This window comes from Anopheles funestus, unplaced genomic scaffold (assembly GCF_943734845.2).
Source record: "Anopheles funestus unplaced genomic scaffold, idAnoFuneDA-416_04 scaffold_10_ctg1, whole genome shotgun sequence".
Lineage (NCBI taxonomy): Eukaryota > Metazoa > Arthropoda > Insecta > Diptera > Culicidae > Anopheles > Anopheles funestus.
The window spans coordinates 87,226-142,144 of NW_026045351.1; the positions used below are offsets into that span (position 1 = coordinate 87,226).

Consider the following 54,919-nt stretch of genomic DNA (forward strand, 5'->3'; position numbering starts at 1 on the left):
ACATTAGCCAAGACACCTTAGCCAAGACACCTTAGCCGAGACACATTAGCCAAGACACCTTAGCCAAGAAACCTTAGCCAAGACACATTAGCCAAGACACCTTAGCCAAGACACCTTAGCCAAGACACCTTAGCCAAGACACCTTAGCCAAGACACCTTAGCCAAGACACCTTAGCCCAGACACCTTAGCCGAGACACATTAGCCAAGACACCTTAGCCAAGACACCTTAGCCAAGACACCTCAGCCAAGACACCTTAGCCAAGACACTTTAGCCAAGACACCTTAGCCAAGACACATTAGCCAAGACACCTTAGCCGAGACACATTAGCCAAGACACTTTAGCCAAGACACCTTAGCCGAGACACATTAGCCAAGACACCTTAGCCAAGACACATTAGCCAAGACACCTTAGCCGAGACACATTAGCCAAGACACCTTAGCCAAGACACCTTAGCCGAGACACATTAGCCAAGACACCTTAGCCAAGACACCTTAGCCAAGACACCTTAGCCAAGACACATTAGCCAAGACACCTTAGCCAAGACACCTTAGCCAAGAAACCTTAGCCAAGACACCTTAGCCAAGACACCTTAGCCAAGACACCTTAGCCAAGACACCTAAGCCGAGACACATTAGCCAAGACACTTTAGCCAAGACACCTTAGCCGAGACACATTAGCCAAGACACCTTAGCCAAGACACATTAGCCAAGACAACTTAGCCGAGACACATTAGCCAAGACACCTTAGCCAAGACACCTTAGCCGAGACACATTAGCCAAGACACCTTAGCCAAGACACCTTAGCCAAGACACCTTAGCCAAGACACATTAGCCAAGACACCTTAGCCAAGACACCTTAGCCAAGAAACCTTAGCCAAGACACATTAGCCAAGACACCTTAGCCAAGACACCTTAGCCAAGACACCTTAGCCAAGACACCTTAGCCAAGACACCTTAGCCAAGACACATTAGCCAAGACACCTTAGCCAAGACACCTTAGCCAAGACACCTTAGCCAAGACACCTTAGCCAAGACACATTAGCCAAGACACCTTAGCCGAGACACATTAGCCAAGACACTTTAGCCGAGACACATTAGCCAAGACACCTTAGCCAAGACACCTTAGCCAAGACACCTTAGCCAAGACACCTTAGCCAAGACACCTTAGCCAAGACACCTTAGCCAAGACACCTTAGCCAAGACACATTAGCCAAGACACATTAGCCAAGACACCTTAGCCAAGACACCTTAGCCAAGACACCTTAGCCGAGACACATTAGCCAAGACACCTTAGCCAAGACACCTTAGCCAAGACACCTTAGCCAAGACACATTAGCCAAGACACCTTAGCCAAGACACCTTAGTCGAGACACATTAGCCAAGACACTTTAGCCAAGACACCTTAGCCGAGACACATTAGCCAAGACACCTTAGCCAAGACACCTTAGCCAAGACACCTTAGCCAAGACACCTTAGCCAAGACACATTAGCCAAGACACATTAGCCGAGACACCTTAGCCAAGACACCTTAGCCAAGACAACTTAGCCAAGACACCTTAGCCAAGACACATTAGCCAAGACACCTTAGCCAAGACACCTTAGCCAAGACACCTTAGCCAAGACACCTTAGCCAAGACACCTTAGCCAAGACACCTTAGCCAAGACACCTTAGCCGAGACACATTAGCCAAGACAAATCAGCCAAGACACCTTAGCCAAGACACTTTAGCCGAGACACATTAGCCAAGACACCTTAGCCAAGACACCTTAGCCAAGACACCTTAGCCAAGACACCTTAGCCAAGACACCTTAGCCAAGACACCTTAGCCGAGACACATTAGCCAAGACACCTTAGCCAAGACACATTAGCCAAGACACCTTAGCCGAGACACCTTAGCCAAGACACCTTAGCCCAGACACCTTAGCCGAGACACATTAGCCAAGACACCTTAGCCAAGACACCTTAGCCAAGACACCTTAGCCAAGACACATTAGCCAAGACACCTTAGCCAAGACACCTTAGCCAAGAAACCTTAGCCAAGACACATTAGCCAAGACACATTAGCCAAGACACATTAGCCAAGACACATTAGCCAAGACACCTTAGCCAAGACACCTTAGCCAAGACACCTTAGCCAAGACACATTAGCCAAGACACATTAGCCAAGACACCTTAGCCAAGACACCTTAGCCAAGACACCTTAGCCAAGACACCTTAGCCAAGACACATTAGCCAAGACACCTTAGCCAAGACACCTTAGCCAAGACACCTTAGCCAAGACACCTTAGCCAAGACACCTCAGCCAAGACACCTTAGCCAAGACACTTTAGCCGAGACACATTAGCCAAGACACCTTAGCCAAGACACCTTAGCCAAGAAACCTTAGCCAAGACACATTAGCCAAGACACATTAGCCAAGACACATTAGCCAAGACACATTAGCCAAGACACCTTAGCCAAGACACCTTAGCCAAGACACCTTAGCCAAGACACATTAGCCAAGACACATTAGCCAAGACACCTTAGCCAAGACACCTTAGCCAAGACACCTTAGCCAAGACACCTTAGCCAAGACACATTAGCCAAGACACCTTAGCCAAGACACCTTAGCCAAGACACATTAGCCAAGACACCTTAGCCAAGACACCTTAGCCAAGACACCTTAGCCAAGACACCTTAGCCAAGACACCTCAGCCAAGACACCTTAGCCAAGACACTTTAGCCAAGACACATTAGCCAAGACACCTTAGCCAAGACACCTTAGCCAAGAAACCTTAGCCAAGACACATTAGCCAAGACACATTAGCCAAGACACATTAGCCAAGACACATTAGCCAAGACACCTTAGCCAAGACACCTTATCCAAGACACCTTAGCCAAGACACATTAGCCAAGACACATTAGCCAAGACACCTTAGCCAAGACACCTTAGCCAAGACACCTTAGCCAAGACACATTAGCCAAGACACCTTAGCCAAGACACCTTAGCCAAGACACCTTAGCCAAGACACCTTAGCCAAGACACCTCAGCCAAGACACCTTAGCCAAGACACTTTAGCCGAGACACATTAGCCAAGACACCTTAGCCAAGACACCTTAGCCAAGACACATTAGCCAAGACACCTTAGCCAAGACACCTTAGCCAAGACACATTAGCCAAGACACCTTAGCCAAGACACCTTAGCCAAGACACATTAGCCAAGACACATTAGCCAAGACACATTAGCCAAGACACATTAGCCAAGACACCTTAGCCAAGACACCTTAGCCAAGACACATTAGCCAAGACACATTAGCCAAGACACCTTAGCCAAGACACCTTAGCCAAGAAACCTTAGCCAAGACACATTAGCCAAGACACCTTAGCCAAGACACCTTAGCCAAGACACCTTAGCCAAGACACCTCAGCCAAGACACCTTAGCCAAGACACATTAGCCAAGACACCTTAGCCAAGACACCTTAGTCGAGACACATTAGCCAAGACACTTTAGCCAAGACACCTTAGCCGAGACACATTAGCCAAGACACCTTAGCCAAGACACCTTAGCCAAGACACCTTAGCCAAGACACATTAGCCAAGACACCTTAGCCAAGACACCTTAGCCAAGACACATTAGCCAAGACACATTAGCCAAGACACATTAGCCAAGACACATTAGCCAAGACACCTTAGCCAAGACACCTTAGCCAAGACACCTTAGTCGAGACACATTAGCCAAGACACTTTAGCCAAGACACCTTAGCCGAGACACCTTAGCCAAGACACCTTAGCCAAGACACCTTAGCCGAGACACCTTAGCCAAGACACCTTAGCCAAGACACCTTAGCCAAGACACCTTAGCCAAGACACATTAGCCAAGACACATTAGCCGAGACACCTTAGCCAAGACACCTTAGCCAAGACAACTTAGCCAAGACACCTTAGCCAAGACACATTAGCCAAGACACCTTAGCCAAGACACCTTAGCCAAGACACCTTAGCCAAGACACCTTAGCCAAGACACCTTAGCCAAGACACCTTAGCCAAGACACCTTAGCCGAGACACCTTAGCCAAGACAAATCAGCCAAGACACCTTAGCCAAGACACTTTAGCCGAGACACATTAGCCAAGACACCTTAGCCAAGACACCTTAGCCAAGACACCTTAGCCAAGACACCTTAGCCAAGACACCTTAGCCAAGACACCTTAGCCAAGACACCTTAGCCGAGACACATTAGCCAAGACACCTTAGCCAAGACACATTAGCCAAGACACCTTAGCCGAGACACATTAGCCAAGACACCTTAGCCAAGACACCTTAGCCGAGACACATTAGCCAAGACACCTTAGCCAAGACACCTTAGCCAAGACACCTTAGCCAAGACACATTAGCCAAGACACCTTAGCCAAGACACCTTAGCCAAGAAACCTTAGCCAAGACACATTAGCCAAGACACCTTAGCCAAGACACCTTAGCCAAGACACCTTAGCCAAGACACCTTAGCCAAGACACCTTAGCCAAGACACCTTAGCCCAGACACCTTAGCCGAGACACATTAGCCAAGACACCTTAGCCAAGACACCTTAGCCAAGACACCTTAGCCAAGACACCTCAGCCAAGACACCTTAGCTAAGACACTTTAGCCGAGACACATTAGCCAAGACACCTTAGCCAAGACACCTTAGCCAAGACACATTAGCCAAGACACCTTAGCCAAGACACCTTAGCCAAGACACATTAGCCAAGACACCTTAGCCAAGACACCTTAGCCAAGACACATTAGCCAAGACACATTAGCCAAGACACATTAGCCAAGACACATTAGCCAAGACACCTTAGCCAAGACACCTTAGCCAAGACACCTTAGCCAAGACACATTAGCCAAGACACCTTAGCCAAGACACATTAGCCAAGACACCTTAGCCGAGACACATTAGCCAAGACACCTTAGCCAAGACACCTTAGCCGAGACACATTAGCCAAGACACCTTAGCCAAGACACCTTAGCCAAGACACCTTAGCCAAGACACATTAGCCAAGACACCTTAGCCAAGACACCTTAGCCAAGAAACCTTAGCCAAGACACATTAGCCAAGACACCTTAGCCAAGACACCTTAGCCAAGACACCTTAGCCAAGACACCTTAGCCAAGACACCTTAGCCAAGACACCTTAGCGCAGACACCTTAGCCGAGACACATTAGCCAAGACACCTTAGCCAAGACACCTTAGCCAAGACACCTTAGCCAAGACACCTCAGCCAAGACACCTTAGCCAAGACACCTTAGCCAAGACACCTTAGCCAAGACACCTTAGCCAAGACACCTTAGCCAAGACACCTTAGCCAAGACACCTTAGCCCAGACACCTTAGCCGAGACACATTAGCCAAGACACCTTAGCCAAGACACCTTAGCCAAGACACCTTAGCCAAGACACATTAGCCAAGACACCTTAGCCAAGACACCTTAGCCAAGAAACCTTAGCCAAGACACATTAGCCAAGACACCTTAGCCAAGACACCTTAGCCAAGACACCTTAGCCAAGACACCTTAGCCAAGACACCTTAGCCAAGACACCTTAGCCCAGACACCTTAGCCGAGACACATTAGCCAAGACACCTTAGCCAAGACACCTTAGCCAAGACACCTTAGCCAAGACACCTCAGCCAAGACACCTTAGCCAAGACACCTTAGCCAAGACACCTTAGCCCAGACACCTTAGCCAAGACACATTAGCCAAGACACCTTAGCCAAGACACCTTAGCCAAGACACCTTAGCCAAGACACATTAGCCAAGACACCTTAGCCAAGACACATTAGCCAAGACACCTTAGCCGAGACACATTAGCCAAGACACCTTAGCCAAGACACATTAGCCAAGACACCTTAGCCAAGACACCTTAGCCAAGACACATTAGCCAAGACACCTTAGCCAAGACACCTTAGCCAAGACACATTAGCCAAGACACATTAGCCAAGACACATTAGCCAAGACACATTAGCCAAGACACCTTAGCCAAGACACCTTAGCCAAGACACCTTAGCCAAGACACATTAGCCAAGACACCTTAGCCAAGACACATTAGCCAAGACACCTTAGCCGAGACACATTAGCCAAGACACCTTAGCCAAGACACCTTAGCCGAGACACATTAGCCAAGACACCTTAGCCAAGACACCTTAGCCAAGACACCTTAGCCAAGACACATTAGCCAAGACACCTTAGCCAAGACACCTTAGCCAAGAAACCTTAGCCAAGACACATTAGCCAAGACACCTTAGCCAAGACACCTTAGCCAAGACACCTTAGCCAAGACACCTTAGCCAAGACACCTTAGCCAAGACACCTTAGCCCAGACACCTTAGCCGAGACACATTAGCCAAGACACCTTAGCCAAGACACCTTAGCCAAGACACCTTAGCCAAGACACCTCAGCCAAGACACCTTAGCCAAGACACCTTAGCCAAGACACCTTAGCCAAGACACCTTAGCCAAGACACCTTAGCCAAGACACCTTAGCCAAGACACCTAAGCCCAGACACCTTAGCCGAGACACATTAGCCAAGACACCTTAGCCAAGACACCTTAGCCAAGACACCTTAGCCATGACACATTAGCCAAGACACCATAGCCAAGACACCTTAGCCGAGACACATTAGCCAAGACACCTTAGCCAAGACACCTTAGCCAAGACACCTTAGCCAAGACACATTAGCCAAGACACCTTAGCCAGGACACCTTAGCCAAGAAACCTTAGCCAAGACACATTAGCCAAGACACCTTAGCCAAGACACCTTAGCCAAGACACCTTAGCCAAGACACCTTAGCCAAGACACCTTAGCCAAGACACCTTAGCCCAGACACCTTAGCCGAGACACATTAGCCAAGACACCTTAGCCAAGACACCTTAGCCAAGACACCTTAGCCAAGACACCTCAGCCAAGACACTTTAGCCAAGACACTTTAGCCAAGACACCTTAGCCAAGACACCTTAGCCAAGACACCTTAGCCGAGACACATTAGCCAAGACACTTTAGCCAAGACACCTTAGCCGAGACACATTAGCCAAGACACCTTAGCCAAGACACATTAGCCAAGACACCTTAGCCGAGACACATTAGCCAAGACACCTTAGCCAAGACACCTTAGCCGAGACACATTAGCCAAGACACCTTAGCCAAGACACCTTAGCCAAGACACCTTAGCCAAGACACATTAGCCAAGACACCTTAGCCAAGACACCTTAGCCAAGAAACCTTAGCCAAGACACCTTAGCCAAGACACCTTAGCCGAGACACATTAGCCAAGACACTTTAGCCAAGACACCTTAGCCGAGACACATTAGCCAAGACACCTTAGCCAAGACACATTAGCCAAGACACCTTAGCCGAGACACATTAGCCAAGACACCTTAGCCAAGACACCTTAGCCGAGACACATTAGCCAAGACACCTTAGCCAAGACACCTTAGCCAAGACACCTTAGCCAAGACACATTAGCCAAGACACCTTAGCCAAGACACCTTAGCCAAGAAACCTTAGCCAAGACACATTAGCCAAGACACCTTAGCCAAGACACCTTAGCCAAGACACCTTAGCCAAGACACCTTAGCCAAGACACCTTAGCCAAGACACCTTAGCCCAGACACCTTAGCCGCGACACATTAGCCAAGACACCTTAGCCAAGACACCTTAGCCAAGACACCTTAGCCAAGACACCTCAGCCAAGACACCTTAGCCAAGACACTTTAGCCGAGACACATTAGCCAAGACACCTTAGCCAAGACACCTTAGCCAAGACACATTAGCCAAGACACCTTAGCCAAGACACCTTAGCCAAGACACATTAGCCAAGACACTTTAGCCAAGACACCTTAGCCAAGACACCTTAGCCAAGACACTTTAGCCGAGACACATTAGCCAAGACACCTTAGCCAAGACACCTTAGCCAAGACACATTAGCCAAGACACCTTAGCCAAGACACATTAGCCAAGACACATTAGCCAAGACACCTTAGCCAAGACACCTTAGCCAAGACACCTTAGCCAAGACACCTTAGCCGAGACACCTTAGCCAAGACACATTAGCCAAGACACTTTAGCCAAGACACCTTAGCCAAGACACCTTAGCCAAGACACCTCAGCCAAGACACCTTAGCCAAGACACTTTAGCCGAGACACATTAGCCAAGACACCTTAGCCAAGACACCTCAGCCAAGACACATTAGCCAAGACACCTTAGCCAAGACACCTTAGCCAAGACACATTAGCCAAGACACTTTAGCCAAGACACCTTAGCCAAGACACCTTAGCCAAGACACTTTAGCCGAGACACATTAGCCAAGACACCTCAGCCAAGACACCTTAGCCAAGACACCTTAGCCAAGACACCTTAGCCAAGACACATTAGCCAAGACACCTTAGCCAAGACACCTTAGCCAAGACACATTAGCCAAGACACCTTAGCCAAGACACCTTAGCCAAGACACCTTAGCCAAGACACCTTAGCCAAGACACCTTAGCCAAGAAACCTTAGCCAAGACACATTAGCCAAGACACCTTAGCCAAGACACCTTAGCCAAGACACCTTAGCCAAGACACCTTAGCCAAGACACCTTAGCCAAGACACCTTAGCCCAGACACCTTAGCCGAGACACATTAGCCAAGACACCTTAGCCAAGACACCTTAGCCAAGACACCTTAGCCAAGACACCTCAGCCAAGACACCTTAGCCAAGACACATTAGCCAAGACACTTTAGCCAAGACACCTTAGCCAAGACACCTTAGCCAAGACACTTTAGCCGAGACACATTAGCCAAGACACCTTAGCCAAGACACATTAGCCAAGACACCTTAGCCAAGACACATAAGCCAAGACACATTAGCCAAGACACCTTAGCCAAGACACCTTAGCCAAGACACCTTAGCCAAGACACCTTAGCCGAGACACCTTAGCCAAGACACATTAGCCAAGACACTTTAGCCAAGACACCTTAGCCAAGACACCTTAGCCAAGACACCTTAGCCAAGACACCTTAGCCAAGACACTTTAGCCGAGACACATTAGCCAAGACACCTTAGCCAAGACACCTTAGCCAAGACACATTAGCCAAGACACCTTAGCCAAGACACCTTAGTCAAGACACATTAGCCAAGACACTTTAGCCAAGACACCTTAGCCAAGACACCTTAGCCAAGACACTTTAGCCGAGACACATTAGCCAAGACTCCTCAGCCAAGACACCTTAGCCAAGACACCTTAGCCAAGACACCTTAGCCAAGACACATTAGCCAAGACACCTTAGCCAAGACACCTTAGCCAAGACACATTAGCCAAGACACCTTAGCCAAGACACCTTAGCCAAGACACCTTAGCCAAGACACCTTAGCCAAGACACCTTAGCCAAGACACATTAGCCAAGACACCTTAGCCGAGACACATTAGCCAAGACACCTTAGCCAAGACACCTTAGCCCAGACACCTTAGCCGAGACACATTAGCCAAGACACCTTAGCCAAGACACCTTAGCCAAGACACCTTAGCCAAGACACCTCAGCCAAGACACCTTAGCCAAGACACTTTAGCCGAGACACATTAGCCAAGACACCTTAGCCAAGACACCTTAGCCAAGACACATTAGCCAAGACACCTTAGCCAAGACACCTTAGCCAAGACACATTAGCCAAGACACTTTAGCCAAGACACCTTAGCCAAGACACCTTAGCCAAGACACTTTAGCCGAGACACATTAGCCAAGACACCTTAGCCAAGACACCTTAGCCAAGACACATTAGCCAAGACACCTTAGCCAAGACACATTAGCCAAGACACCTTAGCCAAGACACCTTAGCCAAGACACCTTAGCCAAGACACCTTAGCCAAGACACCTTAGCCAAGACACATTAGCCAAGACACTTTAGCCAAGACACCTTAGCCAAGACACCTTAGCCAAGACACCTCAGCCAAGACACCTTAGCCAAGACGCTTTAGCCGAGACACATTAGCCAAGACACCTTAGCCAAGACACCTTAGCCAAGACACATTAGCCAAGACACCTTAGCCAAGACACCTTAGCCAAGACACATTAGCCAAGACACTTTAGCCAAGACACCTTAGCCAAGACACCTTAGCCAAGACACTTTAGCCGAGACACATTAGCCAAGACACCTCAGCCAAGACACCTTAGCCAAGACACCTTAGCCAAGACACCTTAGCCAAGACACATTAGCCAAGACACCTTAGCCAAGACACCTTAGCCAAGACACATTAGCCAAGACACCTTAGCCAAGACACCTTAGCCAAGACACCTTAGCCAAGACACCTTAGCCAAGACACCTTAGCCAAGACACATTAGCCAAGACACCTTAGCCGAGACACATTAGCCAAGACACTTTAGCCGAGACACCTTAGCCAAGACACATTAGCCAAGACACCTTAGCCAAGACACATTAGCCAAGACACCTTAGCCAATACACCTTAGCCAAGACACCTTAGCCAAGACACCTTAGCCGAGACACATTAGCCAAGACACCTTAGCCAAGACACCTTAGCCAAGACACCTTAGCCAAGACACCTTAGCCAAGACACATTATCCAAGACACCTTAGCCAAGACACCTTAGCCAAGACACCTTAGCCAAGACACCTTAGCCAAGACACCTTAGCCAAGACACCTTAGCCAAGACACCTTAGCCAAGACACCTTAGCCAAGACACATTAGCCAAGACACCTTAGCCAAGACACATTAGCCAAGACACCTTAGCCGAGACACATTAGCCAAGACACTTTAGCCGAGACAACTTAGCCAAGACACATTAGCCAAGACACCTTAGCCAAGACACATTAGCCAAGACACCTTAGCCAAGACACCTTAGCCAAGACACCTTAGCCAAGACACCTTAGCCGAGACACATTAGCCAAGACACCTTAGCCAAGACACCTTAGCCAAGACACATTAGCCAAGACACCTTAGCCAAGACACATTAGCCAAGACACCTTAGCCAAGACACCTTAGCCAAGACACCTTAGCCAAGACACCTTAGCCAAGACACCTTAGCCAAGACACCTTAGCCAAGACACCTTAGCCAAGACACCTTAGCCAAGACACATTAGCCAAGACACATAAGCCAAGACACCTTAGCCAAGACACCTTAGCCGAGACACCTTAGCCGAGACACATTAGCCAAGACACCTTAGCCAAGACACCTTAGCCAAGACACCTTAGCCAAGACACATTAGCCAAGACACCTTAGCCAAGACACCTTAGTCGAGACACATTAGCCAAGACACTTTAGCCAAGACACCTTAGCCGAGACACATTAGCCAAGACACCTTAGCCAAGACACCTTAGCCAAGACACCTTAGCCAAGACACCTTAGCCAAGACACCTTAGCCAAGACACCTTAGCCAAGACACATTAGCCAAGACACATTAGCCGAGACACATTAGCCAAGACACCTTAGCCAAGACACCTTAGCCAAGACAACTTAGCCAAGACACCTTAGCCAAGACACATTAGCCAAGACACCTTAGCCAAGACACCTTAGCCAAGACACCTTAGCCAAGACACCTTAGCCAAGACACCTTAGCCAAGACACCTTAGCCAAGACACCTTAGCCGAGACACATTAGCCAAGACAAATCAGCCAAGACACCTTAGCCAAGACACTTTAGCCGAGACACATTAGCCAAGACACCTTAGCCAAGACACCTTAGCCAAGACACATTAGCCAAGACACCTTAGCCAAGACACCTTAGCCAAGACACATTAGCCAAGACACTTTAGCCAAGACACCTTAGCCAAGACACCTTAGCCAAGACACTTTAGCCGAGACACATTAGCCAAGACACCTCAGCCAAGACACCTTAGCCAAGACACCTTAGCCAAGACACCTTAGCCAAGACACATTAGCCAAGACACCTTAGCCAAGACACATTAGCCAAGACACCTTAGCCAAGACACCTTAGCCAAGACACATTAGCCAAGACACTTTAGCCAAGACACCTTAGCCAAGACACCTTAGCCAAGACACTTTAGCCGAGACACATTAGCCAAGACACCTCAGCCAAGACACCTTAGCCAAGACACCTTAGCCAAGACACATTAGCCAAGACACATTAGCCAAGACACCTTAGCCAAGACACCTTAGCCGAGACACCTTAGCCGAGACACATTAGCCAAGACACCTTAGCCAAGACACCTTAGCCAAGACACCTTAGCCAAGACACATTAGCCAAGACACCTTAGCCGAGACACATTAGCCAAGACACCTTAGCCAAGACACCTTAGCCGAGACACATTAGCCAAGACACCTTAGCCAAGACACCTTAGCCAAGACACATTAGCCAAGACACCTTAGCCAAGACACATTAGCCAAGACACCTTAGCCGAGACACATTAGCCAAGACACTTTAGCCGAGACACCTTAGCCAAGACACATTGGCCAAGACACCTTAGCCAAGACACATTAGCCAAGACACCTTAGCCAAGACACCTTAGCCAAGACACCTTAGCCAAGACACCTTAGCCGAGACACATTAGCCAAGACACCTTAGCCAAGACACCTTAGCCAAGACACATTAGCCAAGACACCTTAGCCAAGACACATTAGCCAAGACACCTTAGCCAAGACACCTTAGCCAAAACACCTTAGCCAAGACACCTTAGCCAAGACACATTAGCCAAGACACCTTAGCCAAGACACCTTAGCCAAGACACATTAGCCAAGACACTTTAGCCAAGACACCTTAGCCAAGACACCTTAGCCAAGACACTTTAGCCGAGACACATTAGCCAAGACACCTCAGCCAAGACACCTTAGCCAAGACACCTTAGCCAAGACACCTTAGCCAAGACACATTAGCCAAGACACCTTAGCCAAGACACATTAGCCAAGACACCTTAGCCAAGACACCTTAGCCAAGACACATTAGCCAAGACACCTTAGCCAAGACGCCTTAGCCAAGACACCTTAGCCAAGACACTTTAGCCGAGACACATTAGCCAAGACACCTCAGCCAAGACACCTTAGCCAAGACACCTTAGCCAAGACACATTAGCCAAGACACATTAGCCAAGACACCTTAGCCAAGACACCTTAGCCGAGACACCTTAGCCGAGACACATTAACCAAGACACCTTAGCCAAGACACCTTAGCCAAGACACCTTAGCCAAGACACATTAGCCAAGACACCTTAGCCGAGACACATTAGCCAAGACACCTTAGCCAAGACACCTTAGCCGAGACACATTAGCCAAGACACCTTAGCCAAGACACCTTAGCCAAGACACATTAGCCAAGACACCTTAGCCAAGACACATTAGCCAAGACACCTTAGCCGAGACACATTAGCCAAGACACTTTAGCCGAGACACCTTAGCCAAGACACATTAGCCAAGACACCTTAGCCAAGACACATTAGCCAAGACACCTTAGCCAAGACACCTTAGCCAAGACACCTTAGCCAAGACACCTTAGCCAAGACACCTTAGCCGAGACACATTAGCCAAGACACCTTAGCCAAGACACCTTAGCCAAGACACATTAGCCAAGACACCTTAGCCAAGACACATTAGCCAAGACACCTTAGCCAAGACACCTTAGCCAAAACACCTTAGCCAAGACACCTTAGCCAAGACACCTTAGCCAAGACACCTTAGCCAAGACACATTAGCCAAGACACTTTAGCCGAGACACATTAGCCAAGACACCTTAGCCAAGACACCTTAGCCAAGACACCTTAGCCAAGACACCTTAGCCAAGACACCTTAGCCAAGACACCTTAGCCAAGACACCTTAGCCAAGACACTTTAGCCGAGACACATTAGCCAAGACACCTTAGCCAAGACACCTTAGCCAAGACACATTAGCCAAGACACCTTAGCCAAGACACATTAGCCAAGACACCTTAGCCAAGACACCTTAGCCAAAACACCTTAGCCAAGACACCTTAGCCAAGACACCTTAGCCAAGACACCTTAGCCAAGACACATTAGCCAAGACACTTTAGCCGAGACACATTAGCCAAGACACCTTAGCCGAGACACATTAGCCAAGACACCTTAGCCAAGACACCTTAGCCAAGACACCTTAGCCAAGACACCTTAGCCAAGACACATTAGCCAAGACACTTTAGCCGAGACACATTAGCCAAGACACCTTAGCCAAGACACCTTAGCCAAGACACATTAGCCAAGACACCTTAGCCAAGACACCTTAGCCAAGACACATTAGCCAAGACACTTTAGCCAAGACACCTTAGCCAAGACACCTTAGCCAAGACACTTTAGCCGAGACACATTAGCCAAGACACCTCAGCCAAGACACCTTAGCCAAGACACCTTAGCCAAGACACCTTAGCCAAGACACATTAGCCAAGACACCTTAGCCAAGACACCTTAGCCAAGACACATTAGCCAAGACACCTTAGCCAAGACACCTTAGCCAAGACACCTTAGCCAAGACACCTTAGCCAAGACACCTTAGCCAAGACACATTAGCCAAGACACCTTAGCCGAGACACATTAGCCAAGACACCTTAGCCAAGACACCTTAGCCCAGACACCTTAGCCGAGACACATTAGCCAAGACACCTTAGCCAAGACACCTTAGCCAAGACACCTTAGCCAAGACACCTCAGCCAAGACACCTTAGCCAAGACACTTTAGCCGAGACACATTAGCCAAGACACCTTAGCCAAGACACCTTAGCCAAGACACATTAGCCAAGACACCTTAGCCAAGACACCTTAGCCAAGACACATTAGCCAAGACACTTTAGCCAAGACACCTTAGCCAAGACACCTTAGCCAAGACACTTTAGCCGAGACACATTAGCCAAGACACCTTAGCCAAGACACCTTAGCCAAGACACATTAGCCAAGACACCTTAGCCAAGACACATTAGCCAAGACACCTTAGCCAAGACACCTTAGCCAAGACACCTTAGCCAAGACACCTTAGCCAAGACACCTTAGCCAAGACACCTTAGCCGAGACACCTTAGCCAAGACACATTAGCCAAGACACTTTAGCCAAGACACCTTAGCCAAGACACCTTAGCCAAGACACCTCAGCCAAGACACCTTAGCCAAGACACTTTAGCCGAGACACATTAGCCAAGACACCTTAGCCAAGACACCTTAGCCAAGACACATTAGCCAAGACACCTTAGCCAAGACACCTTAGCCAAGACACATTAGCCAAGACACTTTAGCCAAGACACCTTAGCCAAGACACCTTAGCCAAGACACTTTAGCCGAGACACATTAGCCAAGACACCTCAGCCAAGACACCTTAGCCAAGACACCTTAGCCAAGACACCTTAGCCAAGACACATTAGCCAAGACACATTAGCCAAGACACCTTAGCCAAGACACCTTAGCCAAGACACCTTAGCCAAGACACCTTAGCCAAGACACCTTAGCCAAGACACATTAGCCAAGACACCTTAGCCGAGACACATTAGCCAAGACACTTTAGCCGAGACACCTTAGCCAAGACACATTAGCCAAGACACCTTAGCCAAGACACATTAGCCAAGACACCTTAGCCAAGACACCTTAGCCAAGACACCTTAGCCGAGACACATTAGCCAAGACACCTTAGCCAAGACACCTTAGCCAAGACACCTTAGCCAAGACACCTTAGCCAAGACACATTAGCCAAGACACCTTAGCCAAGACACCTTAGCCAAGACACCTTAGCCAAGACACCTTAGCCAAGACACCTTAGCCAAGACACCTTAGCCAAGACACCTTAGCCAAGACACCTTAGCCAAGACACATTAGCCAAGACACCTTAGCCAAGACACATTAGCCAAGACACCTTAGCCGAGACACATTAGCCAAGACACTTTAGCCGAGACAACTTAGCCAAGACACATTAGCCAAGACACCTTAGCCAAGACACATTAGCCAAGACACCTTAGCCAAGACACCTTAGCCAAGACACCTTAGCCAAGACACCTTAGCCAAGACACCTTAGCCGAGACACATTAGCCAAGATACCTTAGCCAAGACACCTTAGCCAAGACACATTAGCCAAGACACCTTAGCCAAGACACATTAGCCAAGACACCTTAGCCAAGACACCTTAGCCAAGACACCTTAGCCAAGACAGCTTAGCCAAGACACCTTAGCCAAGACACCTTAGCCAAGACACCTTAGCCAAGACACCTTAGCCAAGACACATTAGCCAAGACACCTTAGCCAAGACACCTTAGCCAAGACACCTTAGCCGAGACACCTTAGCCGAGACACATTAGCCAAGACACCTTAGCCAAGACACCTTAGCCAAGACACCTTAGCCAAGACACATTAGCCAAGACACCTTAGCCAAGACACCTTAGTCGAGACACATTAGCCAAGACACTTTAGCCAAGACACCTTAGCCGAGACACATTAGCCAAGACACCTTAGCCAAGACACCTTAGCCAAGACACCTTAGCCAAGACACCTTAGCCAAGACACCTTAGCCAAGACACCTTAGCCAAGACACATTAGCCAAGACACATTAGCCGAGACACATTAGCCAAGACACCTTAGCCAAGACACCTTAGCCAAGACAACTTAGCCAAGACACCTTAGCCAAGACACATTAGCCAAGACACCTTAGCCAAGACACCTTAGCCAAGACACCTTAGCCAAGACACCTTAGCCAAGACACCTTAGCCAAGACACCTTAGCCAAGACACCTTAGCCGAGACACATTAGCCAAGACAAATCAGCCAAGACACCTTAGCCAAGACACTTTAGCCGAGACACATTAGCCAAGACACCTTAGCCAAGACCCCTTAGCCAAGACACATTAGCCAAGACACCTTAGCCAAGACACCTTAGCCAAGACACATTAGCCAAGACACTTTAGCCAAGACACCTTAGCCAAGACACCTTAGCCAAGACACTTTAGCCGAGACACATTAGCCAAGACACCTCAGCCAAGACACCTTAGCCAAGACACCTTAGCCAAGACACCTTAGCCAAGACACATTAGCCAATACACCTTAGCCAAGACACATTAGCCAAGACACCTTAGCCAAGACACCTTAGCCAAGACACATTAGCCAAGACACTTTAGCCAAGACACCTTAGCCAAGACACCTTAGCCAAGACACTTTAGCCGAGACACATTAGCCAAGACACCTTAGCCAAGACACCTTAGCCAAGACACCTTAGCCAAGACACATTAGCCAAGACACCTTAGCCGAGACACATTAGCCAAGACACCTTAGCCAAGACACCTTAGCCAAGACACCTTAGCCGAGACACATTAGCCAAGACACCTTAGCCAAGACACCTTAGCCAAGACACATTAGCCAAGACACCTTAGCCGAGACACATTAGCCAAGACACTTTAGCCGAGACACCTTAGCCAAGAAACATTAGCCAAGACACCTTAGCCAAGACACCTTAGCCAAGACACCTTAGCCAAGACACCTTAGCCAAGACACCTTAGCCGAGACACATTAGCCAAGACACCTTAGCCAAGACACCTTAGCCAAGACACATTAGCCAAGACACCTTAGCCAAGACACATTAGCCAAGACACCTTAGCCAAGACACCTTAGCCAAAACACCTTAGCCAAGACACCTTAGCCAAGACACCTTAGCCAAGACACCTTAGCCAAGACACATTAGCCAAGACACTTTAGCCGAGACACATTAGCCAAGACACCTTAGCCAAGACACCTTAGCCAAGACACCTTAGCCAAGACACCTTAGCCAAGACACCTTAGCCAAGACACCTTAGCCAAGACACCTTAGCCGAGACACATTAGCCAAGACACTTTAGCCGAGACACATTAGCCAAGACACCTTAGCCAAGACACCTTAGTCAAGACACATTAGCCAAGACACCTTAGCCAAGACACCTTAGCCAAGACACATTAGCCAAGACACTTTAGCCAAGACACCTTAGCCAAGACACCTTAGCCAAGACACTTTAGCCGAGACACATTAGCCAAGACACCTCAGCCAAGACACCTTAGCCAAGACACCTTAGCCAAGACACCTTAGCCAAGACACATTAGCCAAGACACCTCAGCCAAGACACCTAAGCCAAGACACCTTAGCCAAGACACCTTAGCCAAGACACCTTAGCCAAGACACCTTAGCCAAGACACATTAGCTAAGACACCTTAGCCAAGACACCTTAGCCAAGACACATTAGCCAAGACACCTTAGCCAAGACACCTTAGCCAAGACACCTTAGCCAAGACACTTTAGCCGAGACACATTAGCCAAGACACCTTAGCCAAGACACCTTAGCCAAGACACATTAGCCAAGACACCTTAGCCAAGACACCTTAGCCAAGACACATTAGCCAAGACACCTTAGCCAAGACACCTTAGCCAAGACACATTAGCCAAGACACATTAGCCAAGACACATTAGCCAAGACACATTAGCCAAGACACCTTAGCCAAGACACCTTAGCCAAGACACCTTAGCCAAGACACATTAGCCAAGACACCTTAGCCGAGACACATTAGCCAAGACACTTTAGCCAAGACACCTTAGCCGAGACACATTAGCCAAGACACCTTAGCCAAGACACCTTAGCCAAGACACATTAGCCAAGACACCTTAGCCAAGACACCTTAGCCAAGACACATTAGCCAAGACACATTAGCCGAGACACATTAGCCAAGACACCTTAGCCAAGACACCTTAGCCAAGACTCCTTAGCCAAGACACCTTAGCCAAGACACATTAGCCAAGACACCTTAGCCAAGACACCTTAGCCAAGACACCTTAGCCAAGACACCTTAGCCAAGACACCTTAGCCAAGACACATTAGCCAAGACACCTTAGCCAAGACACCTTAGCCAAGACACATTAGCCAAGACACATTAGCCAAGACACATTAGCCAAGACACATTAGCCAAGACACCTTAGCCAAGACACCTTAGCCAAGACACATTAGCCAAGACACATTAGCCAAGACACATTAGCCAAGACACTTTAGCCAAGACACCTTAGCCGAGACACATTAGCCGAGACACCTTAGCCAAGACACCTTAGCCAAGACACATTAGCCAAGACACCTTAGCCAAGACACCTTAGCCAAGACACATTAGCCAAGACACATTAGCCGAGACACATTAGCCAAGACACATTAGCCAAGACACCTTAGCCGAGACACATTAGCCAAGACACCTTAGCCAAGACACCTTAGCCAAGACACATTAGCCAAGACACCTTAGCCAAGACACCTTAGCCAAGACACCTTAGCCAAGACACATTAGCCAAGACACATTAGCCAAGACACTTTAGCCAAGACACCTTAGCCAAGACACCTTAGCCAAGACACATTAGCCAAGACACATTAGCCAAGACACATTAGCCAAGACACATTAGCCAAGACACATTAGCCAAGACACCTTAGCCAAGACACCTTAGCCAAGACACATTAGCCAAGACACATTAGCCAAGACACATTAGCCAAGACACATTAGCCAAGACACCTTAGCCAAGACACCTTAGCCAAGACACATTAGCCAAGACACATTAGCCAAGACACATTAGCCAAGACACTTTAGCCAAGACACCTTAGCCGAGACACATTAGCCGAGACACCTTAGCCAAGACACCTTAGCCAAGACACATTAGCCAAGACACCTTAGCCAAGACACCTTAGCCAAGACACATTAGCCAAGACACATTAGCCGAGACACATTAGCCAAGACACATTAGCCAAGACACCTTAGCCGAGACACATTAGCCAAGACACCTTAGCCAAGACACCTTAGCCAAGACACATTAGCCAAGACACCTTAGCCAAGACACCTTAGCCAAGACACCTTAGCCAAGACACCTTAGCCAAGACACCTTAGCCAAGACACATTAGCCAAGACACCTTAGCCAAGACACCTTAGCCAAGACACCTTAGCCAAGACACATTAGCCAAGACACCTTAGCCAAGACACCTTAGCCAAGACACATTAGCCAAGACACATTAGCCGAGACACATTAGCCAAGACACCTTAGCCAAGACACCTTAGCCAAGACTCCTTAGCCAAGCCACCTTAGCCAAGACACATTAGCCAAGACACCTTAGCCAAGACACCTTAGCCAAGACACATTAGCCAAGACACCTTAGCCAAGACACCTTAGCCAAGACACATTAGCCAAGACACCTTAGCCAAGACACATTAGCCAAGACACATTAGCCAAGACACCTTAGCCAAGACACATTAGCCAAGACACCTTAGCCGAGACACATTAGCCAAGACACTTTAGCCAAGACACCTTAGCCGAGACACATTAGCCAAGACACCTTAGCCAAGACACCTTAGCCAAGACACATTAGCCAAGACACCTTAGCCAAGACACCTTAGCCAAGACACTTTAGCCAAGACACCTTAGCCAAGACACCTTAGCCGAGACACATTAGCCAAGACACCTTAGCCAAGACACCTTAGCCAAGACACCTTAGCCGAGACACATTAGCCAAGACACATTAGCCAAGACACATTAGCCAAGACACATTAGCCAAGACACATTAGCCAAGACACCTTAGCCGAGACACATTAGCCAAGACACCTTAGCCAAGACACCTTAGCCAAGACACCTTAGCCAAGACACCTTAGCCAAGACACCTTAGCCAAGACACCTTAGCCAAGACACCTTAGCCAAGACACCTTAGCCAAGACACCTTAGCCAAGACACCTTAGCCAAGACACATTAGCCAAGACACCTTAGCCAAGACACCTTAGCCAAGACACCTTAGCCAAGACACCTTAGCCAAGACACCTTAGCCAAGACACATTAGCCAAGACACTTTAGCCAAGACACCTTAGCCGAGACACATTAGCCAAGACACCTTAGCCAAGACACCTTAGCCAAGACACCTTAGCCAAGACACCTTAGCCAAGACACTTTAGCCGAGACACCTTAGCCGAGACACATTAGCCAAGACACCTTAGCCAAGACACATTAGCCAAGACACCTTAGCCAAGACACCTTAGCCAAGACACCTTAGCCGAGACACATTAGCCAAGACACCTTAGCCAAGACACCTTAGCCAAGACACCTTAGCCAAGACACCTTAGCCAAGACACTTTAGCCGAGACACCTTAGCCGAGACACATTAGCCAAGACACCTTAGCCAAGACACCTTAGCCAAGACACATTAGCCAAGACACATTAGCCGAGACACATTAGCCAAGACACCTTAGCCAAGACACCTTAGCCAAGACACCTTAGCCAAGACACATTAGCCAAGACACCTTAGCCAAGACACCTTAGCCAAGACACCTTAGCCAAGACACCTTAGCCAAGACACCTTAGCCAAGACACCTTAGCCAAGACACATTAGCCAAGACACCTTAGCCAAGACACATTAGCCAAGACACTTTAGCCAAGACACCTTAGCCGAGACACATTAGCCAAGACACCTTAGCCAAGACACCTTAGAAAAGACACCTTAGCCAAGACACATTAGCCAAGACACCTTAGCCAAGACACCTTAGCCAAGACACATTAGCCAAGACACATTAGCCAAGACACATTAGCCAAGACACATTAGCCAAGACACCTTAGCCAAGACACCTTAGCCAAGACACCTTAGCCAAGACACATTAGCCAAGACACCTTAGCCAAGACACCTTAGCCAAGACACCTTAGCCAAGACACCTTAGCCAAGACACCTTAGCCAAGACACCTTAGCCAAGACACATTAGCCAAGACACCTTAGCCAAGACACCTTAGCCAAGACACATTAGCCAAGACACATTAGCCGAGACACATTAGCCAAGACACCTTAGCCAAGACACCTTAGAAAAGACACCTTAGCCAAGACACATTAGCCAAGACACCTTAGCCAAGACACCTTAGCCAAGACACATTAGCCAAGACACATTAGCCAAGACACATTAGCCAAGACACCTTAGCCAAGACACCTTAGCCAAGACACCTTAGCCAAGACACATTAGCCAAGACACCTTAGCCAAGACACCTTAGCCAAGACACCTTAGCCAAGACACCTTAGCCAAGACACCTTAGCCAAGACACATTAGCCAAGACACTTTAGCCAAGACACCTTAGCCGAGACACATTAGCCAAGACACCTTAGCCAAGACACCTTAACCAAGACACATTAGCCAAGACACCTTAGCCAAGACACCTTAGCCAAGACACATTAGCCAAGACACATTAGCCGAGACACATTAGCCAAGACACCTTAGCCAAGACACCTTAGCCAAGACTCCTTAGCCAAGACACCTTAGCCAAGACACCTTAGCCAAGACACATTAGCCAAGACACCTTAGCCAAGACACCTTAGCCAAGACACCTTAGCCGAGACACATTAGCAAAGACACCTTAGCCAAGACACCTTAGCCAAGACACCTTAGCCAAGACACCTTAGCCAAGACACCTTAGCCGAGACAAATTAGCCAAGACACCTTAGAAAAGACACCTTAGCCAAGACACGTTAGCCGAGACACATTAGCCAAGACACATTAGCCAAGACACATTAGCCAAGACACCTTAGCCAAGACACTTTAGCCAAGACACCTTAGCCGAGACACATTAGCCAAGACACCTTAGCCAAGACACCTTAGCCAAGACACCTTAGCCAAGACACCTTAGCCAAGACACCTTAGCCAAGACACCTTAGCCGAGACACATTAGCCAAGACACCTTAGCCAAGACACCTTAGCCAAGACACCTTAGCCAAGACACCTTAGCCAAGACACTTTAGCCGAGACACATTAGCCAAGACACCTAAGCCAAGACACCTTAGCCAAGACACCTTAGCCAAGACACATTAGCCAAGACACATTAGCCGAGACACATTAGCCAAGACACATTAGCCGAGACACATTAGCCAAGACACTTTAGCCGAGACACCTTAGCCAAGACACCTTAGCCAAGACACCTTAGCCAAGACACCTTAGCCAAGACACCTTAGCCAAGACACCTTAGCCGAGACACCTTAGCCAAGACACATTAGCCAAGACACCTTAACCAAGACACCTTAGCCAAGACACCTTAGCCAAGACACCTTAGCCAAGACACATTAGCCAAGACACCTTAGCCAAGACACATTAGCCGAGACACCTTAGCCAAGACACCTTAGCCAAGACACCTTAGCCAAGACACCTTAGCCAAGACACCTTAGCCAAGACACCTTAGCCAAGACACATTAGCCAAGACACCTTAGCCGAGACACATTAGCCAAGACACTTTAGCCAAGACACCTTAGCCGAGACACATTAGCCAAGACACCTTAGCCAAGACACCTTAGCCAAGACACCTTAGCCAAGACACATTAGCCAAGACACCTTAGCCAAGACACCTTAGCCAAGACACCTTAGCCAAGACACATTAGCCAAGACACCTTAGCCAAGACACCTTAGCCAAGACACATTAGCCAAGACACCTTAGCCAAGACACCTTAGCCAAGACACATTAGCCAAGACACCCTAGCCGAGACACATTAGCCAAGACACTTTAGCCAAGACACTTTAGCCAAGTCACCTTAGCCGAGACACATTAGCCAAGACACCTTAACCAAGACACCTTAGCCAAGACACCTTAGCCAAGACACATTAGCCAAGACACCTTAGCCAAGACACCTTAGCCAAGACACATTAGCCAAGACACATTAGCCGAGACACATTAGTCAAGACACCTTAGCCAAGACACCTTAGCCAAGACACCTTAGCCAAGACACCTTAGCCAAGACACATTAGCCAAGACACCTTAGCCAAGACACCTTAGCCAAGACACCTTAGCCGAGACACATTAGCCAAGACACCTTAGCCAAGACACCTTAGCCAAGACACCTTAGCCAAGACACCTTAGCCAAGACACCTTAGCCAAGACACCTTAGCCAAGACACCTTAGTCGAGACACATTAGCCAAGACACTTTAGCCAAGACACCTTAGCCGAGACACATTAGCCAAGACACCTAAGCCAAGACACCTAAGCCAAGACACCTTAGCCAAGACACCTTAGCCAAGACACCTTAGCCAAGACACCTTAGCCAAGACACATTAGCCAAGACACATTAGCCGAGACACATTAGCCAAGACACCTTAGCCAAGACACCTTAGCCAAGACACCTTAGCCAAGACACCTTAGCCAAGAAACCTTAGCCAAGACACATTAGCCAAGACACCTTAGCCAAGACACCTTAGCCAAGACACATTAGCCAAGACACCTTAGCCAAGACACCTTAGCCAAGACACCTTAGCCAAGACACCTTAGCCAAGACACCTTAGCCAAGACACCTTAGCCAAGACACCTTAGCCGAGACACATTAGCCAAGACACTTTAGCCAAAACACCTTAGCCGAGACACCTTAGCCAAGACACCTTAGCCAAGACACATTAGCCAAGACACCTTAGCCGAGACACATTAGCCAAGACACCTTAGCCAAGACACCTTAGCCAAGACACCTTAGCCAAGACACATTAGCCAAGACACCTTAGCCAAGACACCTTAGCCAAGACACATTAGCCAAGACACCTTAGCCAAGACACCTTAGCCAAGACACCTTAGCCAAGACACCTTAGCCAAGACACCTTAGCCAAGACACCTTAGCCAAGACACCTTAGCCAAGACACCTTAGCCAAGACACCTTAGCCAAGACACCTTAGCCAAGACACCTTAGCCAAGACACCTTAGCCAAGACACTTTAGCCAAGACACCTTAGCCAAGACACCTTAGCCGAGACACATTAGCCAAGACACCTTAGCCAAGACACCTTAGCCAAGACACCTTAGCCAAGACACCTTAGCCAAGACACATTAGCCAAGACACCTTAGCCAAGACACCTTAGCCAAGACACCTTAGCCAAGACACATTAGCCAAGACACCTTAGCCAAGACACCTTAGCCAAGACACCTTAGCCAAGACACCTTAGCCAAGACACCTTCGCCAAGACACCTTAGCCAAGACACCTTAGCCCAGACACCTTAGCCAAGACACCTTAGCCAAGACACCTTAGCCAATACACCTTAGCCAAGACACTTTAGCCAAGACACATAAGCCAAGACACCTTAGCCGAGACACATTAGCCAAGACACTTTAGCCAAGACACCTTAGCCGAGACACATTAGCCAAGACACCTTAGCCAAGACACCTTAGCCAAGACACCTTAGCCAAGACACATTAGCCAAGACACCTTAGCCAAGACACCTTAGCCAAGACACCTTAGCCAAGACACCTTAGCCAAGACACATTAGCCAAGACACCTTAGCCAAGACACCTTAGCCAAGACACCTTAGCCAAGACACATTAGCCAAGACACCGTAGCCAAGACACCTTAGCCAAGACACCTTAGCCAAGACACATTAGCCAAGACACCCTAGCCGAGACACATTAGCCAAGACACTTTAGCCAAGACACTTTAGCCAAGACACCTTAGCCGAGACACATTAGCCAAGACACCTTAACCAAGACACCTTAGCCAAGACACCTTAGCCAAGACACATTAGCCAAGACACCTTAGCCAAGACACCTTAGCCAAGACACCTTAGCCAAGACACATTAGCCGAGACACATTAGCCAAGACACCTTAGCCAAGACACCTTAGCCAAGACACCTTAGCCAAGACACCTTAGCCAAGACACATTAGCCAAGACACCTTAGCCAAGACACCTTAGCCAAGACACCTTAGCCAAGACACATTAGCCAAGACACCCTAGCCGAGACACATTAGCCAAGACACTTTAGCCAAGACACTTTAGCCAAGACACCTTAGCCGAGACACATTAGCCAAGACACCTTAACCAAGACACCTTAGCCAAGACACCTTAGCCAAGACAACTTAGCCAAGACACCTTAGCCAAGACACATTAGCCAAGACACCTTAGCCAAGACACCTTAGCCAAGACACCTTAGCCAAGACACCTTAGCCAAGACACCTTAGCCAAGACACCTTAGCCAAGACACCTAAGCCAAGACACCTAAGCCAAGACACCTTAGCCAAGACACCTTAGCCAAGACACCTTAGCCGAGACACATTAGCCAAGACACCTTAGCCAAGACACCTTAGCCAAGACACATTAGCCAAGACACCTTAGCCAAGACACCTTAGCCAAGACACCTTAGCCAAGACACCTTAGCCAAGACACCTTAGCCAAGGCACCTTAGCCAAGACACATTAGCCAGGACACCTTAGCCAAGACACCTTAGCCAAGACACCTTAGCCGAGACACATTAGCCAAGACACCTTAGCCAAGACACCTTAGCCAAGACACCTTAGCCAAGACACATTAGCCAAGACACCTTAGCCAAGACACCTTAGCCAAGACACCTTAGCCGAGACACATTAGCCAAGACACTTTAGCCAAGACACCTTAGCCGAGACACATTAGCCAAGACACCTTAGCCAAGACACCTTAGCCAAGACACCTTAGCCAAGACACATTAGCCCAGACACCTTAGCCAAGACACCTTAGCCAAGACACCTTAGCCAAGACACCTTAGCCGAGACACCTTAGCCAAGACACATTAGCCAAGACACCTTAACCAAGACACCTTAGCCAAGACACATTAGCCAAGACACCTTAGCCAAGACACATTAGCCAAGACACCTTAGCCAAGACACCTTAGCCAAGACACATTAGCCAAGACACCTTAGCCAAGACACCTTAGCCAAGACACCTTAGCCAAGACACCTTAGCCAGGACACATTAGCCAAGACACCTTAGCCGAGACACATTAGCCAAGACACTTTAGCCAAGACACCTTAGCCGAGACACATTAGCCAAGACACCTTAGCCAAGACACCTTAGCCAAGACACCTTAGCCAAGACACATTAGCCAAGACACCTTAGCCAAGACACCTTAGCCAAGACACCTTAGCCAAGACACCTTAGCCAAGACACCTTAGCCAAGACACATTAGCCAAGACACCTTAGCCAAGACACCTTAGCCAAGACACCTTAGCCAAGACACATTAGCCAAGACACCTTAGCCAAGACACCTTAGCCAAGACACCTTAGCCAAGACACATTAGCCAAGACACCCTAGCCGAGACACATTAGCCAAGACACTTTAGCCAAGACACTTTAGCCAAGACACCTTAGCCGAGACACATTAGCCAAGACACCTTAACCAAGACACCTTAGCCAAGACACCTTAGCCAAGACACATTAGCCAAGACACCTTAGCCAAGACACCTTAGCCAAGACACATTAGCCAAGACACATTAGCCGAGACACATTAGCCAAGACACCTTAGCCAAGACACCTTAGCCAAGACACCTTAGCCAAGACACCTTAGCCAAGACACATTAGCCAAGACACATTAGCCAAGACACCTTAGCCAAGACACCTTAGCCAAGACACCTTAGCCGAGACACATTAGCCAAGACACCTTAGCCAAGACACCTTAGCCAAGACACCTTAGCCAAGACACCTTAGCCAAGACACCTTAGTCGAGACACATTAGCCAAGACACTTTAGCCAAGACACCTTAGCCGAGACACATTAGCCAAGACACCTAAGCCAAGACACCTAAGCCAAGACACCTTAGCCAAGACACCTTAGCCAAGACACCTTAGCCAAGACACCTTAGCCAAGACACATTAGCCAAGACACATTAGCCGAGACACATTAGCCAAGACACCTTAGCCAAGACACCTTAGCCAAGACAACTTAGCCAAGACACCTTAGCCAAGACACCTTAGCCAAGACACATTAGCCAAGACACCTTAGCCGAGACACATTAGCCAAGACACTTTAGCCAAGACACCTTAGCCGAGACACATTAGCCAAGACACCTTAGCCAAGACACCTTAGCCAAGACACCTTAGCCAAGACACATTAGCCAAGACACCTTAGCCAAGACACCTTAGCCAAGACACCTTAGCCAAGACACCTTAGCCAAGACACCTTAGCCAAGACACATTAGCCAAGACACCTTAGCCAAGACACCTTAGCCAAGACACCTTAGCCAAGACACATTAGCCAAGACACCTTAGCCAAGACACCTTAGCCAAGACACCTTAGCCAAGACACATTAGCCAAGACACCCTAGCCGAGACACATTAGCCAAGACACTTTAGCCAAGACACTTTAGCCAAGACACCTTAGCCGAGACACATTAGCCAAGACACCTTAACCAAGACACCTTAGCCAAGACACCTTAGCCAAGACACATTAGCCAAGACACCTTAGCCAAGACACCTTAGCCAAGACACATTAGCCAAGACACATTAGCCGAGACACATTAGCCAAGACACCTTAGCCAAGACACCTTAGCCAAGACACCTTAGCCAAGACACCTTAGCCAAGACACATTAGCCAAGACACATTAGCCAAGACACCTTAGCCAAGACACCTTAGCCAAGACACCTTAGCCGAGACACATTAGCCAAGACACCTTAGCCAAGACACCTTAGCCAAGACACCTTAGCCAAGACACCTTAGCCAAGACACCTTAGTCGAGACACATTAGCCAAGACACTTTAGCCAAGACACCTTAGCCGAGACACATTAGCCAAGACACCTAAGCCAAGACACCTAAGCCAAGACACCTTAGCCAAGACACCTTAGCCAAGACACCTTAGCCAAGACACATTAGCCAAGACACATTAGCCGAGACACATTAGCCAAGACACCTTAGCCAAGACACCTTAGCCAAGACAACTTAGCCAAGACACCTTAGCCAAGACACATTAGCCAAGACACCTTAGCCAAGACACCTTAGCCAAGACACCTTAGCCAAGACACCTTAGCCAAGACACCTTAGCCGAGACACATTAGCCAAGACACTTTAGCCAAGACACCTTAGCCGAGACACCTTAGCCAAGACACCTTAGCCAAGACTCATTAGCCAAGACACCTTAGCCGAGACACATTAGCCGAGACACATTAGCCAAGACACCTTAGCCCGGACACTTTAGCCGAGACACATTAGCCAAGACACCTTAGCCAAGACACCTTAGCCAAGACACCTTAGCCAAGACACCTTAGCCAAGACACAATAGCCAAGACACCTTAGCCAAGACACCATAGCCGAGACACATTAGCCAAGACACCTTAGCCAAGACACCTTAGCCAAGACACCTTAGCCAAGACACATTAGCCAAGACACCTTAGCCAAGACACCTTAGCCAAGACACCTTAGCCCAGACACCTTAGCCAAGACACCTTAGCCAAGACACCTTAGCCAAGACACCTTAGCCAAGACACCTTAGCCGAGACGCATTAGCCAAGACACCTTAGCCAAGACACCTTAGCCCAGACACCTTAGCCGAGACACATTAGCCAAGACACCTTAGCCAAGACACAGACAGAAGAGAGCACTGTCTACGCTGCGGTGAAAAAGGGCATCAAGCACGAACCTGCGTCAAACCAGCAGTGTGTCTCGTGTGCCCCCCGGGAAGCAATGCACACCAAGTCGGAGGAACCCGTTGCCACGCAGCTCGGAAAGCATGGAAGTAGTCCAAGTGAACCTTAACCATTGCGAGGCTGCACAGGATCTTCTGTGGCAGGTGATAATGGAAGAAAAAGGCGATGTGGCCATTATATCAGAACCCTATCGTGCACCAGGTAACACCAACAACTGGGTCATGGATAAAACTGAGATGGCTGCAATCTGGGCTGTGGGACCTTTTCCCATTCAAACAGTAGTATCCTGCGGCTTCGAGGGGTTCGTCATCGCCCTGATCAACGGAGTCTATTTCTGCAGCTGCTACGCTCCCCCCAGGTGGGAGCTAAACAAATTCAACGATATGTTAGACAGCCTAGTGGAACAGCTCGAGGGTCGAAGCCCAGTAGTTATAGCTGGAGACTTCAATGCCTGGGCGGTTGAATGGGGAAGTAGACGGACGAACACCAGAGGAGACGCGGTGCTAGAAAGCCTTGCTCGACTGGATGTTGTTTTGGGAAACGTAGGTTCTACTCCCACGTTTAGTAGAAATGATAGGACTTCGATTATAGACATCACGTTCTGTAGCCCAATCCTAGCGCGACATCTGAACTGGAGAGTGAGCGAAGCGTACACTCTCAGCGACCATCGAGTTGTCCGATACGCTGCCATCAGAAGGAGCATGCCAACGACAGTGTATACTAACGGCACCCTAGGTTGGAAAATCCAGTTTTTCGACGAGGAGCTGTTCAAGGAGGCGTTAGCCTTTGGTGGCTTCGCAGATGCGCGCAGCGTGCACGAACTAGCAGCTGGGTTGACTGATGCTTGCGATGCGACAATGCCGAGGAGAAAAGCCTCCAGCTGTAAGCGAAACCCTGCCTATTGGTGGAACGCTTCTATCGCGACACTACGGGCCAGGTGCATAGCAGTACGCCGGAAATTACAGCGGGAGAGACGTATTGGAAACCGAGATCAACTGCGAGCAGCATACGTCACGGCCAGGTCTGATCTGAAGAGAGCAATTAAAGACAGTAAGAGGAGATGCTTCCTGGAGCTTAGTGCTGAAATTGCTCGGAAGCCCTGGGGTTTTGCCTACAAGACAGTGATGCAGAAGGTGAAAACTCGCCAAGAGCCTGTGGAACGATGTCCCATGAGACTTAAAAGGATCATTGGGAATTTGTTCCCCACTCATGACGCTCCAGAACTGTACACTACCTTCAGAACTTCAGAAAAAGAGATTGAGCCAATAACTGAAGACGAAATTCTACGGATTGCCGACCGTCTTAAACCTGGGAAAGCACCTGGCCCGGATGGCATTCCAAACGAAGCAGTCAAAGTAGCCATGAGAGCTTTCCCGAAAGTGTTCCAGATTGTACTCCAGGACACACTGAAGTCAGGCCAATTCCCGTCGACGTGGAAACAGCAGAAGCTGGTGCTAATACCAAAACCAGGAAAGCAGCCGGGCGACCCATCAGCTCTAAGGCCTTTGGGGCTCACAGATTCCCTGGCTAAGGTACAGGAAATTCCAATTCTGGATCGCCTGACAGTTCACACGGAAGGTCCGCTTGGACTTTCTAAGCGGCAGTTTGGATTTCGGAAGAAGCGCTCAACAGTCGACGCAATGTTGGCAGTGCTGGAGACGGGATATGCTGCGTTTCGGAGAAAAAGGTCCGGTGCACGTTACTGCGCGTTGATTACAATCGATGTAAAAAACGCCTTTAACAGTGCTAGCTGGGAGGCAATTGCTGCTGGGTTGGAGCGCATGGAGGTTCCCCCGTACTTGTGCAGGCTCTTGAGTAATTATCTTCAAGGACGGGTGCTACAATATGACACGGAGGAAGGAGTCCGGACAACCTCGATTACGGCAGGCGTCCCACAGGGATCAGTTTTAGGACCCACTCTGTGGAACGTCATGTATGACGGGGTGCTGACTCTCGCACTGCCACCAGGAGCTCAATTGATCGGGTTTGCAGATGACATCGCCCTTACAATAACCGGCGAAACGATTGAGGAGATCGAGATGCTGGCAACGGACGCAGTCAACAGGATTGATAGGTGGATGAGAGGGGTAAAGCTGCAAATTGAGCACGCGAAGACGAAGTTTATAGTCATCAGCAGCCACAGGGAAGTACAGAAAGCTACGATATTGGTTGGCTCGCACCACATTGAGTCTACCAGATATCTAAAATATCTCGGAGTCATAATCGACGATCGGCTGAACTTCAAGCAGCACCTCGTAGAAGTGTGTGGGAAGGCTATGAAGACCGCAAATATGATGGCAACATTCATGCCAAATATAGGTGGACCAAGCAGCAACATTAGGCGCCTACACGCTAATGTAGCTACGTCCGTAGTGAGGTACGGAGCCCCGGCGTGGGCACACATCATGTCGGCGAAGCAGAACCGGAAAGCTGTGGATAAGGTACACAGACGATTGGTCATGCGTGTTACCAGTGCGTATCGTACCATATCGTATGATGCGGTATGCGTAATTGCGGGAATCATGCCGCTCTACATCACCCTTGAAGAAGACGCGAAGAACTTCCGCAACGCACGCTCGGGGGAACCTCTTGCTGATGGAGCAGTTAAGTCGGAGTCAAAGAGGAAATGGCAGGTGGCTTGGAGCAACTCGGCGAAAGGGAGATGGACCTATTCCTTGATCCCCGACGTTGAAACGTGGCTGGGAAGGAAACATGGCGAAGTGAACTTCTTCGTCACACAATTTCTCTCCGGTCATGGCTGTTTCAGGAACTACCTGCATAGATTCCGACATGCCGCTTCACCACGATGCCCAGCATGCGGGGACGTAGATGAGACAGCTGAACACGTTTTGTTCTACTGTCCTAGATTCGCTGAGGAGCGCCGGCAATTGAGCGACAAGTGCGGAACGGCAGTGAACGCGTCGAACATCCTGCAAGTGATGTTGCAGAGTGCAGATCTGTGGAAGGCAGCTGAAACGGCGATGCGATCGATTCTGGTGAAACTGCAGAAACAGTGGCGACAAGATCAACGGTTTGGTCTCGCATGAGTGTGTGCTGTGCTGTGTATGTGATGTCCAGTGTTGTGTTGTGTTGTGAAAAAAAAAAAAAAAAAAAAAAAAAAAAAAAAAAAAAAAACAAACAAACAAAAGTGTTGCTTGTTGCTAGCGCGTATCATAAGACAGACTGAGTGCCACAGCACTGCCCCTCCCATGAAGTAATACCGCGAGGTGATTCCGTGGGAGGGTGCACAGGGTTCAAGGAGAGTTTTTTACTGGGTAAAAATCCCATGTCCCCCATTGTGGGTGTCTTTCGAAGATTTTAAACTCCTTGTAAAAAAAAAAAAAAAAAAAAAAAAAAAAAAAAACCTTAGCCAAGACACCATAGCCGAGACACATTAGCCAAGACACCTTAGCCAAGACACCTTAGCCAAGACACCTTAGCCAAGACACATTAGCCAAGACACCTTAGCCAAGACACCTTAGCCAAGACACCTTAGCCCAGACACCTTAGCCAAGACACCTTAGCCAAGACACCTTAGCCAAGACACCTTAGCCAAGACACCTTAGCCGAGACGCATTAGCCAAGACACCTTAGCCAAGACACCTTAGCCCAGACACCTTAGCCGAGACACATTAGCCAAGACACCTTAGCCAAGACACCTTAGCCAAGACACCTTAGCCAAGACACCTTAGCCAAGACACCTTAGCCAAGACACCTTAGCCAAGACACCTTAGCCGAGACACATTAGCCAAGACACATTAGCCAAGACACCTTAGCCAAGACACCTTAGCCAAGACACCTTAGCCAAGACACCTTAGCCAAGACACCTTAGCCAAGACACCTTAGCCCAGACACCTTAGCCGAGACACCTTAGCCAAGACACCTTAGCCAAGACACCTTAGCCAAGACAACTTAGCCAAGACACCTTAGCCAAGACACATTAGCCGAGACACATTAGCCAAGACACCTTAGCCGAGACACATTAGCCAAGACACTTTAGCCAAGACACCTTAGCCGAGACACATTAGCCAAGACACCTTAGCCAAGACACCTTAGCCAAGACACCTTAGCCGAGACACATTAGCCAAGACACCTTAGCCAAGACACCTTAGCCAAGACACCTTAGCCGAGACACCTTAGCCAAGACACCTTAGCCAAGACACCTTAGCCAAGACACCTTAGCCGAGACACATTAGCCAAGACACATTAGCCAAGACACCTTAGCCAAGACACCTTAGCCAAGACACCTTAGCCAAGACACCTTAGCCAAGACACCTTAGCCAAGACACCTTAGCCAAGACACCTTAGCCAAGACACCTTAGCCAAGACACCTTAGCCAAGACACCTTAGCCAAGACACCTTAGCCGAGACACATTAGCCAAGACACCTTAGCCCAGACACTTTAGCCGAGACACATTAGCCAAGACACCTTAGCCAAGACACCTTAGCCAAGACACCTTAGCCGAGACACATTAGCCAAGACACCTTAGCCAAGACACCTTAGCCAAGACACCTTAGCCAAGACACCTTAGCCAAGACACCTTAGCCAAGACACCTTAGCCGAGACACATTAGCCAAGACACCTTAGCCAAGACACCTTAGCCAAGACACCTTAGCCAAGACACATTAGCCAAGACACCTTAGCCAAGACACCTTAGCCAAGACACCTTAGCCAAGACACCTTAGCCAAGACACCTTCGCCAAGACACCTTAGCCAAGACACCTTAGCCCAGACACCTTAGCCCAGACACCTTAGCCGAGACACATTAGCCAAGACACCTTAGCCAAGACACCATAGCCAAGACACCTTAGCCAAGACACCTTAGCCCAGACACCTTAGCCGAGACACATTAGCCAAGACACATTAGCCAAGACACCTTAGCCAAGACACCTTAGCCAAGACACCTTAGCCAAGACACATTAGCCAAGACACCTTAGCCAAGACACCTTAGCCAAGACACCTTAGCCAAGACACCTTAGCCAAGACACCTTAGCCAAGACACCTTAGCCAAGACACATTAGCCAAGACACCTTAGCCAAGACACCTTAGCCAAGACACCTTAGCCAAGACACCTTAGCCAAGACACCTTAGCCAAGACACCTTAGCCAAGACACCTTAGCCGAGACACCTTAGCCAAGACACCTTAGCCAAGACACCTTAGCCGAGACACATTAGCCAAGACACCTTAGCCAAGACACCTTAGCCAAGACACCTTAGCCAATACACATTAGCCAAGACACCTTAGCCGAGACACATTAGCCAAGACACCTTAGCCAAGACACCTTAGCCAAGACACCTTAGCCAAGACACATTAGCCAAGACACCTTAGCCAAGACACCTTAGCCAAGACACCTTAGCCAAGACACCTTAGCCAAGACACCTTAGCCAAGACACCTTAGCCGAGACACATTAGCCGAGACACCTTAGCCAAGACACCTTAGCCAAGACACCTTAGCTAAGACACCTTAGCCAAGACACCTTAGCCAAGACACCTTAGCCAAGACAGCTTAGCCTAGACACCTTAGCCCAGACACCTTAGCCGAGACACATTAGCCAAGACACCTTAGCCAAGACACCTTAGCCAAGACACCTTAGCCAAGACACATTAGCCAAGACACATTAGCCAAGACAAATTAGCCAAGACACCTTAGAAAAGTCACATTAGCCAAGACACCTTAGCCCAGACACCTTAGCCAAGACACATTAGCCCAGACACCTTAGCCAAGACACCTTAGCCAAGACACCTTAGCCAAGACACCTTAGCCAAGACACCTTAGCCAAGACACCTTAGCCCAGACACATTAGCCAAGACACCTTAGCCAAGACACCTTAGCCCAGACACATTAGCCAAGACACCTTAGCCAAGACACCTTAGCCAAGACACCTTAGCCAAGACACCTTAGCCGAGACACATTAGCCAAGACACCTTAGCCCAGACACCTTAGCCAAGACACATTAGCCCAGACACCTTAGCCAAGACACCTTAGCCAAGACACCTTAGCCAAGACACCTTAGCCAAGACACCTTAGCCGAGACACATTAGCCAAGACACCTTAGCCAAGACACCTTAGCCGAGACACATTAGCCAAGACACCTTAGCCAAGACACCTTAGCCAAGACACATTAGCCAAGACACTTTAGCCAAGACACCTTAGCCAAGACACTTTGGCCGAGACACATTAGCCGAGACACCTTAGCCAAGACACCTTAGCCAAGACACCTTAGCCAAGACACCTTAGCCAAGACACCTTAGCCAAGACACCTTAGCCAAGACACATTAGCCAAGACACCTTAGCCAAGACACCTTAGCCAAGACACCTTAGCCGAGACACATTAGCCAAGACACCTTAGCCAAGACACCTTAGCCAAGACACCTTAGCCAAGACACATTAGCCAAGACACCTTAGTCAAGACACCTTAGCCAAGACACATTAGCCAAGACACCTTAGCCTAGACACCTTAGCCGAGACACCTTAGCCAAGACACCTTAGCCGAGACACCTTAGCCAAGACACCTTAGCCAAGACACCTTAGCCAAGACACCTTAGCCAAGACACCTTAGCCAAGACACCTTAGCCAAGACACATTAGCCAAGACACCTTAGCCAAGACACCTTAGCCAAGACACCTTAGCCAAGACACCTTAGCCAAGACACCTTAGCCAAGACACCTTAGCCCAGAAACATTAGCCAAGACACCTTAGCCAAGACACCTTAGCCCAGACACATTAGCCAAGACACCTTAGCCAAGACACCTTAGCCAAGACACCTTAGCCAAGACACCTTAGCCGAGACACATTAGCCAAGACACCTTAGCCCAGACACCTTAGCCAAGACACATTAGCCCAGACACCTTAGCCAAGACACCTTAGCCAAGACACCTTAGCCAAGACACCTTAGCCGAGACACATTAGCCAAGACACCTTAGCCAAGACACCTTAGCCGAGACACATTAGCCAAGACACCTTAGCCAAGACACCTTAGCCAAGACACATTAGCCAAGACACTTCAGCCAAGACACCTTAGCCAAGACACTTTGGCCGAGACACATTAGCCGAGACACCTTAGCCAAGACACCTTAGCCAAGACACCTTAGCCAAGACACCTTAGCCAAGACACCTTAGCCAAGACACCTTAGCCAAGACACCTTAGCCGAGACACGTTAGCCAAGACACCTTAGCCAAGACACCTTAGCCAAGACACCTTAGCCAAGACACATTAGCCAAGACACCTTAGCCAAGACACCTTAGCCAAGACACCTTAGCCAACACATCTTAGCCAAGACACCTTAGCCAAGACACCTTAGCCGAGACACATTAGCCAAGACACCTTAGCCAAGACACCTTAGCCAAGACACCTTAGCCAACACATCTTAGCCAAGACACCTTAGCCAAGACACCTTAGCCGAGAAACATTAGCCAAGACACCTTAGCCAAGACACCTTAGCCAAGACACCTTAGCCAAGACACATTAGCCAAGACACCTTAGCCAAGACACCTTAGCCAAGACACCTTAGCCAAGACACCTTAGCCAAGACACCTTAGCCGAGACACATTAGCCGAGACACCTTAGCCAAGACACCTTAGCCAAGACACCTTAGCCAAGACACCTTAGCCAAGACACCTTAGCCAAGACACCTTAGCCAAGACACATTAGCCAAGACACCTTAGCCAAGACACCTTAGCCAAGACACCTTAGCCAAGACACCTTAGCCAAGACACCTTAGCCAAGACACATTAGCCAAGACACCTTAGCCAAGACACCTTAGCCAAGACACCTTAGCCAAGACACCTTAGCCAAGACACCTTAGCCAAGACACCTTAGCCCAGACACCTTAGCCGAGACACCTTAGCCAAGACACCTTAGCCAAGACACCTTAGCCGAGACACATTAGCCAAGACACCTTAGCCAAGACACCTTAGCCAAGACACCTTAGCCAATACACATTAGCCAAGACACCTTAGCCGAGACACATTAGCCAAGACACCTTAGCCAAGACACCTTAGCCAAGACACCTTAGCCAAGACACATTAGCCAAGACACCTTAGTCAAGACACCTTAGCCAAGACACATTAGCCAAGACACCTTAGCCTAGACACCTTAGCCGAGACACCTTAGCCAAGACACCTTAGCCGAGACACCTTAGCCAAGACACCTTAGCCAAGACACCTTAGCCAAGACACCTTAGCCAAGACACCTTAGCCAAGACACCTTAGCCAAGACACCTTAGCCAAGACACCTTAGCCAAGACACCTTAGCCCAGACACATTAGCCAAGACACCTTAGCCAAGACACCTTAGCCCAGACACATTAGCCAAGACACATTAGCCAAGACACCTTAGCCAAGACACCTTAGCCAAGACACCTTAGCCGAGACACATTAGCCAAGACACCTTAGCCCAGACACCTTAGCCAAGACACATTAGCCCAGACACCTTAGCCAAGACACCTTAGCCAAGACACCTTAGCCAAGACACCTTAGCCAAGACACCTTAGCCGAGACACATTAGCCAAGACACCTTAGCCAAGACACCTTAGCCGAGACACATTAGCCAAGACACCTTAGCCAAGACACCTTAGCCAAGACACATTAGCCAAGACACTTTAGCCAAGACACCTTAGCCAAGACACTTTGGCCGAGACACATTAGCCGAGACACCTTAGCCAAGACACCTTAGCCAAGACACCTTAGCCAAGACACCTTAGCCAAGACACCTTAGCCAAGACACCTTAGCCAAGACACCTTAGCCGAGACACGTTAGCCAAGACACCTTAGCCAAGACACCTTAGCCAAGACACCTTAGCCAAGACACATTAGCCAAGACACCTTAGCCAAGACACCTTAGCCAAGACACCTTAGCCAACACATCTTAGCCAAGACACCTTAGCCAAGACACCTTAGCCGAGACACATTAGCCAAGACACCTTAGCCAAGACACCTTAGCCAAGACACCTTAGCCAAGACACATTAGCCAAGACACCTTAGCCAAGACACCTTAGCCAAGACACCTTAGCCAAGACACCTTAGCCAAGACACCTTAGCCGAGACACATTAGCCGAGACACCTTAGCCAAGACACCTTAGCCAAGACACCTTAGCCAAGACACCTTAGCCAAGACACCTTAGCCAAGACACCTTAGCCAAGACACCTTAGCCAAGACACCTTAGCCAAGACACATTAGCCAAGACACCTTAGCCAAGACACCTTAGCCAAGACACCTTAGCCAAGATACCTTAGCCAAGACAGCTTAGCCAAGACACCTTAGCCCAGACACCTTAGCCGAGACACCTTAGCCAAGACACCTTAGCCAAGACACCTTAGCCAAGACACCTTAGCCAAGACACATTAGCCAAGACACCTTAGCCAAGACACCTTAGCCAAGACACCTTAGCCAAGACACATTAGCCAAGACACCTTAGCCAAGACACCTTAGCCAAGACACCTTAGCCAAGACACCTTAGACGAGACACATTAGCCAAGACACCTTAGCCCAGACACCTTAGCCGAGACACATTAGCCAAGACACCTTAGCCAAGACACCTTAGCCAAGACACCTTAGCCAAGACACCTTAGCCAAGACACATTAGCCAAGACACTTTAGCCGAGACACATTAGCCAAGACACCTTAGCCAAGACACCTTAGCCAAGACACCTTAGCCAAGACACCTTAGCCAAGACACCTTAGCCAAGACACCTTAGCCAAGACACCTTAGCCAAGACACATTAGCCAAGACACTTTAGCCAAGACACCTTAGCCAAGACACCTTAGCCAAGACACTTTAGCCAAGACACCTTAGCCAAGACACATTAGCCAAGACACATTAGCCGAGACACCTTAGCCGAGACACATGAGCCAAGACACCTTAGCCAAGACACCTTAGCCAAGACACCTTAGCCAAGACACCTTAGCCAAGACACCTTAGCCAAGACACATTAGCCAAGACACCTTAGCCGAGACACATTAGCCAAGACACTTTAGCCAAGACACCTTAGCCGAGACACATTAGCCAAGACACCTTAGCCCGGACACTTTAGCCGAGACACATTAGCCAAGACACCTTAGCCAAGACACCTTAGCCAAGACACCTTAGCCAAGACACAATAGCCAAGACACCTTAGCCAAGACACCATAGCCGAGACACATTAGCCAAGACACCTTAGCCAAGACACCTTAGCCAAGACACCTTAGCCAAGACACATTAGCCAAGACACCTTAGCCAAGACACCTTAGCCAAGACACCTTAGCCCAGACACCTTAGCCAAGACACCTTAGCCAAGACACCTTAGCCAAGACACCTTAGCCAAGACACCTTAGCCGAGACGCATTAGCCAAGACACCTTAGCCAAGACACCTTAGCCCAGACACCTTAGCCGAGACACATTAGCCAAGACACCTTAGCCAAGACACCTTAGCCAAGACACCTTAGCCAAGACACCTTAGCCAAGACACCTTAGCCAAGACACCTTAGCCAAGACACCTTAGCCGAGACACATTAGCCAAGACACATTAGCCAAGACACCTTAGCCAAGACACCTTAGCCAAGACACCTTAGCCAAGACACCTTAGCCAAGACACCTTAGCCAAGACACCTTAGCCCAGACACCTTAGCCAAGACACCTTAGCCAAGACACCTTAGCCAAGACACCTTAGCCAAGACAACTTAGCCAAGACACCTTAGCCAAGACACATTAGCCGAGACACATTAGCCAAGACACCTTAGCCGAGACACATTAGCCAAGACACTTTAGCCAAGACACCTTAGCCGAGACACATTAGCCAAGACACCTTAGCCAAGACACCTTAGCCAAGACACCTTAGCCGAGACACATTAGCCAAGACACCTTAGCCAAGACACCTTAGCCAAGACACCTTAGCCGAGACACCTTAGCCAAGACACCTTAGCCGAGACACATTAGCCAAGACACATTAGCCAAGACACCTTAGCCAAGACACCTTAGCCAAGACACCTTAGCCAAGACACCTTAGCCAAGACACCTTAGCCAAGACACCTTAGCCAAGACACCTTAGCCAAGACACCTTAGCCAAGACACCTTAGCCAAGACACCTTAGCCGAGACACATTAGCCAAGACACCTTAGCCCAGACACTTTAGCCGAGACACATTAGCCAAGACACCTTAGCCAAGACACCTTAGCCAAGACACCTTAGCCGAGACACATTAGCCAAGACACCTTAGCCAAGACACCTTAGCCAAGACACCTTAGCCAAGACACCTTAGCCAAGACACCTTAGCCAAGACACCTTAGCCGAGACACATTAGCCAAGACACCTTAGCCAAGACACCTTAGCCAAGACACCTTAGCCAAGACACATTAGCCAAGACACCTTAGCCAAGACACTTTAGCCAAGACACCTTAGCCAAGACACCTTAGCCAAGACACCTTCGCCAAGACACCTTAGCCAAGACACCTTAGCCCAGACACCTTAGCCCAGACACCTTAGCCGAGACACATTAGCCAAGACACCTTAGCCAAGACACCATAGCCAAGACACCTTAGCCAAGACACCTTAGCCCAGACACCTTAGCCGAGACACATTAGCCAAGACACATTAGCCAAGACACCTTAGCCAAGACACCTTAGCCAAGACACCTTAGCCAAGACACATTAGCCAAGACACCTTAGCCAAGACACCTTAGCCAAGACACCTTAGCCAAGACACCTTAGCCAAGACACCTTAGCCAAGACACCTTAGCCAAGACACCTTAGCCAAGACACATTAGCCAAGACACCTTAGCCAAGACACCTTAGCCAAGACACCTTAGCCAAGACACCTTAGCCAAGACACCTTAGCCAAGACACCTTAGCCCAGACACCTTAGCCGAGACACCTTAGCCAAGACACCTTAGCCAAGACACCTTAGCCGAGACACATTAGCCAAGACACCTTAGCCAAGACACCTTAGCCAAGACACCTTAGCCAATACACATTAGCCAAGACACCTTAGCCGAGACACATTAGCCAAGACACCTTAGCCAAGACACCTTAGCCAAGACACCTTAGCCAAGACACATTAGCCAAGACACCTTAGCCAAGACACCTTAGCCAAGACACCTTAGCCAAGACACCTTAGCCAAGACACCTTAGCCAAGACACCTTAGCCGAGACACATTAGCCGAGACACCTTAGCCAAGACACCTTAGCCAAGACACCTTAGCTAAGACACCTTAGCCAAGACACCTTAGCCAAGACACCTTAGCCAAGACAGCTTAGCCTAGACACCTTAGCCCAGACACCTTAGCCGAGACACATTAGCCAAGACACCTTAGCCAAGACACCTTAGCCAAGACACCTTAGCCAAGACACATTAGCCAAGACACATTAGCCAAGACAAATTAGCCAAGACACCTTAGAAAAGTCACATTAGCCAAGACACATTAGCCAAGACACCTTAGCCAAGACACCTTAGCCAAGACACCTTAGCCAAGACACCTTAGCCAAGACACCTTAGCCAAGACACATTAGCCAAGACACCTTAGCCAAGACACCTTAGCCGAGACACATTAGCCGAGACACCTTAGCCAAGACACCTTAGCCAAGACACCTTAGCCAAGACACCTTAGCCGAGACACATTAGCCAAGACACCTTAGCCAAGACACCTTAGCCGAGACACCTTAGCCAAGACACCTTAGCCAAGACACCTTAGCCAAGACACCTTAGCCAAGACACCTTAGCCAAGACACCTTAGCCAAGACACCTTAGCCAAGACACATTAGCCAAGACACCTTAGCCAAGACACCTTAGCCAAGACACCTTAGCCAAGACACCTTAGCCAAGACAGCTTAGCCAAGACACCTTAGCCCAGACACCTTAGCCGAGACACATTAGCCAAGACACCTTAGCCAAGACACCTTAGCCAAGACACCTTAGCCAAGACACATTAGCCAAGACACATTAGCCAAGACAAATTAGCCAAGACACCTTAGAAAAGTCACATTAGCCAAGACACATTAGCCAAGACACCTTAGCCAAGACACCTTAGCCAAGACACCTTAGCCAAGACACCTTAGCCGAGACACATTAGCCAAGACACCTTAGCCAAGACACCTTAGCCAAGACACCTTAGCCAAGACACATTAGCCAAGACACCTTAGTCAAGACACCTTAGCCAAGACACATTAGCCAAGACACCTTAGCCTAGACACCTTAGCCGAGACACATTAGCCAAGACACCTTAGCCGAGACACCTTAGCCAAGACACCTTAGCCAAGACACCTTAGCCAAGACACCTTAGCCAAGACACCTTAGCCAAGACACCTTAGCCAAGACACATTAGCCAAGACACCTTAGCCAAGACACCTTAGCCAAGACACCTTAGCCCAGACACCTTAGCCAAGACACCTTAGCCAAGACACCTTAGCCCAGACACATTAGCCAAGACACCTTAGCCAAGACACCTTAGCCAAGACACCTTAGCCAAGACACCTTAGCCAAGACACCTTAGCCGAGACACATTAGCCAAGACACCTTAGCCCAGACACCTTAGCCAAGACACATTAGCCCAGACACCTTAGCCAAGACACCTTAGCCGAGACACATTAGCCAAGACACCTTAGCCAAGACACCTTAGCCAAGACACCTTAGCCAAGACACATTAGCCAAGACACCTTAGCCGAGACACATTAGCCAAGACACCTTAGCCAAGACACCTTAGCCAAGACACATTAGCCAAGACACTTTAGCCAAGACACCTTAGCCAAGACACTTTGGCCGAGACACATTAGCCGAGACACCTTAGCCAAGACACCTTAGCCAAGACACCTTAGCCAAGACACCTTAGCCAAGACACCTTAGCCAAGACACCTTAGCCGAGACACATTAGCCAAGACACCTTAGCCAAGACACCTTAGCCGAGACACCTTAGCCAAGACACCTTAGCCAAGACACCTTAGCCAAGACACCTTAGCCAAGACACCTTAGCCAAGACACCTTAGCCAAGACACCTTAGCCAAGACACCTTAGCCAAGACACCATAGCCAAGACACATTAGCCAAGACACCTTAGCCGAGACACATTAGCCAAGACACATTAGCCAAGACACCTTAGCCAAGACACATTAGCCGAGATACATTAGCCAAGACACCTTAGAAAAGTCACATTAGCCAAGACACATTAGCCAAGACACCTTAGCCAAGACACCTTAGCCAAGACACCTTAGCCGAGACACATTAGCCAAGACACCTTAGCCAAGACACCTTAGCCAAGACACCTTAGCCAAGACACATTAGCCAAGACACCTTAGTCAAGACACCTTAGCCAAGACACATTAGCCAAGACACCTTAGCCTAGACACCTTAGCCGAGACACATTAGCCAAGACACCTTAGCCGAGACACCTTAGCCAAGACACCTTAGCCAAGACACCTTAGCCAAGACACCTTAGCCAAGACACCTTAGCCAAGACACCTTAGCCGAGACACCTTAGCCAAGACACCTTAGCCAAGACACCTTAGCCAAGACACCTTAGCCAAGACACCTTAGCCAAGACACCTTAGCCGAGACACATTAGCCAAGACACCTTAGCCAAGACACCTTAGCCGAGACACCTTAGCCAAGACACATTAGCCAAGACACCTTAGCCAATACACCTTAGCCAAGACACCTTAGCCAAGACACCTTAGCCAAGACACCTTAGCCAAGACACCTTAGCCGAGACACATTAGCCAAGACACATTAGCCAAGACACATTAGCCAAGACACCTTAGCCAAGACACCTTAGCCAAGACACCTTAGCCAAGACACCTTAGCCAAGACAGCTTAGCCAAGACACCTTAGCCGAGACACATTAGCCAAGACACCTTAGCCAAGACACCTTAGCCAAGACACCTTAGCCAAGACACTTTAGCCAAGACACCTTAGCCGAGACACCTTAGCCAAGACACCTTAGCCAAGACACCTTAGCCAAGACACCTTAGCCAAGACACCTTAGCCAAGACACCTTAGCCAAGACACATTAGCCAAGACACTTTAGCCAAGACACCTTAGCCAAGACACCTTAGCCAAGACACCTTAGCCAAGACACCTTAGCCGAGACACATTAGCCAAGACACCTTAGCCAAGACACCTTAGCCAAGACACCTTAGCCAAGACACATTAGCCAAGACACCTTAGCCGAGACACATTAGCCAAGACACCTTAGCCAAGACACCTTAGCCAAGACACCTTAGCCAAGACACCATAGCCAAGACAGCTTAGCCAAGACACCTTAGCCCAGACACCTTAGCCGAGACACATTAGCCAAGACACCTTAGCCAAGACACCTTAGCCAAGACACCTTAGCTAAGACACATTAGCCAAGACACATTAGCCAAGACAAATTAGCCAAGACACCTTAGAAAAGTCACATTAGCCAAGACACATTAGCCAAGACACCTTAGCCAAGACACCTTAGCCAAGACACCTTAGCCGAGACACATTAGCCAAGACACCTTAGCCAAGACACCTTAGCCAAGACACCTTAGCCAAGACACATTAGCCAAGACACCTTAGTCAAGACACCTTAGCCAAGACACATTAGCCAAGACACCTTAGCCTAGACACCTTAGCCGAGACACATTAGCCAAGACACCTTAGCCGAGACACCTTAGCCAAGACACCTTAGCCAAGACACCTTAGCCAAGACACCTTAGCCAAGACACCTTAGCCAAGACACCTTAGCCAAGACACATTAGCCAAGACACCTTAGCCAAGACACCTTAGCCAAGACACCTTAGCCAAGACACCTTAGCCAAGACACCTTAGCCCAGACACATTAGCCAAGACACCTTAGCCAAGACACCTTAGCCAAGACACCTTAGCCAAGACACCTTAGCCAAGACACCTTAGCCGAGACACATTAGCCAAGACACCTTAGCCCAGACACCTTAGCCAAGACACATTAGCCCAGACACCTTAGCCAAGACACCTTAGCCAAGACACCTTAGCCAAGACACCTTAGCCAAGACACCTTAGCCGAGACACATTAGCCAAGACACCTTAGCCAAGACACCTTAGCCGAGACACATTAGCCAAGACACCTTAGCCAAGACACCTTAGCCAAGACACATTAGCCAAGACACTTTAGCCAAGACACCTTAGCCAAGACACTTTGGCCGAGACACATTAGCCGAGACACCTTAGCCAAGACACCTTAGCCAAGACACCTTAGCCAAGACACCTTAGCCAGGACACCTTAGCCAAGACACCTTAGCCAAGACACCTTAGCCGAGACACGTTAGCCAAGACACCTTAGCCAAGACACCTTAGCCAAGACACCTTAGCCAAGACACATTAGCCAAGACACCTTAGCCAAGACACCTTAGCCAAGACACCTTAGCCAACACATCTTAGCCAAGACACCTTAGCCAAGACACCTTAGCCGAGACACATTAGCCAAGACACCTTAGCCAAGACACCTTAGCCAAGACACCTTAGCCAAGACACATTAGCCAAGACACCTTAGCCGAGACACATTAGCCAAGACACCTTAGCCAAGACACCTTAGCCAAGACACCTTAGCCAAGACACATTAGCCAAGACACCTTAGCCAATACACCTTAGCCAAGACACCTTAGCCAAGACACCTTAGCCAAGACACCTTAGCCAAGACACCTTAGCCGAGACACATTAGCCGAGACACCTTAGCCAAGACACCTTAGCCAAGACACCTTAGCCAAGACACCTTAGCCAAGACACCTTAGCCAAGACACCTTAGCCAAGACACCTTAGCCAAGACACCTTAGCCAAGACACCTTAGCCAAGACACATTAGCCAAGACACCTTAGCCAAGACACCTTAGCCAAGACACCTTAGCCAAGATACCTTAGCCAAGACAGCTTAGCCAAGACACCTTAGCCCAGACACCTTAGCCGAGACACCTTAGCCAAGACACCTTAGCCAAGACACCTTAGCCAAGACACCTTAGCCAAGACACATTAGCCAAGACACCTTAGCCAAGACACCTTAGCCAAGACACATTAGCCAAGACACCTTAGCCAAGACACCTTAGCCAAGACACCTTAGCCAAGACACCTTAGAAAAAACAGCTTAGCCAAGACACCTTAGCCCAGACACCTTAGCCGAGACACATTAGCCAAGACACCTTAGCCAAGACACCTTAGCCAAGACACCTTAGCCAAGACACCTTAGCCAAGACACATTAGCCAAGACACTTTAGCCGAGACACATTAGCCAAGACACCTTAGCCAAGACACCTTAGCCAAGACACCTTAGCCAAGACACCTTAGCCAAGACACCTTAGCCAAGACACCTTAGCCAAGACACCTTAGCCAAGACACATTAGCCAAGACACTTTAGCCAAGACACCTTAGCCAAGACACCTTAGCCAAGACACTTTAGCCGAGACACATTAGCCAAGACACCTTAGCCAAGACACCTTAGCCAAGACACCTTAGCCAAGACACCTTAGCCAAGACACATTAGCCAAGACACCTTAGCCGAGACACATTAGCCAAGACACTTTAGCCAAGACACCTTAGCCGAGACACATTAGCCAAGACACCTTAGCCCGGACACTTTAGCCGAGACACATTAGCCAAGACACCTTAGCCAAGACACCTTAGCCAAGACACCTTAGCCAAGACACCTTAGCCAAGACACAATAGCCAAGACACCTTAGCCAAGACACCTTAGCCGAGACACATTAGCCAAGACACCTTAGCCAAGACACCTTAGCCAAGACACCTTAGCCAAGACACCTTAGCCAAGACACCTTAGCCAAGACACCTTAGCCAAGACACCTTAGCCAAGACACATTAGCCAAGACACCTTAGCCAAGACACCTTAGCCCAGACACCTTAGCCGAGACACCTTAGCCAAGACACCTTAGCCAAGACACCTTAGCCAAGACACCTTAGCCAAGACACCTTAGCCGAGACGCATTAGCCAAGACACCTTAGCCAAGACACCTTAGCCCAGACACCTTAGCCGAGACACATTAGCCAAGACACCTTAGCCAAGACACCTTAGCCAAGACACCTTAGCCAAGACACCTTAGCCAAGACACCTTAGCCAAGACACCTTAGCCAAGACACCTTAGCCGAGACACATTAGCCAAGACACATTAGCCAAGACACCTTAGCCAAGACACCTTAGCCAAGACACCTTAGCCAAGACACCTTAGCCAAGACACCTTAGCCAAGACACCTTAGCCAAGACACCTTAGCCCAGACACCTTAGCCGAGACACCTTAGCCAAGACACCTTAGCCAAGACACCTTAGCCAAGACAACTTAGCCAAGACACCTTAGCCAAGACACATTAGCCAAGACACCTTAGCCGAGACACATTAGCCAAGACACCTTAGCCGAGACACATTAGCCAAGACACTTTAGCCAAGACACCTTAGCCGAGACACATTAGCCAAGACACCTTAGCCAAGACACCTTAGCCAAGACACCTTAGCCGAGACACATTAGCCAAGACACCTTAGCCAAGACACCTTAGCCAAGACACCTTAGCCGAGACACCTTAGCCAAGACACCTTAGCCAAGACACCTTAGCCAAGACACCTTAGCCGAGACACATTAGCCAAGACACATTAGCCAAGACACCTTAGCCAAGACACCTTAGCCAAGACACCTTAGCCAAGACACCTTAGCCAAGACACCTTAGCCAAGACACCTTAGCCAAGACACCTTAGCCAAGACACCTTAGCCAAGACACCTTAGCCAAGACACCTTAGCCAAGACACCTTAGCCAAGACACCTTAGCCGAGACACATTAGCCAAGACACCTTAGCCCAGACACTTTAGCCGAGACACATTAGCCAAGACACCTTAGCCAAGACACCTTAGCCAAGACACCTTAGCCTAGACACATTAGCCAAGACACCTTAGCCAAGACACCTTAGCCAAGACAACTTAGCCAAGACACCTTAGCCAAGACACCTTAGCCAAGACACCTTAGCCGAGACACATTAGCCAAGACACCTTAGCCAAGACACCTTAGCCAAGACACCTTAGCCAAGACACATTAGCCAAGACACCTTAGCCAAGACACCTTAGCCAAGACACCTTAGCCAAGACACCTTAGCCAAGACACCTTCGCCAAGACACCTTAGCCAAGACACCTTAGCCCAGACACCTTAGCCCAGACACCTTAGCCGAGACACATTAGCCAAGACACCTTAGCCAAGACACCTTAGCCAAGACACCTTAGCCAAGACACCTTAGCCCAGACACCTTAGCCGAGACACATTAGCCAAGACACATTAGCCAAGACACCTTAGCCAAGACACCTTAGCCAAGACACCTTAGCCAAGACACCTTAGCCAAGACACCTTAGCCAAGACACCTTAGCCAAGACACCTTAGCCAAGACACCTTAGCCAAGACACCTTAGCCAAGACACCTTAGCCAAGACACATTAGCCAAGACACCTTAGCCCAGACACTTTAGCCGAGACACATTAGCCAAGACACCTTAGCCAAGACACCTTAGCCAAGACACCTTAGCCGAGACACATTAGCCAAGACACCTTAGCCAAGACACCTTAGCCAAGACACCTTAGCCAAGACACCTTAGCCAAGACACCTTAGCCAAGACACCTTAGCCGAGACACATTAGCCAAGACACCTTAGCCAAGACACCTTAGCCAAGACACCTTAGCCAAGACACATTAGCCAAGACACCTTAGCCAAGACACCTTAGCCAAGACACCTTAGCCAAGACACCTTAGCCAAGACACCTTCGCCAAGACACCTTAGCCAAGACACCTTAGCCCAGACACCTTAGCCCAGACACCTTAGCCGAGACACATTAGCCAAGACACCTTAGCCAAGACACCTTAGCCAAGACACCTTAGCCAAGACACCTTAGCCCAGACACCTTAGCCGAGACACATTAGCCAAGACACCTTAGCCAAGACACCTTAGCCAAGACACCTTAGCCAAGACACATTAGCCAAGACACCTTAGCCAAGACACCTTAGCCAAGACACCTTAGTAAAGACACCTTAGCCAAGACACCTTAGCCCAGACACCTTAGCCGAGACACATTAGCCAAGACACCTTAGCCAAGACACCTTAGTCAAGACACCTTAGCCAAGACACTTTAGCCGAGACACATTAGCCAAGACACCTTAGCCAAGACACCTTAGCCGAGACACCTTAGCCAAGACACCTTAGCCAAGACACCTTAGCCAAGACACCTTAGCCGAGACACATTAGCCAAGACACCTTAGCCAAGACACCTTAGCCAAGACACCTTAGCCAAGACACCTTAGCCAAGACACCTTAGCCAAGACACCTTAGCCAAGACACTTTAGCCAAGACACATTAGCCGAGACACCTTAGCCAAGACACCTTAGCCGAGACACATTAGCCAAGACACCTAAGCCAAGACACTTTAGCCAAGACACATTAGCCAAGACACCTTAGCCAAGACACCTTAGCCAAGACACCTTAGCCAAGACACCTTAGCCAAGACACCTTAGCCGAGACACATTAGCCAAGACACCTTAGCCCAGACACTTTAGCCGAGACACATTAGCCAAGACACCTTAGCCAAGACACCTTAGCCAAGACACCTTAGCCGAGACACATTAGCCAAGACACCTTAGCCAAGACACCTTAGCCAAGACACCTTAGCCAAGACACCTTAGCCAAGACACCTTAGCCAAGACACCTTAGCCGAGACACATTAGCCAAGACACCTTAGCCAAGACACCTTAGCCAAGACACCTTAGCCAAGACACCTTAGCCGAGACACATTAGCCAAGACACCTTAGCCAAGACACCTTAGCCAAGACACCTTAGCCAAGACACCTTAGCCAAGACACCTTAGCCAAGACACCTTAGCCCAGACACTTTAGCCGAGACACATTAGCCAAGACACCTTAGCCAAGACACCTTAGCCAAGACACCTTAGCCGAGACACATTAGCCAAGACACCTTAGCCAAGACACCTTAGCCAAGACACCTTAGCCAAGACACCTTAGCCAAGACACCTTAGCCGAGACACATTAGCCAAGACACCTTAGCCAAGACACCTTAGCCAAGACACCTTAGCCAAGACACATTAGCCAAGACACCTTAGCCAAGACACCTTAGCCAAGACACCTTAGCCAAGACACCTTAGCCAAGACACCTTCGCCAAGACACCTTAGCCAAGACACCTTAGCCCAGACACCTTAGCCCAGACACCTTAGCCGAGACACATTAGCCAAGACACCTTAGCCAAGACACCTTAGCCAAGACACCTTAGCCAAGACACCTTAGCCAAGACACCTTAGCCAAGACACCTTAGCCAAGACACCTTAGCCCAGACACCTTAGCCGAGACACATTAGCCAAGACACCTTAGCCAAGACACCTTAGCCAAGACACCTTAGCCAAGACACATTAGCCAAGACACCTTAGCCAAGACACCTTAGCCAAGACACCTTAGTAAAGACACCTTAGCCAAGACACCTTAGCCCAGACACCTTAGCCGAGACACATTAGCCAAGACACCTTAGCCAAGACACCTTAGCCAAGACACCTTAGCCAAGACACTTTAGCCGAGACACATTAGCCAAGACACCTTAGCCAAGACACCTTAGCCGAGACACCTTAGCCAAGACACCTTAGCCAAGACACCTTAGCCAAGACACCTTAGCCGAGACACATTAGCCAAGACACCTTAGCCAAGACACCTTAGCCAAGACACCTTAGCCAAGACACCTTAGCCAAGACACCTTAGCCAAGACACCTTAGCCAAGACACTTTAGCCAAGACACATTAGCCGAGACACCTTAGCCAAGACACCTTAGCCGAGACACATTAGCCAAGACACCTAAGCCAAGACACTTTAGCCAAGACACATTAGCCAAGACACCTTAGCCAAGACACCTTAGCCAAGACACCTTAGCCAAGACACCTTAGCCAAGACACCTTAGCCGAGACACATTAGCCAAGACACCTTAGCCCAGACACTTTAGCCGAGACACATTAGCCAAGACACCTTAGCCAAGACACCTTAGCCAAGACACCTTAGCCGAGACACATTAGCCAAGACACCTTAGCCAAGACACCTTAGCCAAGACACCTTAGCCAAGACACCTTAGCCAAGACACCTTAGCCAAGACACCTTAGCCGAGACACATTAGCCAAGACACCTTAGCCAAGACACCTTAGCCAAGACACCTTAGCCAAGACACATTAGCCAAGACACCTTAGCCAAGACACCTTAGCCAAGACACCTTAGCCAAGACACCTTAGCCAAGACACCTTCGCCAAGACACCTTAGCCAAGACACCTTAGCCCAGACACCTTAGCCCAGACACCTTAGCCGAGACACATTAGCCAAGACACCTTAGCCAAGACACCTTAGCCAAGACACCTTAGCCAAGACACCTTAGCCCAGACACCTTAGCCGAGACACATTAGCCAAGACACCTTAGCCAAGACACCTTAGCCAAGACACCTTAGCCAAGACACATTAGCCAAGACACCTTAGCCAAGACACCTTAGCCAAGACACCTTAGTAAAGACACCTTAGCCAAGACACCTTAGCCCAGACACCTTAGCCGAGACACATTAGCCAAGACACCTTAGCCAAGACACCTTAGCCAAGACACCTTAGCCAAGACACTTTAGCCGAGACACATTAGCCAAGACACCTTAGCCAAGACACCTTAGCCGAGACACCTTAGCCAAGACACCTTAGCCAAGACACCTTAGCCAAGACACCTTAGCCGAGACACATTAGCCAAGACACCTTAGCCAAGACACCTTAGCCAAGACACCTTAGCCAAGACACCTTAGCCAAGACACCTTAGCCAAGACACCTTAGCCAAGACACTTTAGCCAAGACACATTAGCCGAGACACCTTAGCCAAGACACCTTAGCCGAGACACATTAGCCAAGACACCTAAGCCAAGACACTTTAGCCAAGACACATTAGCCAAGACACCTTAGCCAAGACACCTTAGCCAAGACACATTAGCCAAGACACCTTAGCCAAGACACCTTAGCCGAGACACCTTAGCCAAGACACCTTAGCCAAGACACTTTAGCCGAGCCACATTAGCCAAGACACCTTAGCCAAGACACTTTAGCCAAGACACATAAGCCAAGACACCTTAGCCAAGACACCTTAGCCGAGACACATTAGCCAAGACACCTAAGCCAAGACACTTTAGCCAAGACACATTAGCCAAGACACCTTAGCAAAGACACCTTAGCCAAGACACATTAGCCAAGACACCTTAGCCAAGACACCTTAGCCGAGACACATTAGCCAAGACACCTTAGCCAAGACACATTAGCCAAGACACCTTAGCCAAGACACATTAGCCAAGACCCCTTAGCCAAGACACCTTAGCCAAGACACCTTAGCCGAGACACATTAGCCAAGACACCTTAGCCAAGACACCTTAGCCAAGACACTTTAGCCGAGACACCTTAGCCAAGACACCTTAGCCAAGACACCTTAGCCAAGACACCTTAGCCAAGACACCTTAGCCAAGACACTTTAGCCGAGACACATTAGCAAAGACACATTAGCCAAGACACCTTAGCCAAGACACCTTAGCCAAGACACCTTAGCCAAGACACATTAGCCAAGACACCTTAGCCAAGACACCTTAGCCAAGACACCTTAGCCAAGACATCTTAGCCAAGACACCTTAGCCAAGACACTTTAGCCAAGACACATTAGCCAAGACACCTTAGCCAAGACACCTTAGCTGAGACACATTAGCCAAGACACCTTAGCCAAGACACATTAGCCAAGACACCTTAGCCGAGACACATTAGCCAAGACACCTTAGCCAAGACACCTTAACCAAGACACCTTAGCCAAGACACAATAGCCAAGACACCTTAGCCGAAACACCTTAGCCAAGACACCTTAGCCAAGACACATTAGCCAAGACACCTTAGTCAAAACACATTAGCCAAGACACCTTAGCTAAGACACCTTAGCCAAGACACTTTAGCCGAGACACATTAGCCAAGACACCTTAGCCAAGACACCTTAGCCAAGACACTTTAGCCAAGACACCTTAGCCAAGACACCTTAGCCAAGACACCTTAGCCGAGACACATTAGCCAAGACACATAAGCCGAGACACATTAGCCAAGACACCTTAGCCAAGACACATTAGCCAAGACACCTTAGCCAAGACACCTTAGCCAAGACACATTAGCCAAGACACCTTAGCCAAGACACCTTAGCCAAGACACCTTAGCCAAGACACATTAGCCAAGACACCTTAGCCAAGACACATTAGCCAAGACACCTTAGCCAAAACACATTAGCCAAGACACCTTAGCTAAGACACCTTAGCCAAGACACTTAAGCCGAGACACATTAGCCAAGACACCTTAGCCAAGACACCTTAGCCAAGACACTTTAGCCAAGACACCTTAGCCAAGACACCTTAGCCAAGACACTTTAGCCGAGACACATTAGCCAAGACACCTTAGCCAAGACACTTTAGCCAAGACACCTTAGCCAAGACACTTTAGCCAAGACACATTAGCCAAGACACCTGAGCCAAGACACATTAGCCAAGACACCTTAGCCAAGACACATTAGCCAAGACACCTTAGCCAAGACACCTTAGCCAAGACACCTTAGCCAAGACACCTTAGCCAAGACACCTTAGCCAAGACACTTTAGCCGAGACACATTAGCCAAGACACCTTAGCCAAGACACTTTAGCCAAGACACCTTAGCCAAGACACCTTAGCCAAGACACATTAGCCAAGACACCTTAGCCAAGACACCTTAGCCAAGACACCTTAGCCAAGACACCTTAGCCGAGACACATTAGCCAAGACACCTTAGCCAAGACACCTTAGCCAAGACACCTTAGCCAAGACACTTTAGCCGAGACACATTAGCCAAGACACCTTAGCCAAGACACTTTAGCCAAGACACCTTAGCCAAGACACCTTAGCCAAGACACCTTAGCCGAGACACATTAGCCAAGACACCTTAGCCAAGACACCTTAGCCAAGACACCTTAGCCAAGACACTTTAGCCGAGACACCTTAGCCAAGACACATTAGCCAAGACACCTTAGCCAAGACACCTTAGCCAAGACACCTTAGCCAAGACACATTAGCAAAGACACCTTAGCCAAGACACCTTAGCCAAGACACCTTAGCAAAGACACCTTAGCCAAGACACTTTAGCCAAGACACATTAGCCAAGACACCTTAGCCAAGACACCTTAGCCGAGACACATTAGCCAAGACACCTTAGCCAAGACACATTAGCCAATACACCTTAGCCAAGACACCTTAGCCAAGACACTTTAGCCAAGACACATTAGCCAAGACACCTTAACCAAGACACCTTAGCCAAGACACAATAGCCAAGACACCTTAGCCGAGACACCTTAGCCAAGACACCTTAGCCAAGACACATTAGCCAAGACACCTTAGCCAAGACACCTTAGCCGAGACACATTAGCCAAGACACCTTAGCCAAGACACCTTAGCCAAGACACCTTAGCCAAGACACCTTAGCCAAGACACATTAGCCAAGACACCTTAACCAAGACACCTTAGCCAAGACACAATAGCCAAGACACCTTAGCCGAGACACCTTAGCCAAGACACCTTAGCCAAGACACATTAGCCAAGACACCTTAGCCAAGACACCTTAGCCGAGACA

General features: G+C 48.9%; 1 long non-coding RNA gene across 1 annotated transcript; it reads right to left on the reverse strand.

Moving 5' to 3' along the window:
- Positions 1-33,133: 33,133 nt before the first annotated feature.
- Positions 33,134-47,852, reverse strand: LOC125774474 (uncharacterized). The gene is made up of 3 exons (XR_007420939.1): positions 47,389-47,852; positions 44,645-45,848; positions 33,134-34,942 (listed from the first exon to the last, which is right to left on the reverse strand). It is a non-coding gene; the product is annotated as an uncharacterized LOC125774474 (long non-coding RNA).
- Between the last annotated feature and the right edge of the window lie 7,067 nt (positions 47,853-54,919).